General features: G+C 43.9%; 1 protein-coding gene across 2 annotated transcripts; it reads left to right on the top strand.

Annotated features, from left to right (window-relative positions):
• The first annotated feature begins 9725 nt into the window (after positions 1-9725).
• Positions 9726-57660, top strand: LAS1L (LAS1 like ribosome biogenesis factor). 2 transcript variants are annotated; one of them, XM_074962386.1, is made up of 13 exons: positions 9726-9919; positions 10331-10456; positions 10656-10725; positions 12505-12586; positions 14538-14732; positions 18970-19016; positions 25010-25119; positions 37676-37761; positions 39042-39257; positions 40089-40227; positions 40875-41254; positions 44331-44478; positions 57395-57660. In XM_074962386.1, exons 1-13 carry the CDS (start codon positions 9726-9728, stop codon positions 57483-57485), a joined length of 1884 nt encoding a protein of 627 aa, XP_074818487.1. In that variant the 3' UTR covers positions 57486-57660. The 2 variants fall into 2 exon arrangements, with proteins under 2 accessions (XP_074818487.1, XP_074818488.1); XM_074962387.1 differs by lacking the exon at positions 39042-39257 and having other exon boundaries at positions 57395-57656.
• Positions 57661-60948: the final 3288 nt, after the last annotated feature.

Genomic DNA, 60948 nt, shown 5'->3' on the forward strand with positions numbered 1-60948 from the left:
AAACATTTAAATAAGCAAGTTATCTTTTTATTAAAAACTTTTAATAAGGACTGATAAAAATCCATATTAAATTATTTCCCCTTTGCTGCATTAATTTAGTAACTTAAGGCATTTTCCATTACTTTCTATTACTTTTATTGTAAAAATGCTATTAAATGGAAATAAGAAAAGCCCATGTTTCTTATTAGTTAGTGGTTAGGATTAGAAGTAAAGTTAACATTTCTGTTGCTTGGCAACCGTATCTTCAAGAAAGTTAGGAGTATTTCCAGCTGTTACATTCCTGAAAGGTTAAAATAATTAATTCATTGGGCTTAAACATTTACCTTATTTTCTCTTTGTTTCTTGATTTGTTTTATTTTTAGTTGCTTCATCTTTTTAGCAATAGAGTTTTCTGTAATAAGTAAAACTTTTAAAACAAAAACAAAGCAGAAGTGAGGAGAGGCGGGAGGAGGAGGGGTGCGAGCAGCCTTGGAAGGGAGGGAAACCTGAGTCAAAAAAAATTAACTCTGTTAAATTATCTTAAAGTACAGGCAACAACAGCAAATTTAGCAAACTGAGAGAGGATATAATGGAAAACTTAACCAGTATGTAAAACTTTTTGAGAAAGAAGGTTATGTTATTAGCTTTGAGGGAGGAGTGGGGCTCCATGGATCAAAGCAGTTGGGAACCTGTGCCCATGGTTTTTATCCTGGCCCTGAGAGGAGAGTGGGGGTGTTAATTCTTGCACAGGAACCCGGGGGGATTTAACCAGGGCCACAGGGTGGCTAATATGCAGGAGCCCACAACCCGAGGGGGGAGGAAGTGGAAGGGGGCATTGGGGGTGTAGTGGGGAGAAGCGTTGCACTCCCTGTCATGGTGGTAGGTTGGCTGGCACAGGTCCATGATGCAGTCAGTCAGTGCCTCCCTGTGGGCCTCTCCCTCTTCCCAGGGTGGGGAGTCAGGGCCTGGCCCTGTCACCCCTACCGGCCGCGCTCTGAGGTCCCACAGCAGGGCAGGCAGACCGGCCTAGAGATCCTTCCAGACATGTCAAGTCTCACTCATTGGGTGTGATACTCACTCATTAGCATGTTATCTCACTCTCATATTCCTGTGCTTATCTCACTTGTTCTAAAGCTGCTTTCCAAGCTTGTGTACTGTGGTAACCATGAAGACTACATGTGTGTTGGTACCATGCCACCCTTACTTCTGCACTGCTGCTGGTGGCAGTACTGCCTTCAGAGCTGGGTGCCCAGCCAGCAGCCACCATTCTCTCCTCTCTGTCTTCAGAACTGGACAGCCGGAGAGCAGCGGCTTCTGGCCAGGATCCCAGCTCTGAAGGCAGCGATGCCGCCAGCAGCAGCTGAGAAGTCAGGGTGTCAATGCCATGCCATATCACCCATACTTCTGCATAATATTTGACCTTTGTGCTGGGAAGGGTGGCTAGAGGATTGGGGAGGGGGACTAAGGCAAATTTTAGGGTGACTATAGCTCCCGCAAACCTCCCCTAGCTTCGCCTCTGGTGTCGCTGGGAGCAGTCCTGTGGCCATCAAAGAGAAAAAGATGTAACATCATCTGGAAAGTAAAATACACCACACAAATAGCAGAGCAGTGTCTTCACAGATGCAGGTTTCAGAGTAGCAGCTGTGTTAGTCTGTATCCGCAAAAAGAAAAGGAGTACTTGTGGCACCTTAGAGACTAACAAATTTATTTGAGCATAAGCTTTCGTGAGCTACAGCTCACTTCATCGGATGCACCACTAACAAGTTTCTGCAGAGGGAAGATCCTTGTGTTTACATGATAGATGGTGTGCTTTCTACTTTTGTGAGGAAACTGCTAGGAAAGTTTACTTACATGCAAATGATCAAAAATATGCTGTCTCACTTACAGACGTAGACTTTGTTAATTCGGACAATCAGCTTCCAGACACATGTCTGTTTGTAGGCTTGGTCACAAAACAGGTTGGAAGTTGGAAGAGCAGGGGGATATTACTCCTCTTGAAAAACAGAAGTTCTTTTGTGCAGCCAGAGCATTCGAGTGTAGCCAAGTATACATGTGAGAAGCTACCTTTGAATGATGAAATGTTAAAGATGGCAGCATTTGTAAACTTTGATAGTAAGGAAAACTGCACTTTTGAAAAGACACGTTGAGCACTTTGCTGACAGATACCAGTACGTGTTCAATCTCTCCACAACTGAGATAGGGAGGTTCAAGAGGAATTGGTTCATTACCAGTTAATGCAGAAATCAGATATCACTCAGTGTGTACAGTTGAGGCAGCACTACAAACTGACAGAGATAACACTGCTGTGCCATACAAGGTGGACACTATGTGGGCATATCTTAGCAATGTCAAAAGCCCTTTCTCAAAGTTCCTATTACTGTCCAGGATTGCCAGGCTTGTCTTAGTTTTACCCCATTCAAATGCAGAAGAGAGAGCGTTCAGTCTCGTTCAAAAGAATAGGACATTATTCAGACCTTGGACTAGGGGGGAAACACTGTCCTCTAGTATCCAAGGGGTTGTCTTCACTACTGGGATAAGTCAACCTAAGTTACGCTACTCCAGCTACGTTATTCACATAGCTGGATGTGATGTAGCTTAGGTCGACTCACCCCAGTGTCTTCACTGCGCTGCATCAAAGGGAGATGCTCTCTGCTTGACTTACCTTACTCTTCTCGGGGAGCTGGAGTACCGGAGTCCACTGGAGAGCGCTCTGCGGTTGATTTAACGGGTCTTCACTAGACCCACTAAATCAACACCTGCTGCATCTATTGCAGCAGTGTTGATCTCCCTAGTCGAGCCCCAAGTGAAACTGGCAAATTCTGAAACATGTTTCAAGCATGAGCCACCAATTTTTTTTATAAACACAGCAAAGTGGGCCACTTGGCAATATAATAAAGCATGTGAATAAAATTTGAAACCCAATTAGATATTAAAAGAAATGTGGAATCTGAATCCTTTATCTATGGTTTGTTAGCTTCTAATTAACTAATTCAATTTAATTATTTTATTTTTACATTCATATAATCTATTGTTCAGTTGTGTTATTAATCATTTAATTTTATTTTGCATTCATTTATTTTGGAATCTGATTATTTTAGTTTGCTGTAAATGTAATCTGAGCAATAATATACAAACCAAATAATATTTGTGATGTAAAGTGTTTTTCAAATGGATGATAACTATGACAAGGTGCTATGCAAAATAAACATGTTGATAAAAGTTCTTTTTTTGTTAGGTTTATATAAAAACATTAAAAAAAATTTCTCTTGTTCTGTCCACTGACTGTGTCCCTAAACCAGGGGTTATTAACTCTAAGGGGTCTCCAACCATCCAGGTTTTTGTTTCAACAAGCAAATAATTTTTATTAAAAATTCCTTGGTTTGCCTTGCATATAGAATTCTCACATGCCCTAGACTTTAGTATGAATTAGGCCATTTAAGTGTTTTGTATGCAATATGAAGTAGTGTACATTTTGAAACAAACTATTAAGTGGTGATAAGATTAAAAATGGACTATTGGATGTCACCAAGGATGAAAGATGAGAGTCCCTGTCTTAAGCAATGACCTAACACACAACCTGGAAAGTCTTACTCTTTGGGCTTGAATCTCTCTCTTCGGGGCTGTAAATCTTGTTCTTAAGGACTGCTAACCCTTGACATCTCTGCGCTTGCCAGTTACACTTACTGGGCAGGCTCAGCCAGGGTGGGCAGGATCCAGCAGCTGCTGCTACAGAGAAAGGATCAATAAGTTGCAGATGCAGGGGAGGGACCAATCGAGGCATAGAGACAGCTCTTTCTGAGCTGCACTGTCTGCTCCCCAAGGAAAAATCCCAGACATTGCCTCTTTTTTGAAAAGTCTGCCCAGATGGACAGTGGATTACCTAAAAAGAAGCAACGTCTGGGAAAACCCAAAATGTATGATAACCCTACCCAGCCAGGGACAACGCCCCTCCCTTCCCCCAAAATTCCACCCATGGTCTCAGAGAGAATTTGGGGTTTTCTCAACGTTCCATTTTGATTTGACTGTGTTCACCTTTCAGTTCTCCTTCTGCTTCAATCTTCCAAGTTCTTTTGAGGCAGATTAGATTATTTAATCTTTCTGCAGACTAGTATGGGTGAATGTCCATGGATATAACCTAAAGCGAAGATAGAATTTGGTATTCTACAGAAGTTCTACTATCTCCATGAAGATTATTTCCCTTAGAGGTGCCCCTAATGCATTCATTTCTTTCAAAATGTATATAAATTTTTTGTCTCATGTAATGATTGTCTAATGTATGTGTATTCTGACAATAGCTATCTAATCTCTCAGAATTTACATTATTGAAAATAAATGAAACTAAGTAATCATTACCCAAGAAATAAATCATAATATTTTGAAAGTGATACAGCTCCACTTCCACCCCCTAGTTGTCCTCTTGGTAGTTCTCTCAGAAATAATCTCATGAAGATATAATTCAAAACTCTATACAAATTCTACTATACTCCCATCAGGCTATATAAAATACACATGTAAAATTTCCCCTGAAATTCCTTTTCACGAAAGAGGTTTAAATAAACTGCAGTCTAAATCTGTCATGGGTCTAGCTATGATTTCTTTGTTATTGTTTTGGTGGCCTATCTTCTGATTAGATGTTATAAATAGCATGTACAAATCTTCATTTAGGGTTTACTGGTTATTTTTCCTAAGCTAATGATTCCAGATTTTGAAATAGTTGAGAATGATCAAACATGTTTTCAGCTGATAATCCATCTTTCCAGACGTACAAACCTTCTAGATGATAGTCTTTTCTTCCTCTTACTGGGTTCTATGGGAATAGAAGTTTATTGATTTTTCAGCTTGGCCCTAGCAGTTGCCAGAGTCCCAACTTTCTGTACACAAAAGAGTGGAGTTTAATAATAAAGCACCTTTATAACTAGGCCCAGGTAATAACCAAAGAAAATATATATTGAACTTTGCGGTTTCCATTTCTGTCCACTGGCAGAGGAGGCATTAGATCCATAGGGTGAGAGTCAGAATAGGAAATGTATCCAGAGATTGTGCGTGTTTAGGATTGGAGGAATTACAGATATGGTGGATGGAGGTTTCCTGTTATATAGCAGGAGGGGAGAACCTGTGATGTACTCCGTGAAGGCTATGACAGAAAGGGGGAACAGAGATCCTGGTTCCTCTCCCCAAGTAAACCTCAGACAAAGCATATCATATTCTACTGAAGCAGAAATATTCACACAAGCAATTAAAGCCAACTCTAGTTTCATAAATTAATAGATTCAAAAATTCTAAGGCCAGAAGGGACAACCATGATAACCTATTCTGACCTGCTGCATAACACAGGCCCTAGAACTTCCCCAAAATAATTCTGGTTTGACCCATGGTCCCATATGTCTTCAGTTTTGGCTGGGTTGTATTAACCAGCCCTGGGTATTAGAGGAACAGATGTTTTGCGAAGCAGAAAGTTTCAAAACACCCCTATCTTGAATAATGTGAATCCGGTGCAAACTATCCCTTATTTTAAAGAATGCCAGAATACATTTGCTCCTTATTTTACAGGCTAAGCTCCCTTTTTCAAAGACTCACCTCTAGGGAGCAGAGCGAGATTCATGTTCAAAAAGTGCTCTTCCAACCTGCAGCAAATGAAACATGCTCTTCAGCCATCAAGGGCAGGCCTTTCCGGAAATGCCCAAGAAAAATTCTCATGGAAGATCCCATCTGCATGAAAAGAATCTGTGTCTGTAGGAAATCTAGAAACTCTATGGCAAATGCTGATGGTGAGAGAACAGTTTCCTCTCCAAGAAGGTGGAAGCACTTCTCCCTTAAACAGAACCATACTGTCAGAGCAGGTGAAGCTGAAGGAGAACCCAGACAAAGACGAACTTGATCGTATAGGTGAAGGCACTTAATGGATTTTTGTAGTCTGTATACTAGGGTCACTCACTCTAGCCCTTTCCTTCTGTCTCTGTAACCAATCCAGATGACTGAGTTTGGGTGAATCCCACTTACAATATTTCTTTAAGGCTTTGTTTAGCTTGTATCCTCTGAAACATCAACTCCCCTAAGATCCATACTTGCCTTATATTTCTGCAGATATCCCCAAAACACAGACTCCGTATCTATTAAGCGCTACAGACCATGATCATCTCTTCCAGCCACATTGACCATAGCTTGGCTAACAAGTTCCTTAGCCTGGCTTCTGAAGTTATGACAAAGAGCACAGTAAGAGCAAAATGTAGAGATTAAATATACACAGACATTTGAAAAAGACCACACAAAGCTCAATAACTAAATAGTTCTAATTTATGGAAATAGCTCTCAAACTTTTCCTCCAACGAATGCTATTGTGATGAGACACATCAGATTGTGTGTGTGTGTGTGTTTCCTTGGTGTATTGTGAGGCCATGTGCTTTCAGCTACTCGAGAAAGGAAAAGTGCCATTCTTGTATGGCAGTGAGTGCCTTCTCACAATTCTAAAATGAACTGGGGCTCAGAAATACCAACAGGATTCTTGATGTGTTTTGGTATTTGTTCGTGACACAAAGTGGAGAGGCAGCATGGAAAAGTTTTCAAGTAGCAAAGAGGTTTTGGGGCTTGGGTTAAGTTCTGAGCAAAAACTCAGACAGATTCTTAGACCCAGATCCTCATCTAGTATAAATGGTGACAGTTCCATTGACTTCAATGGACATATCCTGATATACACCAGCTAAGAATCTGATTCCCAGTATTGCAAAGGTGTAATCACACTGTCATGGCTCATCAGCTGCAAAAAGGGTGATTCCATTTTCAAATGACATGTTGGGTTCCAGGCCTCTCTCCCTGTCCCTCTGATCACACTTCCAAAGAAAGGCCATCTGGATCTCAGAGGCATCTTCTTTATTTAGGGGGCAGGGCACTATAACAGAAATGGCCTCCCTCCTGGGGATAGAAACACCTCTCACTTTGAACACTCTAATGCGGGAATTAATGTTTCTCTGCTGCCATAGGAAGTGAAGTACCTATTCCAGAATGCAGCCAGTGACATGCTGGTGTCACTCTGGAAGCACCATTCAGCAGATGTGATGGCCAAGGTGCTGGAGGGATTCCAGGAAGTGGCTTTTCCTCATTGCAGTGTCCTCTATGTGATGCTACTGTGTTCATATTGTGCTTGACCTCTGATCCGGAGTCACTTAGGTTCTCTATGTCCCAGTGTCCATATGGGTAGCATTGATACTGAAGAAATTCTGAATTCCATTTTGCAGTCTTAACCTCCATTTTGTGTCTCTGGCTTCCCTCTGGAGTAAGCAGAAATCACTTCACCACAGAACGTTGCAGGTTACTTACCATTGGACATTGTAAGTCAAATGACCAGAACTCAGCATAAAATGAGGTATGGACATGAAGTTGCCTAGATCTGGAGCATGGGCAGTAAGTTAGATGAGGTAATCATGGCTCTGAGGTAAAACAACACAAGTAGGCATGTGCCGAATGAGATAATGCTGGACAATAAGCATGTGAAACATAAGGTTGAGAAGAGGTCGGTTTGCTTCTTCTGGTAGCTAAGGGATGAGGTAATATCTAGTAGTGAGCATACTCAGTAGAGATTAAAATAGACAGTATAAAAATCAGTTCTGACAGGACAGCATAAAAGGCAGAGGATCAGGAGGCAGCAGTCAGTCAGGAAACAGCAAGAAGAACTACTGGAAAGGAGCAGGAAGAGCTGCCGGAGAGAGAGAGAGAGAATTCCAAGCTTTCTAAATTGGCAGTTAACTGAAGCTGACAACAGCAGCAACAGCATCAGCCGCCCAAGCGTCAGCATCAACCATTAATAACTAGCAGATAACATAAGCCTGCTAGTTTTTAGTTTTAAGTATAATAGTTTAGTGTAGTATTAGTATTTGTATGCTTGAAGTGTGCATGTGTGTGTGTGTGTGTATTTTAATTAAATTTTACATAAGAAAATTACAAAGTATAAAATTAAGAACTTGCTGTCCACCATCTGTGGCAGAACACATTGTTTAGAATAATTTAAACTGCATGCTATTGTAGTTTAGATGCTTTTTTAATTTGCAATAAGAGATCTGTGTCTAATTTATGTTTTAGATCATTAGTAGTTATTTTAGATTACATTGTAGAAGGGATTATTAGTTACATCAATAAAAGACACTTTGTTTTGGAAAGAATACTGCCGGTGTCAATCATTTATTGGAAGGTTATATCCATGTCCTTCAGTGTTTCCTTAAATGCCCTGAAAACCCATACCTCTGGAGGGATAGCTTAAGGTGGTGATAGGCCGGTTATTCTGGGGCACTCCAAAATCCATTTTTCAGGGTAATAGCATGGGGATAATATTACCTACCTCTGGGAAGGGGGGTTGTGAGGCTGTATATGTTAATGTTTACACAGTCCTTTGAAAGTAATAATACCCGGCATATACTGTGTTGTTTGTCTGAGATATGAAAACCCTTTCAACAGGGGGATAAGCCTTATCCCTGTTTTACAGCTGCAAAGTGCTATGTAAGTACTTTTATTCATAAATGGAAGCCATCTCTCTCCACAGCACATACTAAGGATCCTGAGGAGGACTGACTCATTGAAGACCACTGAATGAGATAGATAGATATTTGGTTGAGGTAAGCTCAAAAGCTTGTCTCTCACCAACAGAAGTTGGTCCAATAAAACATTACCTCACCCACCTTGACCCACCTTGTGTCATGTCTGATTTTTAGGTTTTGTCTAGACTAGGATTTAAAAGATGTGATGAATTGTCTAACCTGATATAAAGTAAAACATCTACACCTCTGTCAAGGCAAAATAATTTCACTTTCACATGAGCTAATTTTATTCAGTTGAAAGTGCAACTACTCTGCAAAAGAAAAAAGAACAAGAAAACAGAAATGTGATAATTTTCATTGTGTTGCAAAGTAGTTTGCTTTCAACAAGCCATGCTGACCTACCACTTTGCTAGATGTGGAATAAAGGGAGGCCGTGGAGTCAACAGAAGCTCCTGAGGCTCTGTTTAAACTCAGCTTACAATTTATTTCAATATTTATATAAATAATTATTTATATTTATATTAACTTGATATATTGTTGTGGCACCCATCTGAAATCCAAAGAGTTGGGGTGACCATATTTCTCTAAACTGAAAACAGGATGCACGGAGGGGGGCCCGAAGCTGCCTGGCGTTGCCACTCGCCCAAGCCGCCTAGCATCACCGTTCTCCCTGCCAACGTGCCACACCCCCAGTGGAGCCAAGTAGCCGAGATGGGGGCGGAGGGGAAGAGGAAGGGGTATGGGCTGGGCCCTGGCCAGCAAACCAGGGTAAGTGTGTGAGTCCTTTGGGGCTTGGAGCCAGGAGATGAAACTATCTGACTATGATCCAGCTAGCAGTGGGATGCCCCTGTGGGAGCTGGTATAACAGACTGGGCCAGGAAGCAGGCTGGGTAGTGGGAGGGACCGAGGAAACACCAGACAGCAGCCCTGGGGAAGTGCGGGGGAGGCCAGGATCCTCCCCGCTAGCGCGGTGCCGCAGCACAAGTGGATGCTGGGGCCAGGACCAGCCGGGCACTTACCTGCTGGGTTGCTAGGGGACGCTGTGCGCCGGGCTGCTGCGGAGCACGCACGCGCCCGAATCCTCGCCCCCGAGGCAAGATCCGCCCTCAGCCACGTGCTCGCTGGAGGAGCCAATGGAAGAGGGCGGAAGCTCACGGCCCTCTCCTCTTTGATTGGCCGGGGCCGCGGCCCCGCGGAAAGGCCGGGCTCCGGGCGCGCGGCATGGCGGGGAGCGGGGCTCGCGCGGAGCCGGGGCGACGGGCAGCAGCGCCGGCCCGCGGGAAGCGCCCGCCGCGGCGGAGCGTGGTGGCCTGGAGGAGCAAGGCCGAGTGGGACCAGGTGATGGTGGGGCTGTACTGCGGGGACTGCCGGCTGCAGCGGGACGCGCTGGACCGGGTGTCGGGCTGGCGGAGCAGGTGAGGGGGCGCTGGCGGAGGGGCTGTCCCAGGGGAGCCACAGTGCCCCAGGCGGGGCCGGGCTGGAGCCCTGGCTGTCCGGCTCTGCCCGTCCTGGCTGAGTGCGCCTTGCACTTCCGGCCCCGGGGTGCTGGAATAACGTGTAGAGTGGGGGGTGCTGAGAGCCCTGGCTCGTCCAGCCTCTGAGTGTCCGTGCATCTCCATCCAGCCTTTGCAAGGTATCTCTTATTCTGCTCATAAGCAGAGACCTGCTGAGGAGACTGTTCAGTGAATTGGTGCAGTGAAGGAGTATTTTACATGGATTAGGCTGTGAATCCAGCAGGAAGACCTCAAGGCAATTAACTTTTTGCCGTTTCCCCCTTTTTAATGGGAATGATATAAGAATGTTTGTTATGCTTTCCCTGTCTCTAGGTATGGGCACAGAATGCCTTTAGCTGTGGATTGCACTGCAGATCTGATTCGCTGTAAAATCCTGGATACATCTGGCAACATGAGATCTCATGAACTGGTCCTTTTGTATGGTCTGGCTCTCGTGAGGTAAGACTAAAAGGTCTTTGTACAGTTGGAAAAGGACAGACTCTGGGGGAGTGCAGTATTCTCTTGCGCAATTCCATTTTGTAGCTGCCTGACAGCAATATCCCCCTTGAATGTGTGGGTTAACTCTTCCCCAGAGTGTCAGGGTTTCTGGTAGCCGTTTTTAATCTTTGAAATACTCTTGTTTGTAACCTCTCCATAGGTTTGTGAATCTGATCACAGAGCGGAAGCAGAAAATTGTCAACATTCCCCTGAGACGATTAGCTAAAGAGGTACTTTTGAATAAGAGTTCCTTGCTGGTTTACATGTGCATGTAGACAACATACATGTTGGTGTCTAATTGTCAGTGATGATTCTCTTTCTGTGTTAAAACGTTTGGCCACTTGTTGCCTGGCTGTTGCCAGCCAGAAGGATTTAGTGTTTGAGAAAGATGTAGCCTCCTCCATGGGGGGGAGAAGCACCAAATTTAGTGTAAAGATTATATTTAGTTGTAAATCAACATTTTGATGGTTACCAGCCAATGAAAGTCAATCTTTAGAAAAATAAACTAAAAGATGATTTAAAGCAAGGTTTTCTGTGGGGTGACTTAAAATGCTTTAGTTTAAATAAAAATCCACCCTAATCTGAGCAATTAAGAAATGTTATTCTAACTCAAGGTAGTTTGTCTAAAACATTGGTTTTGTATGAATTTTAAGTTAGATTAGGATTGGTTAATGGAATTATTTTCATGAATATTGTTTGAGGAGCAAGGGGAACCTAGTCTCATGAAGAAACACAACTTTGGATATAAAGATTTCCCTGCAACATATGTAGCACCTCTTCTTCCCCCCGAAAAAATATGTACTTGCGTCTCTTGGATATTGAGCTGTGGCTAGATAGGGGCCATTATAAAATCCTTTGGAATTTAAGGCCAGTGTTGAAATCTCACTCAAGGGCAAAGGCTAATACAGCAATAATCTCCTGTGCAACACCGGTGTGACCATGTTCTGTCTCCTTTTGAAGTGGATCTTCTTCCCCCTCACCCTGAATACAAAACCTCAGGATCCAGCTGTAGTAATGGGATCAAACTAAAGCAAAAAGAAACTTGAGATGAATGGCAAGAGAACTCCTGTGGTAGTGATGTCCTTCCTCTTATTGAACAATTTCCAGGGGAAGGGATGAAAGTCAGTTAAATGCTTGTCTGGTCAGTTCTGAGACTATACTGTAGGCACCACCCTGCCTTGTGCACAAGGCCAACGTCTGTTTGATCTTTAACTTTCATGGTTCTGTACCACTTTAATTTTCAAGGACAGAATAAAATGTCTTCATTACCTAAACAAACATCAAAATCTGCAACTCCCTGCCTAGTCAGAGCTTATTCTTAAGGGAAGTCAGAGTTGAATATAATATGTTGTAATGTCTTTAAAACGAATTGACTCAAAAGATTTCACAAGAGTAAGTTATCCAATTAAAGGGACCCTAGTGTAAATCCATACTTCTGTCTGAAAAGTGTTATCTGCCAGTGTTGCATGTAACATTCAATCCTGAGAATGGAAAGATGAGGGAGGGGAGAATTGCTTGCTGTGTATTTTGTGCAGTCAGTTTTACTGTTTTCCTCTTGGCTGGTGACCTTCCCGTTGTTGGGGGTGGTCTCTAACAAAGTGTTGGGGGAGAGGAAAAATACTTACAAAATAAATATGTAAATGAGTATAAAAATAAACTGGTACTTGGGGCTGGTGTATGATCTGAAGTTACTTCTAACTCTGACTAGATTTCAAGGTGATTGTGTCCCTTTAAAGTCACAAGAAAAGTAGCAGAAAAATGGTGAGGTGAAGGTGTGGGAGATGGTATCATCAGCTGAGGCTTGTAATGCACTGAAGAGTTGATGAGGCAGAGATATGCAGGAAGGCTGTTCTAGCCAGCCAGGGTTGCATAGGAGAATCTCTCTGGCCGTGAGGAGGTTTTTTTTTTTACTCTTCTGAGCTCTGTCTCATCTGGGTGGCTGTTTGCCTGCATGTCTGGCCGCAATTAAATGCAATGCCTCATGTAATAATTTTGTGGTTCTTTCTAAGATGAACATCCCAATTTGGATTGTGAACCTTCGCCATGATCTGACCCATGGGAAACTGCCTCAGCTAGTTGCCTGCCGAAAAGGTGAGAGTCATGTACACACAGGCACACTCTGTGCTTAAGGAGCCTTTATGTTTCTGGGAGCTGCTGGTTGTTGTGTTTCTGCTGCTGCCGGGCACAGTTCTCAGTATTCTACTATGTGGTGCTTTGGACATGGGTTTGCCGTCTCCCTGGTAGCAGAGACCAGATCCACAAACTCCCAGGAGAGGTCAATGTAGAGACAGATGCGGCAGCAGCCCCAGTGGGCTGGGCAAGGAGGGCCTTGCCAGCTGAATGTGACGGGCATGCCTATGACTGGAGGGGGGCAGTAGCCTGGGGGAGGGGGAAGGAGGAGAATCTGGGAAGTGGGGTGCTACAGGGGGTTATCCTGCCAAAGGGGAAATGTGGCCTTAGGCTGGGGACAGCAGAGTGGTGTAGGAGAGAGGTCAAGAGACTGAGGGAATGAAGGAGGCAGGCCCTTTCCCTCCAAAGCTTCCAGTTTTGGGAGAAGAGGGGGAAATCTAAAATAAGAAACTGAAAAGCCTCACAAGCCAACTGAAAGGGATGTGGAGGAAGGGAGGGAAAGGACTACAGCTCCATTGGTTTTAAGGGAAGGAATGACAGATGGAGCTGGCACCATTTTATGGTAATGGAAAACTGGTTATAGGTGCTCCTGCACCCCTTCTGTCCGCCATCCCTGATTGCGGGAGCTGAGTGGGGCAAGAGCGCTGGAATTACTCCTGTACAGCAGAAATTAATAGATTTAAAACAAGATTGTCAGACTTGTGTGTTCAAATTCTGGCACTTAAATCTACATAGAGGGACTTGGATTAAGAGATCTGATTTCAGAGGTGCTGAGAATTGGCGGCACCCACTTCCGTTCTCACTGAAGTTAGATTTTCAGCACCTCTGCATAAGCGGTCTGAGTGTCTAAGTGTATGTATCCAAGTCTGCAAATTTTGGTTTAATTATTGAGGTGCTAGATAGAAAGGAATTTTTGCTAGAAGACAAGTTATCTAATCCAGGGTTTCTTAACCTTTGGGTCGGGACCCTAAACTGGGTCACCAGAATGTTTCTAAAGGTCAGGTGGCAGCTCCTGTCCCACAGGCTGGCTAGGCTTGCCTCCCTGCTCCAGGCACTACAACCTCTGGGGGCCCAGTGCCACTCAGGTCTGGCCCAGCCATCGTGATGATGGCAGTCCAAATTTGAGTGAGTGGCACTGCAACCCCATGAGCCAGGTCACAACTCCACTCACACAAATTTGGTCCAGTCAGGGGGATGGGGCCAAATCTGAGCAGTGCTGCAACCCCAGAGGTTGCAAAGCCTAGAGCAGAGAGCCAAGCCCAGCCAGCCCCACAGCACAGGAGCTGCCACTGTGGAGAGTGTGCTGGGCAGGACATACCCCTCCAGGAGGGCAGGACCTGACTAAAACCACCCCAGGGCCTCCACCCCCTATTTACTGCATCTCAACAGGCCATAAACACTTACAAATAGGTCTTGAGCCTAGAAAGATTGAGAACCAGTGGTCTCATCTGGTGTGGATACTGAATTTTTACAAGTGGTTATAGTAGTGAGATAGTGACTAGAAAAAAGTTGTCAGACAATTGGATGTTTATAGTCTTTGCTTAGGTAACACAGTATAATTAGGTGCTTGAATACTACATTGATGGGCACAGTATAAGAATCTGATCAGTTTTCTAAAAACTTTCACCTCTTGGACTGAAATCATCCAGGTTGAGAATCTGACAAGGTGACAGCTGACAACCGCCCAGGGCTGTCTGTGTGTTTTGGCTGTCCAGTCAGAAGACTCTTCCTTTCTTAGCAGGAAGTCACATTAGCCATAGTGTTTGTATTATTTCATCTCTGAATTCAGTAACTCTCAAAAGATCTTAGTCACTAGTGCGGATTAAGCAAGTGCCTGCTCTATTCTAATAAAGAGTGAATTTCTCTGGGATAAAGAGGGAACAAATGGGCGTGTTGCTGTGTTTACCTTCAGGTTGTGATGTGGTGCTGGAGTGGCTACGCCGGACGTACTGGAGCCGTCAGCTGGGTAATAGTCTGGCTGGAGAATGTGAAGAAGAGCAGAATGGGGAGGTAGAGGCAGCAGCAGCCGAGGCAGAGGTGGACAGTGACACAGAGGAGGCTCAGAACCCACAACCACCAGGCTATCAGAAACACAAGGAGCTTCATGGTGGGTGTCTGGGGAACAGTGACAGAGGTATCAAAGTTAGATCACTGTCTTCTTCTAGTAGCTGGGAGCTTAAAGAACACACAAGCACTGCTGCTACTGCCACTTGATGGATATACTCCCTGTTATAGGCTTCCATCCCCAGAACAAGCATGTCATGCACAGAAGTCACTCACCAGCTGGCACCTCCTTGTGATGAGGTGTGGGGTTGCTGGGCTTTCCCCTTAGTCACTTAATTGGTCCTCTGATGGCTGGTCTTCTGTGCCCTGATCCTCCAGCCAGGTCATTTAAAAGTTCAATGTTCTTCTCGGGTATCTAAGTGGTCAGGCCCCAAGCTGGCTTCTCCCGCATGGCCTTTTCAAAGTTCTTTTGCCCAGCTTAGCCCTGGGCCAGCACAAAGTCCTGGCAAATCAAACAGAACTTAATAGAATCACACTTTCATAAAATAAGAAGTTTCAGGGCTTCTCTTTGGGTTCTTCAGTAGAAATCCAAAGTTACACACTAAATTAAATGCTACAAAGAACCTTGCACCCCCACACCTCCCAAAAAATCTTGAGCCTCTTGGGTTTCTCTTCAGCTCCCCATTTCTCTGCCTCCCTGAAGCCTGGCCCCATGTTCTAGGGACTTACCACAGGAGTTAGCTCTACTTCCATGGCTCAGCTCTTCTCTACAATCAACCCATAACTGCTGGGCTTCTTCCTTTTAAGTCCTACATCCAGCTCAGGTGTGGGAGGGCAGGGCTAATTAAGCAGGGCTGGCTAGCCGTGGGCCTTCTGGACCTTAAAGGGGCAGGCCATCCTGTTACACTCCCTTAGCACAGCTGGTACAATTGCTGTTTGGGGCTTTGATGGTTATTGGTGGGTCTGACTTTTCTCATACCAACTGTCTGGATTTCAGCACAAACACTGTTCTTAGCAGTAAGAAAAGGAGGACTTGTGGCACCTTAGAGACTAACCAGTTTATTTGAACATAAGCTTTCGTGAGCTACAGCTCACTTCATCGGATGCATACTGTGGAAAGTGTAGAAGATCTTTTTATATACACACAAAGCATGAAAAAATACCTCCTCCCACCCCACTCTCCTGCTGGTAATAGCTTATCTAAAGTGATCACTCTCCTTACAATGTGTATGATAATCAAGTTGGGCCATTTCCAGCACAAATCCAGGTTTTCTCACCCCCCGCCCCCCCCAACAAACCCACTCCCCTGCTGGTAATAGCTGGGTTTGTGTGTGGTGGGGGGGGGGGTGAGAAAACCTGGATTTGTGCTGGAAATGGCCCAACTTGATTATCATACACATTGTAAGGAGAGTGATCACTTTAGATAAGCTATTACCAGCAGGAGAGTGGGGTGGGAGGAGATATTTTTTCTTGCTTTGTGTGTATATAAAAAGATCTTCTACACTTTCCACAGTATGCATCCGATGAAGTGAGCTGTAGCTCACGAAAGCTTATGCTCAAATAAATTGGTTAGTCTCTAAGGTGCCACAAGTCCTCCTTTTCTTTTTGCGAATACAGACTAACACGGCTGTTACTCTGAAACCTGTTCTTAGCAGTGGAACCCCAGTACCATAAGGGTAATATGTATTAGGTTGGAATAATTTAGTGTTGAAACTGGTCAAACCAGGTTTCAACTCCTGACTATAAATCTAAGGGTTAATTCCAAATTCCACTCTAATGCCCCACTACACTCCTGAAAAGCCTAGATCACCTATTTAGTCCAGGGGTCTCTGCATTGTCTTTCTATTGAGCGGGGATGATACATAATCCTTCTAAGTGATGTCAGTTGGTCCCCATAAAACTGAGTGCAAAATAGGAGTCCGCTTTTTAAAAAATAATAATAATAATCAGACCCCAGGTATACGTCATCAATCCAGCAAGTGCTGATCCGGTGCCTTTTAGTAACAGGAGACACCTTCAAAGAGAGAGGACACCAGCAGATCAGATGCACTTCAGTTGTCTGTCACTAATTCTTTTTTCCAGTCCTGTGTCTAACTTACTGGTGGCTTAAGTCAAGTGTTAGACTGAGCCTCCCAGCTGGCCAAGTAACCACTCTGAAGAGGGAATTTTAGTCAATTTCATCTATAGCCCTATCTCTCTTCTGCATTTTCCTGCTTATCTGCAGACACATGCTGTTCGGCCTGGTCCAGCTCCTTCTTCTGTTGAATCAGCTCTTCTGCCTTCTCAGAAGAGATCTGGATCAGTAGCAGTTTTGTGTAATTGAACAGTATTATAGTTATGGGAAGTGCTGAGTAGTGAATAGTAGCTGAAAAGGTAGAAGCAGTTCTCACAGTAGAATCATTCTAATGCCTCCTGAAAAAGCCAGGTTATTAGGAAGAATGTTGGGCACAGGATTTATTAATATATCAGTCCCTACATGAAATTGAATCTAGGGGTCACAGTCTAATTGAGCTTTGGACAGATGCTCTCTCAACCAGAAGTTAGGGGCTTGATGCAGGAATTACTGGGTGAAATTCTATGAACTGTGTTAATATGGGAGGTCAGACTAAATGAACATAATGGTCCTTTCTTGCCTTTGATTTTTTTTTTTTTTTTTTTTTTTATCAGTTGGTCTGCTTTCAGACCCTGCCTCTCAGTTGTGAGCTTAGTCTACTTTACTTGGTGGTTTTGTGTGTGTAAAGTGACCGAGAGACAGAGGGTATTGGCTGAAGGAGCCAACGTCTTATGGTTTGAGACTCAGGCTTGGTGTACCCTACAGAGTTAGGTCGACGTAAGGCAGCTTATGTCGACCTAATTATGTCAGTGTACACACTACAGCCTTGCTCCTGCCGATGTAAGTTCTCTACTACACTAACATCATAACTTCATCTCCACGAGAGGCCTAGAGCTTATGTCTGGGTGAAGCAGTGTCCATGTAGACACTGCATTACTTACATGGGCTATTGGCTGTTATTCTTGTCAATTTCACAGCTCCATGCGCCTGGCTGCTCCCTGCTCCCAGCCCAGCTGCTGCCCGGGCTCCCTACTCCAAGCCGAGCTGTGCCATCGCGGCTCCCTACTGCCAGCCAGGCTTCTGCCGGACGCTTCCCGCTCCCTGTTGGGAACCCTGGTGCTGCAAGGAGGCTCCCTGCTGCTGGGAGCCTGGCTCCCCCACCCCTCTGGCTCTTGGCTCAGCAGGGAGCCTCGCGGCAGCTGCCGGGTTCCCAGCAGGAAGCTACATGTGGAGCTGAGAGCTCAGGCTCTCAGCCCACAACACTGTTCCTCTTAAGTCAGTGGAAACACACCTGATGAGGATGCGCACCACCGACGGGAGAAGGGTAGTGTGGACATAGTAACAATTATTGTGGTGGTTGAAAGTTTACCTAATAAGTCGACTCACATTTCTAGTGTAGACATGTCCTAATATGATTAAATTATTTAACATAGTTAAAACTAGAAAATACTCTGAAGAATTCCAAGAAGACCTAATCAAAGCCAGGTGATTGGGCAGCCTGATGGCAGATAAAACTTAGTGATAACAAATGCAGGGAAATTCACTTTGGAAGAACCGTTACATCTTCAGCCAGAACACTATCTTCATTTCTGGTCATCTTGTCTCATAGATACAGTAGAAGCAGAAGAAGTCCAGACGTAGACAAACACTTAAAACTGATGAAAAGAAATACAATTTGACTTACATAATTGGCCTGTGGAATTTGTTGCCACAATATATCCTCAATGTCAAGAGTTTAGTAGGAGTACAAAAAGGATTGTATGTTTATAACATCCACAGCTCCATTACATAGGACTTAAAACAAAATTATAAGGGCTAGAAACCCTCATGCTTCAAAGCACAAGATAACTACTAATTGTCAGGTACAGGAAACATCTCTTCCTATGGTCAAGTTCTTTTGTAGTTGTCTATGACAGGGTTTCTTGCACCTTCCTCTGTAGCATCTGGAAGTGGTCACTGTTGGAGATAAAATAGTGGACTAGGTGGACCACTGGTCTGATCCAGTATGGCAATTCCTGTATTGAACTGAAGAGACTGAGAACTGCTAATCTAGTATAATCAAAGAATTGCCAGGTATGGATTTATATAATCTCTGCATTTCACTGTCTTAAGCCTTGAGTAAGCATTGAACAGTATGTAAATGGCTTGCCCAAGGGGGGGTCAGTTTGGAGAGGATAGCTCACTAGTTCCTTAAAGATAGGAAGGTTCCATTTCTCTGTGTGAAATGGGAGTTATATTAGCTCCTCATTACCTGTTGTTTAAACCATGTAATTGTATTTATTTCTAGAGAAAGTCAGAGAGCTGCTGGTGTCCTACAAAAATCAGCAGTTTGGGGTAAGTGCAATTTGATTAACTCTTTGAGTGCTGCTTCTTTCCCTGCTGTGTAACTGCTTCTGTGCTTTTTATCACAAATCTTCTTATTCAGACTCAGAAAACTGACATGCCTTGCAAGGCCTGATTTGGAATATCTGTGTGCAAGATTGGCTAGTTCACATATAATTAAGGCTTAGTTTATGTCACTGAGATCATGAAGTCACGGAATCTGTGACTTCCAGAGACCTCCGTGACATTCTCTGCTTCAGCCCCAGGGGCTGAGGCACTCTGGAGCTGGAAGCCAGCGGGCCCTGGCAGGGTTCCAGCGACAGGTGGCAGCAGTGACAGGTGGCCCCTACAAGGTTCGAGCAACAGATGACACACTCCTGAGGGGGCCGTCCTCGGGGTTCCAGTGACGGGCAACAGCCTCGCACAGGGCGAAGGGAAGGGGGACACCTCAGGCGAGTGGCTGGGGGTGTCCCGTTTTCTCTTTGGGAAATATGGTCACCCCGCAACTCCCAGGTGCCATGGGTGGAGGCCCCCCGCCCCCTCTTCCCCCGCAGCTTTCAGCTGCCACAGGCAGAGGAGGAACCTCACAGTTCCCAGCCACCACAATGGCGGGGGGAACCATAGAGCCACAGCAGCAAAAGTCACAGACAGGTCATGGCTTCCGTGAATTATGGTTTCTTGTCTGTGACTTTTACTAAAAAATTACTATGACCAAATCGTAGCCTTACGTGTAATTATAGGAATATCTTTTTTCCCCACCAGTAATTTTTAAATCATCCTGGGGGAAAAACCTGCATAGGAGTGTCATACCAGTACTTTTGATGATTCTGCCCATGCTGCTTTACAGTCCTGCTAGTAGTAGTAGTAGACTGAAACTTAGGTGATTTTTGCCAGTTTCAGAAGTGCCATAAAAGTGTGAAGGCTCTGTGTTGTCAGTGACATAGCAGTTCATCCAGTGGCCTGTAGATGGGGCTGTGAGCATTGCTGATGAAGAGAGCTCTCTGTTATATAGCTTGGCTGTGCTCTTTTCTCTCCTGGTACTAAGTGTCTTGTGTGATTCATCAAAGCAAAGCAGACACAGGTTCACTGCAGAGAGCAAGAAATGTGGGCTTCTTGTGGCTTGGGACATGATTAAACGTTACAGCATGGTTGTTTGTGTTTATATGTAATAGCCCCAAATCTGTCTCTGCAAATCCTGTGCCTTTTTATTCCTGCAGGAGGTTTAACAATATACTTTTAATTATTGGACTCAAGTCTTTAGAAGCTGATTGATATCAGTCATTTTAAAATAGTCTAAGATCTTCAGTCCAGCTTTTCCATCAGCCAACCTGCTGTATTTGTGTCAGGGTTCAGTTGATAGGGATAGTGCTGGGCTTCAGGAGACCTGGATTCTACTCCTACAGAAATTCTGCCACTGACTTGCTTTGTGATTTGCGACAAATAATTCAATTTCTCAGCTTCCTTCTCCTTAAAACAACAACAATATTTATGTCCTTAGTAAAGCATGTTGAGATACCCTGGTGACAGATACCTTAGAAGACCTTCAGATAAGGACTGAAGCCAGTGGGAGTCTTTACATTGGCTTTATATGGGCTTTGGATCAAGTCTGTTGAGAACTCATCTCCATTTCCCTAAAGTAATATTTCCAGTAACTCCTTCTCCTCCACCCCACAGACCATTAACTAAACCATAGGTAAGAACTACAACTGGCAACTTTACAATGTATTTGGAATAAACATCCAGATTTCTCTGTGAGGCATATGTGGAGATAATGACGCATCCCCATCCCAATTCCTAAAATCCTTGGGAAACAGTGTATTTGGTAATTGTGTATGTAAATAACATTTCTGTCTGAAAAATGTTACTGCTGTTACAAGTAATACTTACATTAACTGAAAGATTAGGAAATAATTTTTCTAGTTTATTCTGTTTGTTTCACAGTACTATATAGAGGGAAACTGTGAAACACAGTCAGTGTCTTTCTCCTGGGTCATTACAATAGTGATAGGGGAGAGGAAAAAGTTACAAAATGAATAGGAAATTGTGATTATAAAAGTACATAAACTGGCAGTGGAAGGGAAGAAGCTGGTGCATGATCTGGAATTACTTTTTAACTCATTAGCTAGATTTCAAGTTGACAGGTGTGTATATATAATGTTTTATTGACTGGACAGTTGTCTCCTGGCAATTCCTTAAATCTGGTGTGAGATTTTCAGAGGCACAAGGGGCAATAAAGGCACCCAATTCCCATTGAAAGATAATAGATATTGGGCACTTAATTCCCATTTGTGCATTTAAAGATCCCCCCTCTCCTCCCTTAGTTCTGTGTCAACTGCTAAAGAAAAGCAACATTATTTCATCAAAATGGCATGCATGAATGACCATGTGTAAATGCCCTGCTATTGATATCAACTAACCAAATAAACCCTTTAGCATGCTTGCTTCCGAAACCATACCCTCCAAACATGCTATCCTGTACACCAGCCTTTTTGTTGGCATCTCTTAAGTAAGGTGTTCTTTCCAGTCTGTGCTTATTAACTATAGGAAAGGCCTGGGAATGTAGCTGAGTGCTGGAAAATAAATCTTCAGTGGAATAAACGGTGTGAACATTTTCCTCTCGTTTTTAATGTATTGACTATAGCATTTTGAGAATTATGCCCACCAAACACTGTAAGAGATCCAGGGACAGGATCTCTGTAAAACTCCTATTTGAATGCTTTTTTTTTTCCCCCCTGTTCATTTTTTATCTATTTGATTGTTATGTTAAATATATGATCTGAATTATAAATTCATAGATATAGTTCTCAGCACATAGGTTGGTTTACTGCAAAACCATTGCTAAATATCTGCTGGGGAATATTTATGTATTTCTTACCAAAAAGGTTTGGGGAGGAGGGTCAGATGCAGGGAATAGTTTCCTGTATTGGCTCCATTCTGGAACAAATAAATCACAGTTCTTCGGTACTGGGATTCTCAAAACCCCTCTTATCCCCCATTCTTTCTCATTACAAATAAACTGTTAATCAAAACATGGCCCAATTTAACCAGACATTAAATATGATACATTGCAATGATGGGACAGGTAATAAATGGGCCTTACAAGTCATTTTTTGGAAAGTTCAGGCACTCCCACCCTTTTCTGGAGCAGAGCAGGAAGTGACTGTTCCAATAACTCAGGGGTTTTGTTTTTGTTTTGTTTTTGTTTTGTGTGGGTTTTTTTTAATAGTGTCCTGGACAGCACCTGGCAATGCAGGGGGAGAGAGTAGGAAAGATGGAGAGAAGGTGACGTAGTTGCTCTGTGTAGGAGGGGAAAACTTCTAAATACTTTTTTTTTTTTTAAGTTTTGTTTTTAAAACAATTGATACATCATGGATAAAATTCCCCAGCCCCTCTTTTATTGTCTCTCCTTCCTCTGCTCTCACTCTAGTGCCCAGATATCCTAGAATATTCAAGGGGAAAATCCTTTGCAATCAAAATCACATTTAGTGAGGCATGACTTCATCATTGCAAATCCAAGAAGCTCCAGATTACTGGAACTTGGCTAAGCAAGTTCCGGATGGAGTGAGTAGACTTTCACAGAAGCAATTAACATGTAGCTTATAGTTTTAGAATTAGCAACAAACTGTTTCACAGACTTGGTATATAGAGGATAGTAATAATTTGCATGTATATAATGACACATTGAATTAAGGAGTGTTGAAGGAATTTACAAACATTGAAACTTCACAGTACAATAAGCAAATTATCCTCATTTTAAAAGTGTGGGGGAAATTGCTCCAGAGAGGCTAAATGATATTAGTGACTGTGCAGTATGCTGTTCTACAACTTTATAAGGTAAAGTGTTCTTACACTCATATGTGATGTGTTTGGTAAGTGTTTTCATGGTGGAGGGAATACATATAATGAACAATAGAAGTAATTAATGGCAAGAAATAACTTTTCACACTGGTAAACTCTGTGGAAGCAATACACTGGTAACAGAAGAGTGAGATTATTATTATTATTTCTACAAGATTTCCATCCAACAGTTCAGAGGTGGTGTGAACTAGCTTGATTAATTTATGAAGTAATCCTAATTGTATCTGAGATTGGTTCTGATTTTAAATATTGCATTGGATACAAATGGTTCTTACACTGAACTGGAGATATTCTTGAATTAGCTGCTGTTGATAAAATGTACAGTCTGATTTTGCATTTTAGAGACTGTAAAATGCCAATGGCTTGCTCTTTAAGGTCCATACCTGGGAACAGTGGATGTCTATAGACCTAAAAAGATGTATGGATCTCTAGAATCAATGTTAAATTTTGGAAATTAACTAGTTTTACAAATGGCTTGTCTGAACTACAGTTCAATTATAGTACAGTTATACTGGTGTACAGGTGCCTTCATACTAGTATAGCTATTACCAGTCAGCAAGCTATCCTGGTACAAGACATCTTTATATCTGTATAATTTTATCCATATTAGGGAGGTTGTACTGCTTTAACTATACTGGTAAAGCTAAGATCACTGAACTGACTGTAACAGTAAAACATTAATGTGTAGATCAGACCTAGGTGAGTTTCTTTAGTAAATACTCTAACATAAGGACACATATTCCTGCACATGTTCATGTTTAACCGGCTTGGAGATATTTTAATGATATTCAGGCCACATCTCAGACTTGATTTTTGTTACCTAAAACATCTGTTGCACCTCATGATTGTGACTGTGCTAAGCAAATTAAACACACACAACTTCAGACAGGCACAAGAAATCACGGTTCTCTAGGTTCTTCCAAGGCCTAACTGGTATTCCTTCGGTCTCATCATCTGCATAACAACTTCTGTGCCTACCCCTGTATATGGGGCTTCTTAACTCTCCGTATTCATCAGCCTCCTCAGAACAGAATTCTGCAGGAAGTCCTGTTGGTGGTGATCACCATGTGCTGAAATGTCTTTTTATAAAAAAATCACTGAGCACACGAAGGGTTTACCTACTTTTATCATGTACATATTGTTTGAGTCTGATTTACACTGTCAGCTTGGCGGTGCATGGCAATGTCTCTTTTCCATACAGGATGAACCCCACCATGTCAGTGCTCAGTAAATTAATGCCATCTACCCCCTGACACAGATACTTAAAATCAGAAGGCATATTAAGCCACCCCTCCCCACAAGATTCCGGTGTACCACAGAAGGGAGGGAAATATAGTGCAGAGGGCCCTGTGCTGAAAAGTCTCTGCACCTTCTCCCATGCACAAAAACTGCGAGAGCATGTCACCAAAACATTGGGAAATTTACACTTTCAGTGATGTCACATCCCCTGCAGCTTCCACTGGCATTATGCCTGTGGTTTCCCAGCTGTAAACGGAAGGTGCCCTATACTGATACTTTTCAGGGTAGTGATGGAAATGCCACTTGCTCTGGGTGCGAATGTCCCTATTAGCAGAGTGTATAACTTGCACCCCTTTGTGCTAAAGGGTGTGTGTGTGAAGCTGAAAGCGAGTCTGATTTCTAGAGTGGCAGCATATGTCTCTAGCGTTAGTCTTTCCTATTCTTGGTATAGCCTGACACCTTGCTTGCTGTTTTCCAACTGCTACTGCATCCTGAATGCTGCATAGGTCACTAAGCTGATTTGACACTTGCGTCTCTGCCATGTGCTTAACATTAATGGCAAAATCCTGACTCGAGCAGGCATTATCTATTTTACAGGTGTGCACTTGGGAACAGAGATGGACTTGCTGGAGAGCAGAGGATAGAACCAGGGAGTCCTAATACCTAGTTTTCTGCCCCTGAATCCTTGATCATGCTCCCCTTTCAGTTTAGGCCTGTCCTTAGTCAGAACACTTCTGTATTAGGGTTTTATAATGCGGTTGAGAGGGAAGCTCTGAGAGCCACTCTAAGGGTTATGAATGAAATGCCTGGATTATGCATCTGCTCTTTATAGTAGTGCCTCCTGCTCTCAGTGACTCCCATGTAACAAAATATATTTATTTACTGATACCATTTTCTCTCTTATGCAGGTTCTTCAGGAACTTCAGTCCTTACGAAAGGCCCGCAAAGCATGGTGTAATTCTTCCTCCGAGGTGGAGTGGATTTTGGCTCAGATTAAAGACTTGTTGCAAGAGAGCAGGTACAGTTTATCTGGAGAGCAGCCGCATACTCCAGGCAGGAACCATAACTCTGTACAGCTGTAGGGCTGTCACCTTGCACCATTTTACTGGGTACTTTAAGTTAGTCACTGACAAAGTCATAGGTTGCTGATGATAACTCACCTATGGTCTTAGTTCTTGATTTCTGCTAAAGAATGTTTCCCCTGCCAGGGGCCTGTGTGTGCAGCTGGCCCTTGGATATGTGACCACTCTTTCTGCTTCCTTTTTCTTTGTTGCTCTAACCTCAGCAGCCATTTGCTTGTGGGTGGGTGGGGATAATTGACAACTCAGTCAAGGTCACTTTGACCGATAGGGTGGTTTTGCGTATTTAATCCTTTGGCAATATGCTCTACCCGAGAAGTAGAATAAACCCAGTTCTGTAAAGCACTGATGTGTAGTGCTTCATACAGGCAGCTGGCAAAATGGCAGCAGAGATGAAGAAATTGAAAGAAAATAGAGCAGTAGTTCCTTGTGAATGTTCTACTTCCATCTGAGAATTCAGTTTCACAACAGCCTTATGAGGTGGACATGGTCTAACTTTCACAACACCTCTGTGGGGCAATATTAGCTCTGTTCACATCATTAAATATTTGTGTAACAGTAGATCCGGGAGGACTCGATTGGGATGGAGCCTCATTAGGCATTGTACAAAGTCGTATGAAGCCCCAGTCCCTGCCCCAAGAATCTTGCAGTCTGAGACAGGTGACACATGCAGGGCTGGAAGAGAGATATCAAATATAGGTTAGAAATGCAGCTGCAAAGTTTTTGATAATTAGAAATATAAAGAATGTCAGATGCTCCCATATGCACTTTAACCTGGACATCATAAATTGATTGATTTTCTTTTAGATCAGTTGCAGGGGGATCCTAAAGAGGGAATTGAAAGATCATTGGATGGTAGTTTTGCCCTTCAGTTCAGATATAGGGGGTATCAAGGAAGAAAGCATAAAGATGTCAGTGTAAGAAGCTGACAAACGGGTACTTGAGGTTGGCATCATTGGTGGGGCAAGGGGAAACACACTAGGGGACAGAGAATGAAAGGTTTTGATGATGAAACAAGATGCTTGAATCTAATGTGAAATGGGATCGACTGGAGAGATTCAGGTAGGTGCTGATGCGGGAAAAGAAAGTGAACTTAGTACATTTCTAATTATGGCAAAACTGAAGCAGACAAGCTTTGCAACTAGATCTGATCATATATTGCAGTGATTTCCTAATGCTACCTTGTCGATGCTCTTGTCTGTTTGAACACATCTGTCCAAGATTTTGGGCAAAGCCTTTGGGAATCAAATATATAGGAGAGAATGATCATTGCTCTGACTGAAGGGAGTGTCATTTCTCTGGAGAATCCTACACTGTATAGCTTCTCTTCATGTTAGGACTATTACATAGCCTGGTATGTTTGTTCCATTAAGAGCAAGATGGTATGGTAAACCATCTTGCAGTATTCCTTCATGATTGTTTCTGTGAAAACCTTGCCCCCACAAACCCTGAAATCATAAGTTAGCAGCTTGTCTGAAGCACTGCTCTGGGTTTGGTGTGTCATCAGATATGTCCTCTCTCAGCTTTTGCTCTGTTCTCACTATGCTGTATGAGTGTGTACAAGTACTGAATGTACCCAGAAGTGCATTTCCAAATGCACCCAGAATGTTGTCTGGTCCTTAATTAGTTAGGCTTCTCCAAAAATATTTCACTTGACAGCTTGGAGCTGTTTGTGCCTCTGAATGGCCTTTTAGAAGCTGCTGCTCTACTTATACTACCTGTGACAAAGTTCCTGTCTACCTTGGTGGGTCTTGCGCTTACTGGCGGATTTGCTAGCCTTGGAGCTTCACGGCAGCCCTCAGTTTGGCCGTTTTTCTGAACCCACAGTCCAGGTCAACTCCTCCTGTGTCTGACCAGGAGTTGGGAGGATTTGGGGGGAACCCGGGCCCGCCCTCTACTCCGGGTTCCAACCCAGGGGCCTGTGGAATGCAGCTGTCTAGAGTGCCTCCTGGAACAGCTGTGCGACAGCTACAACCCCCTGGGCTACTTCCCCATGGCCTCCTCCCAATACCTTCTTTATCCTCACCATAGGACCTTCCTCCTGGTGTCTGATAATGTTTGTACTCCTCAGTCCTCCAACAGTCCACGTTCTCACTCTCAGCTCCTAGTGTCTCTTGCTCCCAGCTCCTCACACGCACACCACAAACTGAAGTGAGCTCCTTTTTAAAACCCAGGTGCCCTGATTAGCCTGCCTTAATTGATTGGCTGCAGGTGTTCTAATCAGCCTGTCTTAATTGTCTCCAGAAGGTTCCTGATTGATCTGGAACCTTCCCTGTTACCCTACCCAGGGAAAAGGGACCTACTTAGCCTGGGGCTAATATATCTGCCTTCTATTACTCTCCTGTAGCCATCCAGCCCAACCCTGTCACACACCAAATATCATTATATGCTACGGGAGAGGTGAATTTGTGTCAGCCCAATTAAAAATGTTCGGAGGTGATGAAATGCTAAGGAATCGGTGGCCTTAGGGTTGCAGACTTAAGCACTCTCAGAGCTCTGCAGCGCTGGCTTTCCACCATTGGCATAGCAGCGCTGCACTAATGTTTTCCCTAAATTATTTATGTTGCAAACTCCCTTTTTTTGAGCATATTGTGTGTATCATGCTGTGAATATTTAATGTGGGTGCTTGGAAGAATTCTCTTCGGGTTTCTGGCTGAATTCAGTATCTGAGCAGTGCTTTCTCTTTGCTAGCACCTGGGCAAAATAAACGGAGTGAGTAGGATGGGATTTTATGAGGTAGCCCTTTTAATTAAAGTATCTGCTGTATACAGGTCTGGGTACCAGGCTGGAGTTCTATAGAGCAAGAAAGCATGAAAGAGAATCCTCTTGGAGTTAACTTACATTCAAGTGAAAGTTTTTGTGTTGCTCTTGGTTACTGTGGCTGATGGGTGTCACTACAGCCACTCCTCATACTGTAGCTGAGGGTATACAGTAAGCATCTAGCAGTGATTCTCAACCAGGGGTACTCAGAGGTCTTCCGGGGGTACATCAGCTCATCTAGATATTTGCCTAGTTTTACAGTGTTTTACAGTAAAAAGCACTAGCGACGTCAGTGCAAACTAAAATTTCATATAGACAATGGCTTGTTTCTACTGCTGTATATACTATACAGTGAAATGTAAGTACAATGGTTATATTCCAGTTGATTTATTTTATAATTATCTGGTAAAAATAGGAAAGTAAGCAATTTTTCAGCAGTAGTGTGCAGTTACATTTTTGTATTTTTATGTCTGATTTTGTAAGTAAGTAGTTTAAGTGAGGTGAAACTGGGAGGTACACAAGACAAATCAGACTATTGAAAAGGGTACAGTAGTCTGGAAAGGTTGAGAGCCACTGCTTTAGAGAACAGGCAGAGTGTGAATGAGGCTTGAAGTTGGAATGATATCTCTGCTACTTCACAAGATACATCTGTAGAAACTGCCACAAAACTAAAAAGTAGATTTTTTTTTTTTTTTTTGGTCAGCTCTTGCTGTTAATTTATTTAATTGTTTTAAATTTTGATAGTCAGTGTCCTTGGTTTGTGGAGAACTGGATGGCTCAAAAGACCAGGAAAGGGATATAAAGCCTTTCTGCTCCAGGTCATTGGTACCAGTTGTTGTAGGAAGAGAGCCCAAGACATGAGAGTTTGTGCAGGATTAGATAATGGTGAGAGGAAACCTTGTGGCCAGATGGTTAGCTATAAAAGCTGTCTAGCCTAGCTTTCACTTCCACCTTTTACTGTTCAAATTTCACCTCTGGGAGCCTCCCTTGGAGTTTCAGGGCAGTGACTTGGCGCAGTGACTAGATGACAGAGAATGGGGCTTGAACATAGCCTATGACCTAAAGGAGTTTTTATAAAGTGGGGGAAGGATCTGCCATGCCGCCACACTCCACTCCCTTAAAAATAAGTACTTGAATAATGTGTCCCTCTAGCTTTATTAATAAAATGTAATCGGATGCCATTACTTAGCTGTTTTTGTTGTTGCATTATGTAATGATTACTAGGGCTTTTTCTCTGGAAAAACAAAGACTCCAAACTGTGAAAGCAGGAAGAAAGAAGGGGGAAGTGAGCGTCTGTTAATGTAACAAGATTTATACCTTGTGACTTGTGTTCCAGTTCTTTACTAAGTACTTTCATGGGGTAATCCGATCGCTGGGGTCACATGGGGTACCATGAATCTGGCTGCACTGCACTGCACTGCACTGGGCTGTTACTGTTATGTAAGGAAATTCTTGCTCATGGCAGTCACCTCTGGAGGATGGGATTGCAAAATACCAATTCTCCACTTGTAAAACCAACAGAGAGCTGGAGCATGCAGTGGTGATGGTGCTAGAGAGAGGTTTCGCAATTGCAATAAACTGCCTTAGACTTGTTTTCATTTTCTGATATTTTCCTCCAAGCCTCCAAGAAAATTTATTTCCTGTAACTGCTGGTTTCACAATTTTGGACTTCAGTCCAACCTCCTTTTTATTCGTGCTTGGGCACAGGTAACTTCTCTGGCCCAAGGACAAGACAACCTCTGGATGGATTTTCTAGCAAACATTTTTGTGTGCGGGGAGGGGGGAGAGAGGGAAGGGGCATCCCTTGCCCCTACCCCTGCCATCACATACAACTTTTTTCCCAGTTCCGCATAGTCATGTTGCCTTTCAGCTGACACAGTATTAATTCTGTGCCCCATAGCTGCCCTAGATACATAGAGAGAGGCACCAATGGGTGACCCAGCATCTGCTTGCCACATTCCTACATTGGGACCTATGCAACTGCACACTCTAGGATCAGCATTGACATGCAGCATGTCAGCTGCTGGAGTGGAGCCTTTTGCCTAGGGGACTGGGAGGACTCCAGGCATTATATCTTTGTTCTCAGTCTGGGAGAGGGGTGGTGGGTTCCTCTTTCCCCCTAGAGGAAGGGAGCACTGCCCAAGCAGAGAAGAATGTGAGTGTGTCTGCCACTAGAACCTCTTCCCATGGAGTGCAAGATGAGCAGGGCTATTTCTTTATTCTCCTTGCTCCACACTGGAGGCCTGAATAAGGAAGAATTGAGTCAGATGAATTGACTTTCTTCTTCCCTCCAGGGGAAGGAGGAGTTGAGTTGGCAGAGAGAAAAGTCTTGGTGTGCGCGTTGCTGCACATTTGCTTTGGTCATGGCAGACAGGAAGCAGAGAAGACAAAGCGTAGAGCAAAGCTCCCTTCCTGAACCAGCCCAGACTATCAGCTGGAGAATGGCAGGTTCCCTAGCATGCTGGGCCCTGAGACCTGATCTTGTCATGCATAGGGCCCTGTGTAAATCATAATTGTAATTTTATTTTGTTTTTAAAAATCACCACAGTGTAAATGGCAAAGTATTGAATTACACAGAGTTTGCACAGAATGAATTTTACAAGTAACTTTAGTCAATTTCAAGATTTGATTTGATTTGATTTTTTTTTTTAAGTCAGCATTTGGTGGCACTTTCATGCATCCTTCGCCCTCTGTGAAACTGTGTTTTACACAGGGCCCTCCTACTCTTGCACCATGTGGCAGATTTTGGGGGTTTTGTTACATTTTTGCAATGCTTTTTGTAATTTAAGCTACCTGAAATAACAGGGATGTGCTGGTAACGTTTCCTCGTAATTCTGCTCCCCACTCAATGGTTAGTGCCAGGGTCAATGGGAATTACAAGCCCTGCAGCTGTACTAGGCTTGGTTAGTCCTCCCAGCATGGTGCTTGTACCTATATTTCAGTGTCAGCTCTCGCAGCTTTAGAGCACCAGCCCTACCCCTTGTCAGTCCTTCACTGCTCAATTCTGTGCGGGCCCCAGAGCAGTTGCAGTGGTGCTTAACTGGTCTTGTCTGTGCCTGGTACTCTGCTCCCACAGAGGATACATGCAGGGCACAAAGCAGCTAACTGAAAATAAAACAATGTAGGATGTGGATTTTTTTATCTTGCAATAAAAATTTGGGGGTGGACAGTGGATGTGTATTTTCTGAAAAACACTTCACCCAGTGGAGGGTGGTCAGTAAGCAAGCGTGCACACACGCTAAATTCCCTGGGATAGAGGACTGTATTCGTTTAGTTAGGGCTAGGGCTGCAACTGTAGGGAGGCAGCTGCCTCTTCTAAAGTCCTGAAAAAGGGATGCTAGGTGAAAGCATGCCTAGTTGGCAGGTCTCACGCTTGCACCAAAAGCCACTGGTGTATCTCTCCTCCCTGTGCCCGCATGTCTGCCGTCCTGAGAGTCCCTAAACAAACTCCTGCTTCCCATCTTGGAGCCCACTGTAGGGAAGATGACTGTTTCATACAGCCATGTCCTTTGGGACCCTGTTCTGGTCCACTCCCATGCCTGAAACCTACAGGGCAAGGCTCAAGAAAAGGAAGCTACTAGTCCAGCAACAACACAATCCTACAGAAACATGAAATGGGCTTCTTACTTCTGTCAGCACGTGCCCGCCAAAAGTGCTTGATGCCCATCATAATGAACTCCTGGCCTCTAGGCAGTGGATGCTGGGACAGTTTTATTTCCTGCCCTGGTATCTGCAGATGGTTGTGTGAGAATTTAGGCCTTTGTTGCTTACACTGTGTGGGCAAAATAGAACGGTTGGAAACAATCGCTGGAATAAACCATTGAACAAACCGAAGGGAGCATAATGCAACTTGGATGTAAAGATGGATATTGTGTTAATTTATGTATGCACAGCTATGAGGCACAATTAGAGACGTGCTGTAAAAGTAATCTACTGAGCACTTATCTGAAAAATCAGACCCCTTCAATGTGTGTCGAGCTGAGCATCTACAAACTGAGGCATCAAAAAGTCATTAGTTATAATTGAAAATCGTGGTGCATGTATGCATGTCGGCCTGTAAAATATAGAAGCATACTTCTTTTCATCCATCTGCCCTGTGGAACTGATTGATGAAATGGGACAGGTTCCACTATGCACAGATACGCGACGTTCTCAGAAATGCTGTGTGCGAATGGATTGCTCTTGCCTGCACTAAGCAGGTGAGCTTGCTGGGGAAATGGTGAACCACTGGAGGGACAAACTCTACTGGAATTTCTTTGCTGTGACTCGTAGCAAACATGTTCAAGAACTACCCCTCTTTCAGATAGGGAAACTGAGGTACAGAGAAGTGAAGTTGCTTGATGGAGGCCATGTGATAAGTCAGAGGGGCAGAGCCCGGATTTGGACTCGGGATCATCTGGCTTTCAGTCCCATGCTTGGGCCATTAGACCACACTTCCTCTCATTCTATTTTTATTACTAAGTCCAGAGCTACAAACTTGTGAAGAACAGTATGGGCTGTTATATTTATAGTTAAGGGGAGGCTGTACCTATTTCCAGAAGCTGGAAATGATGCTCTGACTGGAGTGACATTTCTCTTCCTCCCACAGGCTTTCTTTGAGAGTCAAGCGTGATTAAAAGCATCTCCCATAAAAGAATCCTACCTGTGTCTTTTGCCTTTTTTTATTAGCAGTAGTACTTTACTATATTAAAAATGAAAATAAGACCCTGTCACATTCTTGTTTCCATTGATCTTTATATAGCAACACCAATGCTATAGCATAGCATAGGTTCCTACTGGGTAATGCCAATGGATCTCACCTCTTCTGAATGCAAACCTCCCTCCCTTAATTGGAATTGTCTGTAAACTGCAAGTGAATGGCCAATAAGCCACCGAAGCATTACAAATTAAAAATAGAACCTCTGCTCCCTACAGCTTGTGGCTCCCAGTTTGAAGTTCTGCCATGAATCTGCCAATTGCCTTTTGACACCAAAGAGAGAGCAAAGAATGGTATTTGGATGCAAAAGCAGCAGAGAGAACAAGAGGAGTGCTTTATGATGCATACCATTGGTCTGATAAGTACCCTCTTGCTTAACCGTACAGAGGCCCCAAGGAGCCAACTGGAACTGCTCTGTGTTGTGTTGTGCATGTTTCTATTACCAGCAGGAGAGTGGGGTGGGAGGAGGTATTGTTTCATGGTGTCTGTGTATACAATGTCTTCTGCAATTTCCACAGTATGCATCCGATGAAGTGAGCTGTAGCTCACGAAAGCTCATGCTCAAATAAATTGGTTAGTCTCTAAGGTGCCACAAGTACTCCTTTTCTTTTTTAGAAATACTCTGTCAGTCCAGGGAATTCTAACTAGTACCACAGGTACTGTAGAGATAACACCTCCAGGAAGCCTGCAAAGAGAGTCTAGTTCTTAAAGGACTACCATAGCCCTCTTTCTTGGGAAGATGGGGCATAACAACAGTTTCCTGTGAATTTTTGCGGATATTTTACTTTTTAAAAATGGGAAAATTTTTGCTTTCATTTTCATAGTTAACCCTTAGAAAATGTGCTAATTTCCCGGTGGCTAGAAGGTGCGAACTGGCGATAATGTGTATTCTGCTCCAAGGATACTCTTGTGTTTGGTATTGGAAGAATCTACTGTGTCACCCCTCTTATTCAGTGCATATATGAAGAGAATTAGTGAGGAGGCATAGGCTGAAGCATTTGCAGTATGCTGGTGATGCTCAGGTTAAAATTGCTGTCTCATCTGATCTGAAGAGTGCAGCCAAATGCATTTCCTGGCGTCTGGGTACTGTTGGACCATGGATGAGAGCAAACTGGCTGTAGCTCAATCACTGGGGGAAGGAAGGAGAGTAGTTGGGTCAGGTTCTCTCAGCCCTTTTGGGGATGTACAATCAATGTTTGTGACCAAAGTCCACGACTTGGGGTCTGGTTTCACTCCCAGCTGTTTCCAGATGATCAAATAGTGGTATTGGGTGAGGTTGCTGTGTTCTCTCCTAGATATGGAACTTGCGCTATGATTAAGGCTAAGATTTTGTCATGGTTATTTTTAGTAAAAGTCATGGTCAGGTCACGGACAGTAAACAAAAATTCACGGACGCCGTGACCTGTCTGTGACTTTTGCTGCTGTGGTTCCAGGGTTTCCCCCACTACTGTGGTGTCTGGGAGCTGTGGGGTTTCCCCTCCACCCAGGGCAGCTGGGAGCTGCAGGGTGACCATATTTCCCACAGAGAAAACGGGACACCCCAGCCGCTTACCTGAGGCGCCCCCTTTCCCCCGCATGAGGCTGTCGCTGGAACCCTGAGGAGGGCCCCTCAGGAGTCTGTCACCTGTTGCTGGAACTTTGCAGGGGGCTTCCTGTCACTTGTCACTGCTGTCGCTGGAACCCTGCCAGGGTCCCACTGGCTGTCAGCTCCAGAGTCCTGCAGCACCTGGGGCTGAAGCAGAGAATGTCACAGAGGTCTCTGGAAGTCACAGATTCCATGACTTCTGTGACCACAGTGACATAAATGTAGCCTTAACTATGATCGGTGTCTTCTCATCTCTAGACTGAATATTGCAATGCAACATATTTGGGACTGGATCTTAAATGTAATGGAAACCTGTAGCTAGTGCGGAATGTTGGTAGGCTGCTTGATGAGTACAGTTTCTTGCCCTCAGCACACTAGGCTTGTGCTCCAGGGTCTACTGAGACTGGGTATTGACAAATGGGTGGAATTTAAAATGGTGTGTTTAACCGATGAAGCCCTAAGTGGCCTCAGACCTTCCTACCTGAGAGGTTGCCTTCTTCCTATGACACGCTGCCCAGTTAGGATGAACAGGGGTGCTTGAGGTTGGTTTGCCTCTGTATGAGAGAGCTACTGGTAGTGTATGCTCTGTGAGGGTCCCTTTCTTGACCTGTTCTCCCACCCCATCTGAAGTGGCTGGCCTGGCCTGGGCATACAGCAGTGCAGTCTGGGCATTGGCAGGGAATTGAGGCAGTTGGAATGGAGATGCGTGGTGGGGAACTAAATCCTGCTGACTGGTGATTAGATGAGATGTGGCAGGGTGTGGGTAACGGAGAAACGCCACTGCTTTGGATGACTGTTGTAACTCCATTTAGTATTGGTTTTATATGTATGTCAAAAGCACCTAGAATTTGGATGGGAGTTCTTTGATGGCAAGTTTCTTTTAGACTTTCCACTCCCCTTCCCCTACCCTGCCTCCCTTAGCATTTATCTGGCCATTGTGCCAGGGACGGAGGCAGCTGTCTGGCCACCAGCTGCAAGTGATGTTGGGACTAATGGAGAGGATCCAAGCCTGCCCCCATAGCATGACCCTCTTCCTACCTGATGTTTGTTCCTTGCCATTCCCTCAGACTGAGAACCCTCAGGGAGGGGAAAAGGGTTACACTGGAATGTAGGGAAGGCCTGGCATGGAGGTGATGGCACTGATCAGCTGAAAGATGGTACTGTATTGTCAGAAGTGGTAAGGTGGGCAACGAGCAATAAGATATCGGTATGCAGTAGTGGGAGTGGTCTCATGTTTGTAGGAAAACAGAGAAACTGCTGGGAAGGCAGGAAGGAAATGAGTCTAAAAATGACAAATTTACTAGTTCACTGGTTTTGGCAATCCAGGTGGCAGAGTCCAGGGCTAACGGGGTCCAGTAACCTCTTCTAGTGCTCCATACAACCTAAGAAGACACGTCATTTAGCATTCCTACATGACTCTGGGTACTGTTCATTGCTATGGTTCTGTCCATATAGACCACATGTGTGCAGTGGTGGAAAGGCAGGAAGGTGCCTCTAGAGATTAAAAGCAGAATTAGTTTCCAGTGCTAATGACCTGAGTCAGCTGTGCTTGTCATCCCTGTTTGCGTAATCACAAGGTTGAGCCTGCATCTCCATGGATGTGACCTTAAATAGTCAGTGAGGAACAGTCATTGTATCTAGGAATACAGTAATTATCCTAGAAAAGATTCCAGAAAAGAGAGGCATCTAAATTAGAACCTATTTTGTAAGGCAAGTCACAGGCCTTACGGATGGCCTTTCTAGTAGCTGGGGTCTCCCTGAATCACTTAGTTGCTGCAATTTGGTGTAGTGTTTGTGTATGTTTTACCAGCACCCAGAGGCCTTTGAATTGGGCTCATGTCTATAGAATCTTAGATCAGGTCTATTTAACTTGTCTTGATGTTCAGATTTGGGTTTGGGGATCTCCCCTTCCCCCCCAGACAATAAAAGCCACAGACATCCTGTAACAAAGTATGTCTTGTTTAACTCTGGTTCTACCTCTGTAAACCAAATAGAAGCAGAGATGCCATTTTCTCTCACTTGAGCATTTTGCATTTGAAAATTGCTGGTTTGATATTTGTGCTGTTATTTTTAATGCTGTCCTTTGTGTATTACCAAACACTGGACTGAGCAGAAGCCCTTATTCAAATAATGAGTGGCTGTCGGAATTTATACGTGAACCTACTGCTGCTTCTCACTGCCAACCTCCAGCTCAACCTATCTGAACCAGAGAGTTTAAATGACTTTCCTCTGTCTCCCACTTCAGTTGCACCAAGCCCTTGTACTAGCAATTGCATGCCATCTTGGGCTGTGAGCTCCAGATCTCCCATGCTAACCATGGCTGATGTTTGGATGGGAGACATCAAAGTACATCCCAGGTATTGCAGAAAATGGCAGTAGGGAGTGCCCGTCTTCTGACATTTGAACTAGTATCTTTAACATGGTGATAGGGGGATGCTTTTCTGCCAGAGGTTCAGAGATGCCATCTTTCAGATGGGACTTAACAGGGCTGACTGCTTGTGGTCCTTATAGATCCTGGTTGTTAGACCTCTACCACGCATTATCGAAAAGAATCATTTTAACGAAAAACATCGTGCTGAATCCCCTGCACTGCTTTTGAAATCTCAGTGCCTAGGGATCCCCCCCCCCCCACCAGAGTACAAGTGTTAACTGTAGTGTCCTGGTCACATTCTGGTTTGGAGGATTGTGTTTCCCCTCCCGTTTCAGTGGGTATCTTAACTCCCAGACTAGAGCTCATATAGTGTTTTGGGGCCTATTAATAGGCTTGGCAGAACTACGTTTTTATTTTAATCAATTTTTAATTGAAGTTTCTACTGGGTGTCATCGGCCTGGCTAACCCCCCAACTATGGGAGAGACCACCCCGCTACTGAATGTCTCCTGCTGGAGTACTCCTCACAGTCCTGGCTGGGGATCTCTGCTCTGTCCCTCCAGGACTGCAGCCGCCTCCTCGCACCTTGTGCCCGCAGGGATTGTGTGTCAGCAGCCCTGCAGCCATGCAGGGAGCCCTCTGCTGTTCCACTGTCATGGGAATTGAGTGAGCGGGTCCTGGTGGAACAGAGCAGAGACCCCCGCCCCAGCACTCCCAACTGGTGTGTGAGAGAGCAGGTTTGTGATGGCAGGGCTGCAGAGGGCTCCCTGCGCAGCCACAGGGCTGGTGACACCAATCCCTGCAGGTGCAAGGGGGAGGGAGGCTGCATTTGTGCCGCTTGTTTATCGATTGGGGGTTTTTTTTCTGTTGATTTGAGGGTGTCAGCTGAGGTCGACATTTAATGACCTTAGTTGATTAAAGTCAAATCCTGCCTATTAAGGAGCTGCCATGTCCCACCACATTTCAGCAGCAAATGAAATGAATCCCGTGTATGTAGCATGTGAAGTGTTTTGGGGGTCAGGACAAGAGATGCTTTGGAAATGTGAGGTACGGGTGGGACTAATGGGGATTTCTATTTGTTATAGGGAGGTGGTGGCTGAAGCTCTTCTGGATGATGGCTCTCTCATCCCAACTGTGGAACAACTGGAGACTTTAAATATCAAGTGTGAAGGTTAGTGTCTCAGACTTTATGTGAAATCCCTTAAATCAGGGATCGGCAACCTTTGGCATGCGGCCCGCCAGGGTAAGCACATCGCTCGGCCCGCGCCACTTCCTGCAGCCCCCATTGACCTGGAACGGCGAACCACAGCTAGTGGGAGCCGCGATCAGCTGAACCTGCAGACACGGCTGGTAAACAAACCGGCCTGGCCCACAAGGGGACTTACCCTGGCAGGCCACGTGCAGAAGGAAGCCAATCCCTGCCTTAAATTAACACACCCCAGGGTAAGGCAGTGAGTTAGGCTTAATATGTTTTCTCATTATGATGAAAAATTAAGTTTGCATTAGTGTAATTTGTATTGAAACATGCTGTGTGCTTACACCAGGCCTACTCTCGTGTCCCTTTTGTCTACGACAAGTTTTGGTAAATCCTACCCCATCTTTTTGGAGCCCCTTTTATTTTCATGTCTACCTTCTCATGTACCCACTCCTACATGCATGAAGGCAGACCTTCCATGTCAATGCTGCAGTTAAGTGGTTGCAAGCGGAGGCTTCCTTCTAAGTCTGATTGTGACTCTCTTTCTGTATCCACTATAGCTACAGGTTTCATGGAGACCACAGGAATTTCCATTTGGAACTGGTCAAAAATAATTCTTACCCTTGTATGACTGCCTCTAGCTGTGACTTGCTTCCGTGTTGCTGCTCACAGGTTGAGAGAGACTGAACTGAGAGACGTGAACATTGGCCCCTTTAAAATGCTGTCTAAAGAGTGTTGGGCACCCAAACCCTATTGTCATTGGAAATCGGGTGACTAACTCTCTTGGGACTAATTGAAAATCCCCACCTCAGAGTTTCCCAGGGGGTTATCTGCATGTTGCTGTAATTATATTACAGTAGTAGAGCTCTTCAGAGCTGCTCAATACTATGTTGCTTTACCCTATACTAACCCTTTTTATAGTACCTTTTTAGATAGATTAGCTCTCAGTTCTGTGGGCGTTGAGCTTATGATGGCAAAGCATTAGCAAAACAGAGAGGTTTTCCTGTGGCTTACAGCATGATTAGATCAGGCTTCATATTTTCTGCTTTCATTGAAAGATTGTATTAATTACCTAATTATCCATTCATTGTTTTTTCCTGTCTTTGCTGATTGACTGCTTCAGAGTGGGATGCCAGGAGTAATATAGGGCCACTTAATACAGTATATGCTACTCACTTTGGAGCTATCACTAAACCAGATGTTATGTTTAAAATACTTTACCATTTAAGTGTAGTGTTTTTGTTTTTTTCCCATAGAAAATAAAGAGTTGCTGGATTTCAAAATCCCTCAGACATTTTACTACTACTGGCAGCCTCTGGTAAAGGGCCTCCAGTCCCGAGACTTTACACAGACCCTGCTAGAGAAAATGTTTGCTGACCTGAAGCAATGTTCTGAATCTTCAGAACTCAGGCCTCAGTACCTGATCAACTGGATTGCTGAGATTCTGACTGCCAACACCAAAGCGAAAGCCAGTGAGTGAGTCTGAAATTCTTTAGGTTCTATATGAAGATGGCTTTAAAATCCTCTCCTGTTCCAGTGCAAGGAAGGGGGAAGATGGTACTACTTTCAAGTCAGAAATTCAGGATCCTAATTATACTGGTCACATTAATTTCCTATGGCTTTCAAGATCTCAGTTTTCATGATTTTTAACTTGCACTTTCTGGGTACCCTTTAGTTCATCGTAATATATGGAAAAATCATTTCCAAAACTTCATTATGGGTTTTATCAAGATTTGAAAGGTGTAATTTTTCCTGTAAGGGACCAATGCCCCAGCATGGTGTTGAAAGCACTGCACTGCTAAAGTGCTGTTTTATACATAAAACCTAAACCAGTAGTTTGTGTTACTACAGATGCCAGTTGGACTTCTCATAATAAGCAGTTCTTAGGAGTCCCTGGCTTCCAGTGCTGTGCTCAGACCACCTCTAGGTCAGACAGTGCTGCCTTTGCAACACCCTGGGGTTACTCTTAGTGTCCTGACCAGACCCCACTATGGCTGTTCTCATTTTGTTCTTCCTACTTAGCATATGTTGCCTTTGGGTGAGTTGTCTTTCACTTCCTGTCCTGAACTTTTTAGAGTTGCTGAAACTGCCAAATCATGGTATGTTGTGCTTCACTCCAGAGGCAGCTGCATTCCACAGCTGGTTGGAATGATGGCCTGTGAAGCACGTTAACTCTGCCTCTTAAGGGTGAAAGGTACTATAAAAATGTAAAGGGTTGGTTATAAACATGTTTCTTATGTTGTGAGGCCCCTCTCTTCTTTATCGTTTTTTTTGTTTGTTTGTTTTTTGTTTTGTTTTTTAAGGAAGGAAAGTGAGACGCCCTTCACAGAGTCAGATAAACAAAAGGAAGCTGTTTCTCCGTAGAGTTTCCTTGCAGTGGATAAAACTCATTGATGAATGTTTGGAAGCTCCCTGCTGGGCAACCCCACACCTCCTGCAGCTGTAAGTGTGACCCTTGTCTCTTTGAAAAAGGAAAGAGGGGACAGGAAACAGATCATGTGCAACCTGGTCAGAGCCACTGAAAAGAAGTATGTTCAGTTGTGGCTGGGACTCCTTCACTGACCTGCTGTCACCCTTGTGGAAACCCTGTGGTGTATGCTAAACTTATATTGTTTCTGCTCTTCTTTCCACTGGTGCTACAAGAGAGAAAGCAGCAGAATTTTTCAGGTCTCTCTTTCAAAAAACAAATTAAGAGTGGAGTAGAGAAACTAGAAATTGGTGATAAAAAAAAAATCCACATTTGAGGCATCGGAAAAGCAATATGGGCAAAGAATCATGACAAGGCTGGTTGAAGTTAATAATGTAGTGAGATCTTATAAGGGTTGTAATCTGTGCTGTTTCATGAAAATCATTAGGGGGGAAATTAAGAAAAAAAAAATCAGAATCTTTAAGAAAGCAAAGAGGGAGAGTGAGTAACCTAGGACCCCACTCAGCTTGGGAGGATTACCACCTCTGTCATGCGCACCATCCCAATGGCATGGGAGAGCTCGTTTAGAAGAGCCCTTTTTAAGAGCTGCTCAATTCCATAAGCCTCTGTCCTGGAGTCTCTCCTTGCTTGTAATGCTTTGGTTCCCTCCTTCTCTTTCTAGGATCCTGTCAGACATGGAGCCTTCCTTGCCTTCAGATGCTCAGGAGAACCTTCTCTATCTCTCCTCCATCTACACCCAAGAAGGAGACTCTCTCTCCAGTCCAGGCTCTTCAGACAGCAGTGGGCAGCCAATTTACACCATTGAGAGCTTACAGTGGAAGGCCAGACAGGAGAGTCAGGCCAAAGGGCAGAGGGTGGAAAGGCGAGAAACTGTACTGGGTGGTCTTGGTGATGAAGAAGACAAGGGGGAGGAGGAAGCTAAGGAAGAAGAGATGGAAGCTGAGCCAACGCCTTTGGAGGAACTTCTTCATGCTGAGAACATGATGGTTATTGCTGAGAAAAGGGCAGCGCTGCATGGGTCCATCTGGCAGATCAGTGCAGGTAAAAGTGATTTGAAGACTTACTCTGATGCCCTGGGTCTCTTTGTCACCACTAAATGTAAATTGAAACGCACAGTGGCCCCTCAAACCTCTCAGCCTGGTTAAGACTGAAGCGTACTTCAAATCCATGTTAAAGCTAAATCCGTGTAAACTGTTTTTTCACAGCCTGCCACTTATAGGCATCTCCCTTCTTGTGGCTCCCATAACGCTGTGGTTACTTTTTACAGGTACACACAGTTAATGCTTCATTAACTTTCATATCACTGTACTTAAAATTCCACTTCACCTAGTTGGTGGAGAAGGGTGTGGGCTAGCAGTGAGCAGTAAAGAAAATATGAACATTTCATGGACTTTGGCAGTACATGCTGAAAGCCTCCCCTTATCAGACCAAGAGTTCATTAAAAATGTAATTTATGTATTTCCAGTGATGTGCAAAGTGCTTTCCATACAAGTACCATGCTCCAGGAAGCTTGCAATATACACAGCCAGCACGCAAATGGATGAATACCAACACCACCCAGTACCCGCACACTAAACCCAGCAACTGGAATTAGACCAAAGTTTTACAACCCTTAGGAGATTAAACTATTGTGTTTAGGGCAGTTTAGCAAGCACATTGTTAGTTATAAGACTACTTCCCACTACTACTGAACACTTATTTTTGAGGGACTAGGAGGATTTTAAGGTTTACAGGGTTCATGGAAGAAGCACGATTTGTTGAAGACTTTGGTGGAGGGATGGGATGAGGAGGAAAGAACTGGTGAGTCAGATCAGGGAAGGCATTTCAGATATGGAGCTGCATGAAAGGAGACATGGGCAACAATGTGAAAGGCAGTTCACTCAGATACTTTTCCTAAGTACATTATTTTTTGTTTGTCTAAGCAATTACTCTTAATCAGATTGATGCTAGGTCACTGGAGCTGAATATTCAGGTGAGTGGGAGAATGAAGTAACAGTGAAATGAGCAACTTTTCCATGGTAAGCAGGAGTTGGAAACATTCGGTTCACATTCTATGGCTGGCTGGAATAGAGAACATTTTCAGTGCTGTGGTTGGTTTGCGTACATGGCTCTGCCATATTGGTTCCACTTCCAGTAGCCTGAGACAAGTGAGGTTGCTTTGTTTTACCCTTCTTCCTGCACCCCCCACCTCCATTCTCCTTTGGGCTAACATTCTTACTTGGAACATGAAATACCACTTATTTTTTTAGATTGATCAGGTTCCTGTTCTCCCCCTCCAAAGTAGCAGCCATCCCTTTATCAGGAAAGCAAACAAGTTTTGAGAAGCCTTGCTTTCCAAACAATGATATGCGACACACCTATCTTTGACTTGGCTTTTGAAATGTAGGAGATGACTTGGATTTGGCATTGTCTGCTGAACTTTGAATATGAAGTACAAACAAACAGCCTCATTACTGCTGTCCAAGTTGGCAGATAATTCCTGTGAGAGTGTGCAGCCTGTAGACTATCAGAAACTGAATAAAGGAGTAGGAAGTGGTGGGGAAGATACAACTGTGCCCATCACTGTTGTAAGAACCTACCAGTTGATAAGATAATGTGTACTTTCCAAGTTATTGCTGTGTTCCCTCTTTCACATCTCTCTCTCCCTCCCACCCTCGCCAGTCATGTGCAAAAGATTTTTTACAGGTTATTCCCCCAGCTTTTGTCTTGCTTCCCTTCTATTCTGTAGGGGAAGTTCCTGTTTTCAATTACTACTGTATTTTGCTAACACTTTCAGGCTGGGATTTTTAAAGAGGCCTAAGTTCAATGTGAGATTGGTGTCAAACTCCCTTATGCTTTTTTGAAAAATCCCGGTTTGAATCCCCCTTATCTTAAGTGATCTTGTTCCAATTATCCAACTCCCACTTGGTTAAAAATATATTTCCTCTCTCCCGCTCCTGTCTTTGCTGATGGGGATACCAGCAAAGAGGTTACTGTGGATGGAAACCAAAGGAGCAAACTGCTTGGTGGCAAACATATAGCTTTCTGCTCCTTAAGATGGGGGAGTGTCTTACATGTGTGCAAGTGGCTCTTTCCGTGTACTAGATCTTGGACTTTTTTAGGAACCAAATCAGGTGCTTTTCGGAATTAACACACATGAACAGCTTTGTTAGTTTTCAAATGCCACAAGTATATTAAAAAAAAAAAAATCTAAATTTAAATAAAAGAAATTCCTCTAGAACGTGACTATGAAGAAGATTTGAGGGTCATGGTGGATAATCAGCTGAAAGTGATTATCAGTGAGATGCTGAGGCTAAAGGGGCTAATATGTTCCTTAGATGCATAAATGGGAATCTCAGGTAGGAGCAGAGAGGTTATTTTACCTGTGTATTTGGCACTGATGCAATCACTTCTGGATGCTGTGTGCAGCTCTGGTGTCCACAGTTCAAGAAAGATGTTGATAAATTCGGGAGAGTTGAGAGAAGAACTATTAAAAGATAAGAAACTGTAACTTATTGTGATCGATTCAAAGAGCTCAAACTTTTAATGAAGAAGAATGCTAAAGGATGACTTGATCAGAGTCTATAAATACCTGCAACATGGGGAACAAATATTTGATAATGTGATCTTCAATCTAGCAGAGAAAGGCATAACACGATCCAGTGGTTGGAAGATGAAGCTAGACAAACTCTGACTCGAAATAAGGTGTAAATTTTTAAGTGGGGTAATTAACCATTGGAACAGTTTTCCAAGGGTTGTGGTGGATTCTCCATCACTGACAACTTTTAAATCAAGATTCGATATTTTTCTACAAGATCTGCTCTAGGAATTATTTTGGGGAAGTTCTATTGCCCAAAAGTTCTATACAGGAGGTCAGACTGGATGACAAGAATGGTCCTTTCTGGCTTTGGAATCTGTGGGGTTTAATAACTCAGAGTATCCCAAAATGTTTGGACAAGCTACACTTTGGAGAAGCGGCAGAAGTCAGAATCAAAATTTGGAGAAGTTATTCCCAAATGTGTGCTACACAATTCTTGCATGAGCTATGAAATGTATGAACAGCCCACATACTGTTTTCTGAAGTTTATTTAGAAAGTGCACACTTGTTTTGTACCATGAATGTTATTTTCCCACCCAGATGGAGTGCAGTGGAAAGACTTTCCTCTTGGGAAACTTCCAGGTCAGACAGATGACCCTGATAGCCTATTGGTGGATAGTTATTCTATGATGTCCATGCTTGATCAGCCAGTGACAAGAGACGGTGGAAGGAACTCCCCCAGTACAAAGTAAGTAATGGTATGGGTGGGGGTTTCTGCCATTATGCCACAAGTACATGTTGTTTATGCTCAGCCCTGCACCACCACAAGAAGAGTCTGAGACAGCTGTTCCTGTTAATAGCTGTAGCAGTTTGAGAAATTTTTAATTGTTCTCTCTCTCTCCACTAGCATTTCATTGACCTCTAGTCTGAGGATGCAGGAAGAGGCCAGAGAGGGTTACTTTAAAAAAAATTTAAAAAAAAGTCTGTTTTGAGCAAAGTGGCTGAATCTCACAGGAAAAGGGCAGGGGCATAGAGACCTTTACCTTGACAAGATCAATTAACACGGTAATGTGGCAGTCCAAATTGTACTATTTTAAACACTGGCAAATGCATTCAGTGATGTCACTGGGTAAAACACGCTGTCCCAGCACCTACTATCGCTACCTCCTACCCAGACCCCTCAAGTTAAGTTAAAAATCCAAGTAACCAGAACAGCCACTCTATGATGTGATGTGGTCAGGATGCCTTTAAAGGAAAGAAGCATGGCCTTGTGGCTTAAGCACTGCACTGGAAGCCAGGAGACCTGGGTTGTGTTCCTGGCTCTTGCACTTACTCACTGCTTAGTCATAGGCAGGTCATTTAACCTCTTTGTGCATCATTTTTCCCATATTAGCCTATGTTGCATGGAATAGGTGTTGAGACTTAATGAACAAGTGTTTATAAAAGCACTTCGAGGTACTCTGGTGGAAAGAACTAAAAGAGAAATCAGTCTTATCACAGGGGGCTACAGGAAATGAGTAACTGCAGAATATGTGTCGAAATATAGAATAGTGCTGCTTTTACATAACCATAGAAATGATTATACCTGGAAATTGGTGTGAGCAAACAAACTTATCTCACTTAATGTGCTCAGTGTGACTATTACAAAATGTTTACTGAATGAGTTCATTAACAATGTAGTAGTCTCAGCTATCCAGTCTCTGGTTAACCACACGTGAGTCAGGCATCCCTGATGGCTATTCTCTTCATGCTTTTTCCCTGTGAGACTTTGTGTGTGCTTCTGTAAACCTTCAGAAAATCAGGGCTGTGTATAATGGGACGAAAGTTATCTTTGCCTGGCAGTGACATACACACCCTTTGAATCTCATCCAGCATCTCACTATGCATCTTTAGAAAGCAGTGGCAGTCATTTTCTGAATGGAGGAATCTTACCCTACACTAATGTTTGTCTCCTATATCTTCTCCTAGCAAGAATAATTTTGAGAGATTTTTTTTTTTTTTTTTTTTTGTAATTGCCGCCATTATAAAAGCAGCTTTTTTCTTTTTTTCTGTCTGAGAATCTGTCTGTTTTCTGTCTGTTGTCTCTTTTTGCAGCTCAGGGTGGTTGTTTTTTTAACCTGTTGGACAGTTAAATGCACTTATGTCTGTGGAGAGATGAATCTAATTGTCACATGCACAGTTTCAGTACTATCCTGCTGAGGAAACCAGCTCCTGGCAGTCCCATCTTCACCCCCCCATATGTCCCACCCCATACTCTGTCCTTCTTTAAAAAAAAAAAAAAAGAAAAAAAAAGAAAACCAGCAGTGGTGGGTTTTTGCTGTATCCCATCAGGGAAGCTATTGGTTTTTCACACACTGAGATGAATGTTTGGAGTTGAATTTTCAAACCTGTTGTGGCTGTGTTAGAGATCAGGGATTAGACTCTCAGTTGATATAAACTGAAACAGCACCATTGACTTCAAAGAAACTACACAATTTATACTAGCCAAAGATCTGGCCCCCCCTGGGTTGCACCCAGCCTCAATGAAGAATGACAGGATGTGCTGGAGATGGTGGTAGTATTGGAGGAAGCTTTAGCTGAGTCTTTTCTTCTAGGGAATGGGACCGCTCTGGTTAATGTGGAGTTAGCAATTCCATTTTAAGACTTTTTTACCTTGGCTGTGGTATTTGCCCTGTTAATCCAGTAGCTCTGCCTTGGCAAGGCTGTTTCACTGTCCAATCAGTTTTGTCTCTTACATTGCAGTACAGGGGCACACAAACTCTTTCTTCTTCGAAAACAAAATATAAGTAAATGGCAGTTCCTGCATTCCTACGCATTGCATTTGTGATAGCTACCACACTTTTAGACCCATGGTTCTCAAACTGGTCTGTAAAGCCTGTCCTAGTGTTCTGGAGAAGGAAACGTGAGATCCATATATTTCAGGATTGGGGTGTTGGGAGAGTGAGAGGGTCTGTGAAGTCTCTTGCACATCATTGGTCCACAGAATGAACAAGATACAGAACAATTGTTGGTGTCTTTCAGGCTATGGAACATACAAACAAGTTCTTCTTACCTCAGGCAAAAAGAAGCCCTCAGTAAAGAGACCAAGTGGATTGTGGTTTTCTGCATGCAATTCAAGGCATTTTGTTCACTTGGTTACTGTAACAGAAGCAGCTATGGCAATTTACAGTTGCTATGGAATAATTCATGCTCATTAGATATTTCTGTAGTGTTAGGTGACCTTTCTGAGCTGGCTTTCGATTTTGCTGTGAGTTGCATCAGGTTAACCCTTGGAGAGTGACAGCCCCATTTTCCAATTGGAACTCCTCAATTTATCCATTATTAGATCAGTCTGCCTAAGTCATAGAAACTCAAAGAAGAGCTCTGTGTAAGCTTGAATGCTTTTCTCTCACCAACAGAAGTTGGTCCAATAAAAGATATTGCCTCCCCCACCTTGTCTCTGTGACAGTAAGCACAGATGGTCACCTGAATGGAGCCACCGTAGTACACTTTTCTCTTAGTCAGCCCCAAGGACTGTGTTGCTGCTTGATTGGTCAGGGTAAAATTAGATATTGGTGTGTTTGGTAATTAAAGTGAGATCGCTTCCATTTAAAGGGAGATCTCCAACCCCTCAGACCTGTAGCCTGCTGCTTGTTTTCCAAGTCACCCAAGGCATGAACTCTAACCATCAGGACATGTTTCATGTAGGGTAAATATTGGAATTTAGAGATCTATTTTTAATTAAATCTCTGTATCCCAAAATTGATACTGCTGGGTAGGGAGCCTTTACCTTGAAGAATATAACATCCAGCTATATAACTAGTATTTAGATTGATGAGAGAAGACATCAGAATGGGGAGCTGTGATAGAACTTTAGATTTGTCAAATTGACAGCAAATGCTCTGATAGGAGACTGGTTGCTTGTTCTTTAATGGTCACTCATTTCCCATCAGTAGATTTAAGACTTGTCTACACGGCCCCACATTTGGACTACTGGGGCATGAATTGCGATGTGTGCCAAAGCACTGCATTTTAACTCCCCCGTGTAGCTGTTGCAGGCATGAACTAAAAGGTGCATGGTTCACATTAACATAGTTCTGTTTGAAGATCATTTATATTAACATGAACTACATAGTTTTTAGTTCAGGCCTGCGGCATCCACAGGGGGGAGTTACAGCATACCACTATGGGGCACGCTGAGGTTCATCTCCCTCCCCCTCCAGTCGAAACTGCAGGGTCATGTAGACAAACTCTTGGTTTTGCTATACAGTATAGACTCCTGCTTATGGAGGCTGCAATCAAATGCATGAAAGAATGGTGTGATTCATTACTCAGGTTTGATTGCAACTTGTTATTCCAGATGCCAGAGGCAGAATATGCCCTTTGATTCAACCCGAGTAGGCATAATAGACATACTGTAGTCCAAACATATTTCCCAGAATTGGTGGTGATACAGCTTTTCTGAAGTGTAGGGAATAATAGCTACCCTACAATCCCGCTGTCTGGGACGCTGCCATTTGCGGTCTACATGTGAAGGAATTCCCATGTATAGAAACTCATCAGTCCATTGGTTAAAATGTCTGGAACTTGGATTGTATTAAAGTTTGCCTGTAGCTAGCTGTAAATGTACAATCCCTGCCTCTGTAGCACAGTGTTTTCCTTCATTAGCAAAATTCAGTAATGTTTACGATTTTTATGGGCTTGATTATGATGCATCTGAGTTCAGAGTGCCTTGCCAGCCAACTCAGTGGGAATAGTAGGGGGCCCTAATATGGAAAGCTGATTCCTTAGAACTTTGGTCTCAGTGCAGAGAGTATCTTATTTGATAAGAAATTTTTGTCAAGTTATCAAGGAGCCCTATAACCAGGTGCTGTGGCGTGTGCCTGTAATCCCAGGTATTTGGGAGGCTGAGGCTGGTAGATCACTTGCGCTCAGGGGTTCTGGGCTGCAGTGCGCTATGCGGATTGGGCATCCGGTGCCACTGACAGCCTGACCAGTGGGTGGCTGAAGGAATGGCTAGGACAACACGAAAGACGTGATTGGCACTCTCTCTGTCAGGGCTGATAGACCGATCGATCAAGGTGACCAGGGCGCCTTATGATCATTCCTTCCCCTACATCTTAATCACATTCCAGGTGATTTAGTACATCTTTGTAGATAGGGTTTGAAACAGTTACCAAACACTTGCTAGCTAATGGACTAAATCTACTAGCTGGAGGCTAATATAAAAGACTTGCAGAAGAGTGGAGTAGCCCAGTACATCCTGATGGCTGGGGAGGGCATGAGGGAGAACAGGCATGAGCCATTGCTATAGGGTTCTCTGTCTTTCTTGTTGCCCTTTGCTTCTTGTTGTCCGATATGTTTAGAATTCCTCCTGTCTGCTAGATGAACCAGGAGTTTATTTTTTCTCCGTTCCTGACCACACCCAGCTACTGCAAAATGCAGGGGGGAATAGGGTGACCAGATGTCCCGATTTTATAGGGACAGTCCCGATATTTGGGGCTTTTTCTTGTATAGGCGCCTATTACCCTCCACCCCCTGTCCCGATTTTTCATACTTGCTGTCTGGTCACCTTAGCGGGAAGTCTCTGCTCCCCTCCTTGTGGGAGGGAGGAATGGGCATTGAAGGTCTCGACAGCTTTCCACCCTTCCTTTCAGAGCTGCTGGAAACGAGAGGGGATCTCTCCCCACCCTTCATGCTCTCTTCTTCACCCTGCCCCATTCCCCAGTCACTCCTACACCTCATAAGGTTAAGGGACAGTGAAAGTGAACAGAGATTTGCTTTTTGCCAAGTTGCTGGAAGCAAACACAAGAGGCAGCAGTTCTCTCCTCCATTGTTTGAAAGAGGGGAGGAGGGGAAGAACAAACACTCATCACCATAAAGTGCCTCCCTCAGACACCAAGTCCATGCTTTTAGTACTGCTGTGGGAGCCACTCCCACAGCTGATAGGCATCTGGTTATTGTCACAGCTGCTTTCTTATCAGCAATGGCGTTAACCACATTCTGGTCACTTTCACTCCACTCCTGCCAGCTTTCACCCACTCCTCACAGAATGTGTCCGACTTGCCAACATCCGCTGCAGTTTTCAAGCTTTGCTTATCCTTGTACTAGAATTTTACACAGTTATCTAATGTTGGCTGTAGTGTCTGAGCTGTAGGAATCCTACAGGCAGTGTTTCCAATTTGTGTGATTGTGGAAGGGTAGATTCCAGGGGCACCAGAACAGGGGAGGCCAGGGCCCCATCACTTTTAGATGCTTTTTACTGGCCATAAGGGTGAGCGATGGGGTGCTGGGGGTCTGTGGAGAGGAGTGAGCTTAGGGTGGTGCAGGGGCATGGCCTCAGGAGAAGGAGCAGCGCGGGGGCCTCCCCCCACTTTTAGGGAGCTTCCGTTGCTCCTTGTAGACTCACCATTGGTGTGGCCTCTCATGGCTGGGCAGCTCTCAGCTCTCACGGCCCTGCAGATAGTCAGTCCGGTCCTGCAGTGGTCCATCCCTTCTCAAGACGGTCCTGCAGCCAGGTCACATTTAGTCCCATCCCTTCCAGTGTAACAAAGTACAACAAGAAATTCCAAAACCTTGCATCAGGTCTCTGGTTCTGCACCCAGCGGTCATCACACCACCTCTCAAGGCTCTGAATTTTCATTATGTGCATCATCAGGGGCTTGACACCACCTTCTTAGTGGCTGGTAGGGGAACCTAGACCCATCCTCTACACAGGGACCCCTGGATGAGCAGCCAAGTTCTGCCAAACACACTCCTGCCTCCCTTCCTACCATAACCTTTGTCACAGCTCCTTCTGGGCTCTTTGTAATAAGAAACACCATCCAGGGCTTCTCCCCACAGGTTTCTCATCCTGGTGTCAGGGTCAACCACAAGAGCTTGCTTCAGTCATGTGTATTCAGCTATCTTCCCTCTCCAACCTTCTTCCCTGCCCTGCAGGAGCCTTCCTGTTCACCACAGGTCTCTCCACTAACAAAATAGTGACTACAGATTTCTTGCCTCTCTCCCTGGAGCACCTTTCTATGGTGCACTACCTCTCTTTTCAGCCATTACCCAGCTGGGCATCATCTTTAATTAGGGCTGGCCCACCTTCCAGATATGGCCAGCTGGATTAATTGGTCTTTCAAGCCCACATTAACCCTTTCACCACTATATGGGGTATATATACCATCACATAGATTGACAAGAAGGAAAAAACTCTTTGTATTTAGAGCCTGTGAACAGTTCCTTACAAGTAGAAAGTAGAAATGGCTTTAGACACTGTATATGACACCAGGGAACACACGGTTCTTGCTCACCTGCTGTTTTGAATATTGTATTCTCTTAGCATTGCTGCACCTGATTACTCTTCCTCATTTCTTTAGCTGCTTATATGAAATTCATTTGCTGTATTAAATACTGTGAGGTAGCTGAAGCTATTGTAATTGCACAACAAAAGGAAGTAGCTGGTGAATACTATGATACTACTGCTAGCAACTGTTCCTTTCCCACGGAAGCTGATGGAACATCACCTTTGGTACATCAGAGTTGGACTGGCCATGTTGATTAAATGGATTTTGGGGCATATAATAACTTATCAGCAGGGGCTATAGACATTTTCAGGGTAAAACCTGCCAGAGTTACCTTGTCAAAACTAGAGAACTTCTAGAGTGATTTTTCCCCTCTCTTGTATTTGTTGATACAACTTTTAAATGCTACACACCATTTGTATCCTTAAATAGATAGTGCACTTGTGCAGCAAGGCTTACTATGTGTAAAGTATTTTGAGAGTCTTGGTTGAAAGACACCAAATAATTGCAAAAAAATTATTATTTATTTTAAAGCCAAAACTAAGGACCTTCAAATATGTTTCTTAAATGAAAATGACGAGCAAGTAAAAGCTGTGTCTCTAAAAAGCAGTCGCAACATGAAGAAATCCTTGGCAAACCCTTTGGGAGACTTCCCCCCAGACTGCATAATTTTTATAGAATGTTACATGTCAAGATTTAAACGCCTCCTCCTTATAACTGACTTTGCAGTTGTTTCATGGGCTGTTAAGAGAATATTTAAAAAGTCAGGCTTGTAGTTGGTCCCAACTGACCCTTCCAGCCTGGAGAGGGCAGGTATATGGGTAAAAAGCCACCTGTGTCTTTAGAGTCATTGTACTTTTAAAACAGTAAAGAAAAGGGGTTTATGTAGGTAATTTGGTACAGAAATGGATTTCCAACCTCCTAGGCAAACTTTCTTTCTTTATAAAGTGTCCTTTGCAATGTGGCGTTCAACTGTCTATCACAGCAGTGACCCCTAGCAGAACGTATTTGTCTTTATTTCTGAACATCAAAGCCTTCAGAAGTCATTCGCTGTGCTTCCCTACTTAGGACTTCACCCCAAATAACAAATTCAAAGAAATGTTTTTTTCTGTCTCTCCACAGATGACCTCTGACAATCTGCCATGGTTTCCATAGCCTGAAATGAGGGGTAAACTTTGCTTGACACACAAAACAGGACAGAGATTTAAAAAAATTGATTCCTGTCGGGTAGGGATGTCCATGGGTAAAATGATAGATTGACTCATCAGCATGTCGAGCAGTGAGCAGCTGACATTGCTGTAGAACAGAAAAACAGAATAGAAATTAGTTTGTTGGTAAAACTAAAGACCCAGATGAACGTTTTCCTTCAAGTGGATAACTGGAATGTTTACTGTATAATGGGGGGTCTCAAAGTCCCAGCCCGCAGGCTATCTGCAGCCGAGAACCTCCCCAATGTGTCTTGCAGGGCTCCAGCAATTTTGGAGCTGGGTCTTTCTCTTGGCCCCACCTGCCACCCCCAGGCACTCCCTCCCCGGGCGATTTAAAATGGCCCGGGGCCCACCCACCACCAGCAGTGCAGTGGAGCTGAGCGGCTTCCTGCACGCTTGGTCCACGTGGCTGCCGGCCCCGGGGCATGGTGGAGCTGCGCCTCCGCGCACTGCCCCCACCCCGAGCGCCCCTGCGGCCTATGGGAAGCTGCGGGGGTGGTGCCTGGGGGCAGCAGCACGTGGAGGCCCCCTGCCCTGGCCCACCTTGGAAACCCAGGTAAGCGCCGAACCCTCCAACTCCCTCTCAGAGCCTGCACCCCCTCCCCCACACACACCCTCCCACCCCCAAACTCCCTCCCAGAGCCTGCACTCAGCACCCAAACTCCATCCCAGAACATGCACCCAAGACCCCCTCCCCAACCCAAACTCCCTCCCAGAGCCTTGGGCGGGGGGGGCGGAATTTGGGGGGGGCGGGTTCTGGGCGGCATGAGTGACATTATTGGCCCGCTGGGAGGATTTGAGGACTGGCACTGGCCCTAAAGTTAATTGAGTTTGAGACCCCTGCTGTATAACATAGCTATGGAACAACAGACAGGAAACATTGGTAAAGATACTTAACTTGGGAGAAGCCTTAAAATTTCTCCTGAGTTCTTAAGCTAGTACTGTAACTTTTTCCATCCCAATAGCACTCTCTCATCCACAGCTCTTACCTTGACTGGAGAATAAATGACTGATAACCAGAGTGATGTTGTATTTTTGGTGGGAAACTTTACAGAAAAGTGGATGTGCACATTTGCTTGATTCAGGAGGATGAAACCTAAACGGGCTTTACAGGGATGCATTCTGTGCTGGCAGATATATGCATGTAGTGCCTTCACTTCCACCACAGAGAGTCATGCAGAGTTTTAATAATGCTTGGGTGAAAGCCCCCAGAATCTTCCAGTGTCCCACAAATGACAATGTGGGAATCTGACCCATTTTAGCTGTTTTTGCTGTACTTTCAAACTCTCTGCTAACTTCTTGCCTGCAGCAAAATGTTCTTTGGGTGCATGCATCATTCCCCTTGAAATCCCCATAATGATTCTCCTCCCAGCAATAGAATAACTAATGACAAATGGCGTCTAGTTTATCTACATATCTGCATCCATCCAGAGAGCTTTTGTGTGTGTGTGTGTGTCTCTCTCTTTCTTGTTTTGTAAGATTCTGGGGGAGGGATGTTTGTGTGTGTGTGTTTGTTTGTTTTTGTCTCTTGATGTATAATTTGTCAGTACTCAGTAATTTGGTGTAGCAGGGGTGTTGCAGAAGTGAATGCAATAGGTGATAGCAGAATACAGGCCTCAGTTCAGTAGTAAGTGTGAATTTGTGACAGAGTTGTTGGTGTGAGTGTGTGTTTTGTTCAGAGTGGAGTGGGGAGGAAGGATGCCGGTCAGTCATTCTTATGATCTGAAAGGCTACAGATAATCCTGAAGAGAGCAATAACTGCTTCTTGAGATAAGTTCCCAGTAGGCTGGGGGAAACTTTTTGTGGTAGTGCTTGGGGGAGAGGCCTTGACTGGTGGGGTTTATAGAAGCAGCCATAAGGAAAACCAACTACACACAACTAACGATACCTTTGGAAATGTCGTTTCTCTGTGACTCAGGCTTTTATTTTTTTTAATGTCTTGTGGTTGGGAGTGAGGGTTATTTACCTCTTTTATCTTCAGCTTTCTGCTCTCCCCAGCATCTCTTGGAAGTGAAAGAGGAAGAGGGCAAGTGACGTATAGGATGCAGCTGCCTTCCTGAAGAAATCACCTAACAGCTGACTTCAGTTGCAGCTTCTTGCAGTTACAACACAGCAGAAACTAGCCCACACATAGCACTGCACTGCAGAAGACATGCAGCTTGCGGTACCTGCTTTATGTAACCTAAAGTCAGGCTAGATGATTACAGTGGTTCTTTCCAGCTTTATAATCTATGAATCTGTTCCTTATGCTTCTTGAGCACCTCTTATCGAAGTGGTACCCAAAGCAATTTGTAAACTGTGTATCTACGGAAATGATCTTGTCCACTGCTGAAGTGCAGCCATCTCTGGGGTGGAACTTGGCAGCGGTTTAACAGTGCACAGCAACACATATTCGTATCCTAAAAAATCAAAGATTGAAAAGGCCTACCTGACCACATGAAGTCCACCTTCCACTCAGTGCAGCTTGTTCTCTGCAGTATTTGTCTCCAGAGTCTTTTGCAATTTAGTTTATTGGATGTTTTATTAAAAATATAATGAAAACAATTAGTAGTGGAACAATACTTGATGTTGAAATTACCACAGGTAGCTGTAGAAATTGTGAGTTGCTGGGAGACATTCTTGAATGAGAATTCTTTGATGTCACATTTTAAAATGGCAGTAGTGAAGAGGTGTCAACCTTGTGAGACTCGGCTATAGCCTAATAGACGTTGCTATTGGGAGATGCTTCCAGAAAGCCTTAGTTTTTTCTTAGTATCATACCATTATTCATAATTATATCTCCTTAGTTTTTATATTCTGTATATTTGTAGGCAATTTTAGGGCAGTATACAAGAGCCAAAGAGTTAAATAGTTTTGTGGGTTGATAGGGTCTTCTTTAAATGCTATTTATGTGGTATGCATTGTACAAGATACACAAGACAATCCCAGCCTGAAACAGCTTACAGTTCAAAGGATAGACACAGAAGTCTGGACCTCTGGGAATCCCATAGGATGGATGAAGTTGGAATTTTTATATGAACTCCTGGTAGGCATTGCGAAAGAAGAGAGTCAGTCTTTATGCAGGATTTAAATGAGAAGATGGTGGCTATGTGAACAGGTATGGCGGGAGGGTATTTCTTCATATTGTATGTTTGGCACAGACAGGAGTGGGAAAAGACGACAAACTGTGTGTCAGAACTGGCATTGTTGATGAAGGTGAGGGATAGGGAAAGATGAGCTGAGCACTGAGTCTGAAGTCTTTCGTGGGAGTCCTCCTTGTGCACCCATCTCCATGTCTTTGTGAAAAGTGTGTGACGAATCATTTCTCTATCTTGTGATTTGTAGCCACCTTTTTTTTTAACTTACAAATATAGATTTGATACTGGCCACTAACTCCACAATCTCAGGCAGTGGAGGGCAGATTACCAGATGGTGTGTCCCAGCTCAAAGCTGCGGCAGGGGGTAAATTAAGAATTACTGTAGGCCCTAAAGGAAGAATTTCACCTGACTTCGAATTCAGTGGATGCCTCTGGCTACTGGTGGGTTAGGAATGGTGCTGCTGAGTCTTGAGTGCCTTCCCATTTCCTCAGGTAGGGACTGCTCTTTGCACATAGGCAGGCAGGGCCTTTGGTTCTCCCACCTCTCTGTTACTCTTATCACTGTTTTCTCCATACTTGCCTGAGAGCAATAGCTGGGCTGGCAATAAGATAGCCAGAAGGCAATCTGTCTGTGGGTGGCTGGGCATAGCTGCTAGCATGGCACAGCCTTGCAGATCATGTCAAAAGGTAGTTTTGACATTTCAGAAACAGGATTCATTTTTAATAGTCTTGCTTAATCACTGGATTTCAGTGTCCTTGAGTGATGAGTCAGCAGGAAAGACACTGCAGTCTGTATCTAAACCCAGGGGTTTCATCAAATAGTGTCAGTAGAGAACATACACTTACTGTGGAGGACGTTGGGTTGTAGCTGAAATTTGATCTGTCCTTGAGCATGAAGAGAACAAAAACGGAAAAACTTGAAATTGACAGCACGGACTGCCCTCTGCTCTCCACAGCGCCAGAGTGCAGGTTTCAGATGAATCCCTTAGACACTTAACTGTTAAATTTAACCGTGGTTCACATCTTCTCAACTCCAGGAAAATGAATAAGAGCTGTAAAACTTACTGTTTGAAGGTCTTCTAACAACCTGGTAGTGTCTTGACTAGTTTCAAGCACTCGTGTGTCTTGCAGTGTTGATGGGCATAGCGTGGTTTACCTGTGTTCCCCAGTTGTTCTCCCTGGGATTAGGAAACACTGTTAAGACGTCCCCATAGAGGGTAATTTGTGCAGTGGAAAGGGTTATTTATACTGATTGTGAGGGAGCAAGCCACCATCTATGTTTGGAAATGGCCTAGAACACTGTGGGCATTGCCCAAACAATAAATTCCTTAAACAAAACTCTAAGTACACTCTGGTTTCTAGAAGTTATTTGTATGGTGGTAGGAGCCCCACTTATGGGTAAGGACTGCACTGGGCTAGGCACAAGAGACTCTCCTATGATCTAAGCAATGGGGAGTCATTGGCTGAGCCAGGAGTGACATCTACATCTCCTGACCCCCAGGGCTGCACCTTTATTTCAGAACCACCCTTCTCATTATACTGGTTTAGCATCCTGCTGACAGGTGGGAGTTCCTGATGTTGTTCATGATCTCTGCCCCTTCTTGCCGAGAGCAGGGTGGTCACAACCTCAACAAGGACCTCAGTAATAGAAAATGGCTGATACGGCAAGGCTGTGAGACTTGTGCCTACTTGTATTGTGCATACGAGGTATCTCCTGGCATAGGCAGGTCTCAAGTTGACTGCTTGCTGAAATACCATGTTGCCTGATATATCCGTGTTCCCGATTCCAAAGAGCAGTTCAGCTAAAATATTATTGCACAGGTAATTCTGCATCCATTTGCATCTTTCACATTAGCAGATGTTATATTTACCTGTAGAGGGGAAAGGCAGCTTCATAGTTCATCCTGAATATTGACTGGGGACGTTCAGACACTGCAGCTCGAGTTAAAAATGAGCCAAGAGTGTGGTGCCAAAGGGCACGCATCACAAGCCCTTTTTCGCCTGCTCTCATTGGCAAAGTTAAAAGTGCTTTTCAAAGTGATTTTTCTTCACTTTAGCTCTTACACAAATCACTGGGGCTTTTAAATTGCTCTTTTTCTTCCTTTCTGCAGCTCTCCTGAATCGAATGGAGCTGTGATGGAAGGATTATTGTGGACCCAGAATGACCTCCATAGAATAAAAAGTGGCCTTCAGCTCTTCTAAGCAGCCAGTTTTAGACAAGATAAGTAGCACAAAGAGATATCATGGTGATATTAAAATAGTCTATCATGCAAAAAATTCCTGGGGGAAATAAAAGTGTTTGACTGTTTTATAACTTGATTTGTGCTTGAGGTCATTTGTCTAGTAACTCTAGTCTGTTTAACAACAAAAGTTAATTCCTACCTTTTTTTAACTGAGCTATGTGAAATATAGTTTTAGGGTTAACTTACATTGGAATCCTTCACTGTTTCTTAAACTTTTATATTTAATAAAATATTCTCCAGTTAAAAGTGAACCCTCTTCCTGGATCTTGGTTTCTCTTTTGTGTTCAGTTGTTCTTGAAAGAGATACTTGATTTCCAATAGATCACTATTGAGTTCTTTCTTTTTTCAGTGAAGCACATGTTCTGGTTCCTCTCATGATTTAATCATGTACATGGCTGGATTTCTCTTGTCAGGAAAGATAGCGTCTTAATTTTTAGAAGTGGTTAGATGTAAAAGGATAACCCTGAAACAATTGTCCCTGTTCGATCAGATGTTGCCTATATGGTAGACTTACACACTACTGTGCTTAAAAGGAAAGTCAGTTTGCATAAAAATCCCAGAACTGTCCTTTGGCCTCATGGTTAATGTCTTGGGACAAGATTCTGGAACAGTTCCAAGAGAACCAGCTATCTCCAGGCTGGGTTCAGGGCTTTGATCAATGACCTGACTTTAATTAAGGTTTCTGCTCCTTACACAGCAGAACATTTAGCAAATTAAGTGATAAAAGCCCTGATGCTGCAAGGATTCACAGATCCAATTCCAGGATTGAGGTACTAAGTATGTAAAGGGAAATATTACAATACATCGGTGTGTTAGAATGGTGGGAAAATTTAGAGCACACCATAGTCAAGGTGCAACAGACGAGAATTTTTTCTGGAAAAGAATACAAGGCACAAGCAGCAGCTAACAGGGCTTCCTGAGTTTTAAACAAACTACTGCAAATGAAAAAACAGTGAAATCCATGCTGATTTTAAATACAAAAAAGAAGCTTACAGGAAGTGGAAGATTGGACAAATGACCAGGGAGGAGTATAAAAATATTGCTCAGGCATGCAGGAGTGAAATCAGGAAGGCCAAATCACACCTGGAGTTGCAGCTAGCAAGAGATCTTAAGAGTAACAAGAAGGGTTTCTTCAGGTATGTTAACAACAAGAAGAAAGTCAAGGAAAGTGTGGGCCCCTTACTGAATGAGGGAGGCAACCTAGTGACAGAGGATGTGGAAAAAGCTAATGTACTCAATGCTTTTTTTGCCTGTCTTCACGAATAAGGTCAGCTCCCACTGGGCAGGACAGCATGGGGAGAAGGTGACCAGCCCTCTGTGGAGAAAGAAGTGGTTCAGGACTATTTAGAAAAGCTGGACGAGCACAAGTCCATGGGACTGGATGCGCTGCATCCGAGGGTGCTAAAGGAGTTGGCGGATGTGATTGCAGAGCCATTAGCCATTATCTTTGAAAACTTATGGTGATCAGGGGAGGTCCCAGATAACTGGAAAAAGGCTAATGTAGTGCCCATCTTTAAAAAAAGGGAAGGAGAAGGATCCGGGGAACTACAGGCCAGTCAGCCTCACTTCAGTCCCTGGAAAAATCATGGAGCAGGTCCTCCAGGAATCCATTTTGAAGCACTTAGAGGAGAGGAAAGTGATCAGGAACAGTCAGCATGGATTCACCAAGGGCAAGTCATGCCTGACTAACCTAATTGCCTTCTATGACGAGATAACTGGCTCTGTGGATGAAGGGAAAGCAGTGAACGTGTTATTCCTTGACTTTAGCAAAGCTTTTGATACGGTCTCCCACAGTGTTCTTGCCAGCAAGTTAAAGTAGTATGGGCTGGATGAATGGACTATAAGGTGGCTAGAAAGCTGGATAGATCGTTGGGCACAACAGGTAGTGATCAATGGCTCCATGTCTAGTTGGCAGCCGGTATCGAGCGGAGTGCCCCAAGGGTCGGTCCTGGGGCCGATGTTCAATACCTTCATTAATGATCTGGAGGATGGCGTGGACTGCACCCTCATCAAGTTTGCAGATGACACTAAACTGGGAGGAGTGGTAGATACGCTGGAGGGACGGGATAGGATACAGAGGGACCTAGACAAATTAGAGGATTGGGCCAAAAGAAATCTGATGAGGTTCAACAAGGACAAGTGCAGAGTCCTGCACTGAGGACGGAAGAATCCCATGCATTGCTACAGACTAGGGACTGAATGGCTAGGCAGCAGTTCTGCAGAAAAGGACCTAGGGGTTACAGTGGATGAGAAGCTGGATATGAGTCAACAGTGTGCCCTTGTTGCCAAGAAAGCTAATGGCATTTTGGGCTGTATAAGTAGGGGCATTGCCAGTAGATCGAGGAATGTGATCATTCCCCTCTATTCGACATTGGTGAGGCCTCATCTGGAGTACTGTGTCCAGTTTTGGGCCCCACACTACAGGAAGGATGTGGAAAAATTGGAAAGCGTCCAGCAGAGGGCAACAAAAATGATTATGGACTGGAACACATGACTTATGAGGAGAAGCTGAGGGAACTGGGATTGTTTAGTCTGCAGAAGAGAAGAATGAGGGGGGATTTGGTAGCTGCTTTCAACTACCTGAAAGGGGGTTCCAAAGAGGATGGATCTAGACTGTTCTCAGTGGTGGCAGATGACAGAACAAGAAGTAACAGTCTCAAGTTGCAGTGGGGGAGGTTTAGGTTGGATATTAGGAAAAACTTTTCACTAGGAGGGTGGTGAAGCACTGGAATGCGTTACCTAGGGAGGTGGTTGAATCTCCTTCCTTAGAGGTTTTTAAGGTCAGGCTTGACAAAGCCCTGACTGGGATGATTTAGTTGGGAATTGGTCTTGCTTTGAGCAGGGGGTTGGACTAGATGACCTCCTGAGGTCTCTTCCAACCCTTTGATATTCTAGGATTCTATGAACAGGGAATGAAGCCACACAAGAAAGCAAAGTCAGGAGTGGGTTGTAAGGAAAAAATAAGGGACAGAGATACCAATTTTTAAAAAAGTGACTGACTGTGATTACCCATCTGGACAGACCTGCCTTTCAAAAGGTAAGTGCTCAGACTTTCTGGAAAACAGATCCCATTATGGCATCTTCAGTTGAGCACTCAAAATAATCACTTCTAAAATTCTTGGCCAGCCTGGGATAAAGGTAACAAGGGCTCTTACAAATGAGAAAGTACAGATAAACAGCAAGGCCCATATTTTTAAAGGTATTTAGGCATTGATCCATTCAGCATTGCAAGGTCTAACACCTAAACACCATTAAAATTATGTGCCTAAGTAAGTCCAGTAATATAGAAGGATACGTTAGTGGTAACTTGTCCAAACTTCTTAACTTTGGAAGACCCTGTAGAAAGTGACTGAAAGCAATTGAGAGAGTACTTAAAATTTTTGAACATATACAGCTCGGAAGACAGATAACAAGGGAGTAAG

The sequence above is a fragment of the Natator depressus genome, chromosome 9 (genome assembly GCF_965152275.1).
Source record: "Natator depressus isolate rNatDep1 chromosome 9, rNatDep2.hap1, whole genome shotgun sequence".
Taxonomy (NCBI): Eukaryota; Metazoa; Chordata; order Testudines; family Cheloniidae; genus Natator; species Natator depressus.

Bases quoted from the DNA above. Each gene is read 5' to 3' on its own strand.
- LAS1L (XM_074962386.1), top strand. From the start codon at position 9,726: ATGGCGGGGAGCGGGGCTCGCGCGGAGCCGGGGCGACGGGCAGCAGCG. The intron at 10,457-10,655 runs GTAAGACTAAAA...ACCTCTCCATAG, and splicing joins TATGGTCTGGCTCTCGTGAG to GTTTGTGAATCTGATCACAG. The intron at 44,479-57,394 runs GTAAGTAATGGT...TCCTTTCTGCAG, and splicing joins AGGAACTCCCCCAGTACAAA to CTCTCCTGAATCGAATGGAG.